This window comes from Carya illinoinensis, chromosome 6, assembly GCF_018687715.1.
Source record: "Carya illinoinensis cultivar Pawnee chromosome 6, C.illinoinensisPawnee_v1, whole genome shotgun sequence".
NCBI lineage: Eukaryota > Viridiplantae > Streptophyta > Magnoliopsida > Fagales > Juglandaceae > Carya > Carya illinoinensis.
In genome coordinates this window covers 22820427-22892515 of record NC_056757.1, presented here as the reverse complement: position 1 = coordinate 22892515, position 72089 = coordinate 22820427, and the positions used below count along the sequence as shown (strand labels likewise).

The 72089-nt window shown below is 36.5% G+C and overlaps 3 protein-coding genes across 6 annotated transcripts; 2 read left to right on the top strand and 1 right to left on the bottom strand.

The window, feature by feature from the left end:
- Nucleotides 1-23935: 23935 nt before the first annotated feature.
- Nucleotides 23936-43144, top strand: LOC122312423. 3 transcript variants are annotated; one of them, XM_043127023.1, is made up of 6 exons: nt 23936-24170; nt 24256-24497; nt 39608-39693; nt 39870-42427; nt 42558-42645; nt 42750-43144. In XM_043127023.1, exons 4-6 carry the CDS (start codon nt 40173-40175, stop codon nt 43137-43139), a joined length of 2733 nt encoding a protein of 910 aa, XP_042982957.1. In that variant the 5' UTR covers nt 23936-24170; nt 24256-24497; nt 39608-39693; nt 39870-40172; the 3' UTR covers nt 43140-43144. The 3 variants fall into 3 exon arrangements, with proteins under 3 accessions (XP_042982957.1, XP_042982955.1, XP_042982958.1); XM_043127021.1 differs by having other exon boundaries at nt 23936-24497; XM_043127024.1 differs by lacking the exons at nt 23936-24170; nt 24256-24497 and adding an exon at nt 30373-31487.
- On the bottom strand, nt 35401-36631 carry LOC122312679 (luminal-binding protein 2-like). The gene is made up of 2 exons (XM_043127341.1): nt 36421-36631; nt 35401-35483 (listed from the first exon to the last, which is right to left on the bottom strand). The coding sequence occupies exons 1-2, from the start codon at nt 36629-36631 to the stop codon at nt 35401-35403; spliced, it is 294 nt and encodes a 97-aa protein (XP_042983275.1).
- LOC122312424 lies at nt 37496-51651 on the top strand. 2 transcript variants are annotated; one of them, XM_043127025.1, is made up of 11 exons: nt 37496-37928; nt 38429-38588; nt 44277-44576; nt 44686-44954; nt 45045-45254; nt 45363-45455; nt 46129-46224; nt 46354-46972; nt 47154-47266; nt 50558-50609; nt 51269-51651. In XM_043127025.1, exons 2-8 carry the CDS (start codon nt 38546-38548, stop codon nt 46537-46539), a joined length of 1197 nt encoding a protein of 398 aa, XP_042982959.1. In that variant the 5' UTR covers nt 37496-37928; nt 38429-38545; the 3' UTR covers nt 46540-46972; nt 47154-47266; nt 50558-50609; nt 51269-51651. The 2 variants fall into 2 exon arrangements, with proteins under 2 accessions (XP_042982959.1, XP_042982960.1); XM_043127026.1 differs by lacking the exons at nt 37496-37928; nt 38429-38588 and adding an exon at nt 43247-43604.
- Nucleotides 51652-72089: the final 20438 nt, after the last annotated feature.

The following is a 72089-nucleotide window of genomic DNA, read 5'->3' as shown; positions in this document are numbered from 1 at the left end:
TTGGCCCAAAAACAAACCTTTCCAAATATCACGCCAAAAGTCACATTTGGCCCATATCCATCTCAAACTATTATCCAATTAATCCGTATGCACCATAACCTCCCCTAGGGGTCATCCGCACACCCTGGCTCAGTGCCACACTGCAGGTTACAACCACGCATGTGACACCTAACGAGCGATGCCCAGTTCCGCGCCCCACGCGTTCGTAGCCAAGCATCCTCTAGCCCTTGCCAGCGAAGGACCACGGAGTCGGTGCGTAGAGCAATGCCTGGTTCCGCGCCCGGCGCGTTCGTAGCCAAGCATCCCCTAGCCCCCGCTCCCGTCGTCGCGCAGCGACAACTCAGGGGTCGTCACTCAATTTATTCCGCAGCCGAGTGACCAGAGGAGCTCCACCAAGATAATACCCCATCCCGACTTGGGGTCGTGATACACACGCACCCGTAATCCACTTACACCAATAAAACAGGCTTTTCTCAATTAAATAAAAACGCACGTGCATGCACCATGTAAATGCCATATCAATGCACAAAAATAATCAATCAACATAAATCAATAAAACAAGCAACTCCGTCCTCCATCCATCCGACCCCCGAACTCCTCAGACTCAGTCCGGAATCAGCCAACCAACAGATAAATAATTATTGAATGAGAAAAATATATTTAAATCTGAAAGTAGGGTTTGAAAAATACTTACAGCGCTATAACGTATTTTTAGAAAGCTTGCGGCGTTGCAAACGGCGGAAGGGAAGCAACGTAACAGTGAAAATTCACTGTGGCCGTGGGTTGTAAAATACCCACTTTTGAACGGGGACAAACCAGGGCTTGGGATTGATAGGAAATGGTCTAAGGATGATTATGAAGCTAGTGGAAGTGAAGTTTGGCCGTGGGTAACGGCGGAAACGGTGGAGGGAGGCCGGATTTCCCAAAATGGAAAGCTAGCTCGTGGGAGCTGTTCCGGTGGCTATTAGGGGCCAGAAATGGGTGGGTTAGGACGGCAAGGAACTGGTGATGAAGTGGTGAAGTGGTGGTGGCCGAAGGTGGAGCGATGGCGGCAGATCGGGGCAAAAACCGTGGGGCTTCTTGGGATTTTTCCGGCCAACCGGCTGGCCGGATGGGGCTGAGGTTCGGTGGGATGGTGCGCCGGAGGGAGGGGAAGGTTTTGGTGGGGGTGGTGTGCCGCACGGTGGCCGGCGGTGGTGGGTCTGGGCAGAAGACAACTCCGACGTGGGAGAGGAGAGAGAGAGAGACGAAGGGGACGCAGGAAGAAGAAAAAGAAAAGGAAGAAGAAAAAGAAAAGAAAGAAAAAAGAAAAAGAAAAGAAAGAAGAAAAAGAAAAGAGAAAAAGAGAAAAAGGAAAAAAGGGAAAAAGAGATGTAGGAAGAAATGAGGTCCAATCCTCACTCCAGACAACAAAACAAATCCGCCGAGAACGAGATTAAAAACTGTAAAACAAATAAATAAATGAAACACAACATCCAACAAATAAAAACCAAATTTTAAAACGCAATAAATTAAAATAAATAAACTAATATATTAATTAAAATAAAAACAACCCTTCAGTGAAAATACACGCAAAAGCGGGTCGTCACAAAGGATCTATGAATATTTTTAATTTCTACACATACTCTAATCCTTGGATCCTCATGTGTATGCTGGTTGTATTTAAAATATGTGTCATCAATTAATATAATTAATGATAATAAAAACTTAAATTCAAAGTAGCATGAATATAGTCCTATAGACTAATAATATAACTTGTAGAGTTCGGAAACTGGAAGCATGCTACTTCAAATATAGATATACAAACACGACGACTAGAAACTATTATTTTCTAGTCAAGGTACAAAGGAAGATGTGAACAAAAAAAAAAAAAAAACTGGACAGACCTACAATAATCTACCAATACTTGTCGAAAATAACTTCTGTATTAATCTACATATATATATTTTTGCTACCTGCACGTAGTTATTTAATAATAATATTCTAAAATATGTGTTAGACCTATTAAGTACTTGTATTAATCCAAGGACAATATTTATGTACTTGTATTAAGTACTTCTAAATTATGTGCTAGGACAATATTTATATATATATAAATGCCTCTATAACAAAATTTGCAAGAATAGCTGGCTATGATCTATCTCGGTTGTTTCCAACTTCGTATATGCAGAAACTGATCAGGAATATATGTTGAATATGAGACAAGAAATGAGAAAAAAGTACGATTAATTAATTAGACTTCTCTCGTAATTATTAATAGCTTATAGATAGCTACTTGTTCTTGTGTAGCTAGGCTTTTAACCATGCAGTAGGTCAAAAGGCTGAATTACTTTGGGTGCCCTGTTTTTAGTACTCATCGACATTGGTGGGGTGAGTAGCTTTATATAATTGAGCTATATGTAAAAGATCATAATTGGACAGATGGGCAAATTCCCCTAATTCTACTGAATGGGTAGCAGCTTATACTTTTTCAACCTAGTGTTTAAAAATGTGTTTAGCTTTTAAGCCTTTTATCTAGATATTATTTTTGCATTTGGTTCAGATCCTTTTGTTTTTTTTTTTTTTTCTGCTTGTGGAAGTCTTTAGTCTCTTCAAACATCTTCCATTTCCTATTTTGCTTATTATACACTTGATTTTGTTCTCCTTTAATACACTCTTGATTTTGTTCTGATTATCCCTAATTTTCTGCTTTGAATTTATATAATCTTCTTCTAAATTTTTCTTTGTAAATCATTTGGGCATCCTTTCTGAAAATTTAATGCTCTTTCATTTAGTCTTCTGATATTCATATGTTTGCTGTGACTGCTGGCACTAGATAAATTAATTGAATCTTGACTAAGGATTCATGCATGGAAAACCCATTTATAACGATTTTTTCTATGCACATGGACCAACTTACTATATATTCAGATTAATATTCAACTTTCCCTTTCTTAGTAATATGTTTCAACAATACTACTTGCCATGTTGGATTTTTCTGAAATGGAGTTTACTGTGATCAGAATCCAACAGTCACAAAAAAGAATCACCCCGTTGGCTGATTCCAAATAATTTGTAGGAGAAATCTTTAGATCAAGAGAATGCAGTACAAGTATATTGTTCTATGGTTTAATTCAAGTGTGATGATTAAATAATTTATGTTCATTTTCATATTAGAAATAAGATAAATTATTCCCAGCTGTCTTCATTATATATATGGTTTAATTCAAGTGAAAACTTGAATAGGTTTTCTTTCGATTATAATTAATGTTGATATTAAATGTGGAAAAATGATACTTGTAATCTTGAGTAGCTCAATTAGGTGCTCAAGTTTTTCTTTTCTGAATTGTAGAAATTGAGGTATTGGTATTGTTGGAAATGACCATCTCAGAAATCATAAAACAATATCTGGAAGATGAAGATGTTTTAGTGACTATGGTGTTTGCCAACTATGTGTAATTTCTTAATATCAAAGTCTATTTTTGTCGAAATAGAAAGATCAAAACTCCTAGTGTTATATGGAGAATTTCCTAGCACTAGAGAAATTTCTTGCTACATTGTTAAAAAAAGAAAACTCCCCTGATAAATTGAGAACCCCACCCACCTTACCCAACCCCAACCCAGTCAAAAGAAAAATGAAGAGTTCTCGAAGCCCTCTTATACTGACCAGTGTTTAGACATGGCCGTTGACCAACAAATACTTCAAACCTAGGAGTATAGTCTTCTGCTTGCTTTTCTTTGCTTTTAATCATTCTCTTGTCCAAGTCAAAAGCATCAAATAGTTGCAACATATCAAACATAATTGATGATGCAACTTAGACCAAGTCAAAGCAATTTTTTAGAAAGGATTGTTCAATGTCCACTTGATGCAAAAGGAGACAAGCCAAACTTGCACTAGCAACCACCAATCAGTAAAGAACACACGAAGCATCCAACCTTTTAAATCCCATGTTATCTCAGGGATGCTATGAGCTGAATAATGGTTCTTGATCCGAAGATCCAATTAAATAACTCAGTATGACTATCTATCTAATTTGGAACTGAACGTTTTTGAGACCCATGATTATCTTGTGATACATATGTGATGATTGAAATCAATTAGGTAGCAGAATATACTACATTCTATGTTACATTTCTTTTTATAAAACTATGCATGGGGAAATTTATTGCTACATCGTTAAAAAATCTGATTAGAAAATTCTTCACATAGTTGGTATAGAAAACATGTATGAGAAAAATAACAACATTGTTGAATACTTTGATTTATTGCATTTTGCATTCTATCTGGTTGTGCATGCTAGCTAGCTTGTGTTTGATGACATCTCTAAAAACTCATGACTTATTTTTTGTTCTTGTTTCTCACAGGATTGAACCAAGATATCAAGAAATAGAGCAAAAACATTTCATAAGCTGTCAAAGATTGATGGAACAACTAGCTGAACCCATATAGAAAAACTTTTACTTGTAAATTTTTGTTACATTGTGATATGTTGGATGGTTTTATGTAAAACTTAAAACAATGGCAGTGCAGTGGTTAAGCTTTAAATATGTACTTTGAGGTTATATGAATTATATTTCAAGAAAAAATGAATTTCTCTATATATAGTATTTTTTAACTTATTAACTTGCTTTGTTTATTAACAAGCAAGTATTCAGGGAAAAACATCGTATGAATGTACAAAATAAATAGGGACTACTTCCAAACATTTCCGGTGATAGTATTTCGCTGGAATAAGTTTAACAACAACATAGCTTAATTATTTCCGGCTACAATAATTTTTCCGGCTACTTTACCCGCCGGATATAATTTTTTCCGGCCATAATATATAGCCGGATAATAAAATTGTCAAGCAACCAATCCAGTAATATTTTCGGCTAAAATAGATAGCTGCAAATACTTTTTTCCGGCTAAAATTATATAGCCGGAAATAAAAATGGCCAATCAACCTAACGGCAACTATTTGCGGCTTATAAATGTAGCTGCAAATACGAATTTACAGCTAAAAATATATAGCCGGAAAATATTTTGGCAACAAAAAACTAGCCAATAACTATTTGCGGCTTAAAAAATTTAGACGCTAATAAATGTTTCTGGCTAAAAAATATAGCCGGAAAGTATTTTTGGCTATTTATGATGGATATTGGCAAAAGTTATTGCGACATCATTTTATTTATTTGTGGCTATTATTATTGTCGGAAAAAAGTTGTATTTCTGGCTATTATAAAAGTAGCCGGAAAATGTTTTACTTGGCTCTTTAATAGCGGCTATTCCGTGGCGACTAGAAATAGCCAGTAATAACTACTATCGGCTAAACCATATGTTTTTTCCGGCTACTTGACCCGCCGGAAATGGAGCAATTTCTTGTAGTAGTACCACGTTAAATACGTCAATTTGTGAATTTAATTTTATGATAGTTTTTGTGATTAAAATGTTTCTCAAACTTATGATATAGCTAAATACAAGATCTTTGATTAAATATACATTCATGCAAGCCTTGATACCCATAAAATTATATTAAATTTCCATAGTCTTCTTTGATGATAAATGACATTTGTAATCATAGAATATTTAACTCTTGCACACTTAAAAAAAAAGAAAAGAAAAAACAAAACAAAACAAAAAAACTCGACTTTTATGATTCCCAAAAAAAAGTGGATAGATATGTTACCAACATGAAAACAAATTTTTTTTTAATGGTAAACTCGACTTTTTTTCAAAAAAGTGCATAAAATTTACACATTTTAAAACTGTATATAGCATTAGTTTTCTTTAATTCCCAACCACGTATAAAATACCTCCAAATGTATGGACAAAATTCGTGAAGTACTCTGGGTAAGCCCATTGCTAATGAAAGCTCAGCGGTTCTAGGAAAAGGGGCCAATTGTTTTAGCAGTTTTATGCAAAGAACCACAAGCTTGTGAAAGAGCGAGGGAAACCCAATTATGATTTAATAGATTTAAAAGTGAGATTTTAGAAGTCCATGAAGTCACATGCATCCATGCCTTTTATCTCCTACCTCCATTTTGCTTTAGATCACCTCATCCCTCATTTATGTTCCATTCCCTCTTTTTCTCTTGACACCTTGTCTTCCCTTGTACATTCTCTATCCACTTTCCCTCTATCTTCTTTTGTCATATAGTGATAACCATTTGATGGTCTGGGCCTTGAGAACTATTTTGGGTCTAGTGTATTTTAACCCCTCACACTCATAGTTTTTTGCATGCTTATTTTGTAAGCCTTTATCTTCATCATTTTTTGCCTTAGTGTGGTTCCACTTCCAATGATATACTGAGTTTCTTTTTGAGTAATTTTGAGTACGAACTCGTTAATTTTTATAGCTTTCCATACCATATCCACGATTTCCTTTATAATTGTAAAAGAGCATTAATGCTACGTACAGTCTCCATCTGAGGACTACAATGTAGGCTTAGATAATTTTATCTTTAAAATTTTTTAAAATTACGAAAAATCCATCCGAAAATGATTTTTTTTTCTCATTTAATAAATGGCCTACATATGCAGTCTCCACTTTGGAATTGCAAATAGAATTTCTCATTGTAAAATAATGTTCCATTCACTTCAGGTAATGAAGTAGAACTGGTTGGATGAGGCTGATGATTTTTCATTAAAATCTCATTGTTTTGTTCAGGGACTAGCAGACAATATATTAGTTCATAATATTTTTGAATTTTTGCATTCGATATTGTTGTTGCAGAAGCACATTCGATACATAAATATATTATATGTTTTATTTTAAATATATCATCTTTAGTGGCCTTTTCTGTACACAATTTCAATTGAGAACTTAGTTTTTAAAAGAATAGAGTTTTATTCATTGATAATCTTACAACTTAATGTGCATCCAATCATAACAAGCATTGGGGAGGATCATAATCTTATGGTACACATATATCTCCCTTAAACTATTCTATAGAATTAATGGATCCTTAATTGTGAGGTACTCAATTTTCAATTTTTCATACATATGGTGGAGAAAGAAGATTTTTGTTTAGAGCGATCGTGAATGGATGCCTAATTTCTTTTCATAATAGTATTTCCAAGATTCATTGCATCATGATATATCTCAACATCTAGTATTCAAGATTCAGAGCCCCTTCGGACCGGTCCGGCTGTTCCCAATGGATTACCAGCTTCCAATAATAATTTGCCAAATGAGCGATTCCACACAATTCACGTTAGAGTCATCACAGTCGAATGCCCCAGTCGAAATCCTCCTTGCAAAGTAGATCTCTTCTTCAGATGCCTTAACCCAGTCGAATCCATCACGCCCACCATCTCCATCGACAATAATCTCCATCCCCCGAATGAGAAAGCTTCTTTACAAGGTAAGCATTAGATAGATGATAGATACTGTCCTTCTTGATACATACCATCGTATTCTTTTCTCGATTTGAAACTCCAATCTCTCTATCTCTTAACCTTCCCTCTACCTCCTGACCTGCAATCAGCTTCTTTCCCCAAAATGCTACACCTTTACTTCTCCTTCCCTCTCAAAATTTGGATCCAAACGATCACAGATCAAAATCGGTGTTTGCTTTTGTAGCCCTTTATCTAGGTTGAGTGATTTGATTTGAATATGATCATAACTATGTAAAAGTTTGTGTTCGGTTTCATTAGATATTTGGGAAATTTTGATGGATAACAATAATTGGAGGCCCACCCCAAATCAAGGCTCCGTAGGAGGAGCAGCAGGTAGCAGGAGAACCCACCATGGACACTGGCAATTTTGTTCTTCGTCTTACCAAATTAAATAAAGAAAAAAAAAACTGGCAAAGGTTGGGAATCAGGTGTCATTAACGAGGATATAAATCATCATGTAGAACGAAGAATGCTATATTCAGTGTAATTTCTTTTCCTCATTGGAGATGAGAGGGGGAGCAAGTGGCTGCAAGTTTGCTAAGAAGATGAGGGTTTGCGACGGGCTCTAAAAGGTGCTGCAAGTTATCTCATATAATGCAGTCACATTTGTGTTACAATAGACCACTTACGTGCTACTAACTTATTGGTGGGCTGTTTTTAGGTAGAGTACAGACCGACCGGTTATAAGATTATCTCTTCAAGATTAGTAATTGTTGCAAAAAATGTCAAGAGCAACAAATTCTGATTTTGTAAGATTTGACATTATCTATAGCAAATATGTTAAAAATCAAATAAGTAGGTATTATGAAATTTAAAAAGAATATACAAATTCATAAACTAATTGCATTGATACTAAATATTTTAGTTCAAAGAGTATGCATAGAACATTTGTTATAATATGATTCACAATAGGTATCAAAATTTATAAATACATGATGACATAATGATTAAGAAGTGATGTTATAAAATTGTAAAGAGGCTCACATTGATTAGAGAAAATCTCACAAATAGCTTTCAAAGCCAAAAATCAAAAGAACACGACAATTGGCTATAGTCTCTTGCTGGTAATATTTTGTTAAATTAAAGAGAAGTAACATGAGAATTGAATGAACACAATATATGAAACTAGTTGTTCTTAAGAAACTCAATATTATTTCTCTCCATTTTTTTGTTGTGTGTCTACAATAAATGCTCCTCAAGACTCCCTTTTATGGGTATGGAAGGATACATGATATTAAATATATATATATATGTATGTATATTAATTCAATAAATGTCAATATATGAATTAAGGGGATACATAAACAATAGACATAGGAATACATGAATAGATAAGAAGTGTATTAATTATCATCCATCAAATACATAGAATGTATTTTACTACATTTATATATTTGCAACAATCTTCTTAACTTTTTACATATTTAAGATGTTTTCATTATAAAATTCGAAATAATAATAAATACTAAGTTGTTATTGAAAAGTACATTGCTCCAAATCTCTCCATCCGTTTGGTTTCTGTTAGAGAGTACTGTATCCTTACCTAAAAGTGCTTTACTCTAATCTTTTCGTCTGCTTTTATATTTTGGATTAAAAAATAATCTCAATTCATCTTATATTATTATTATAATTTTTTTAAAATTTTTAGATAAAAAATAATAAACTATCCAATTTTTCTTTAGTGTCTCTGTATCAATTATTATATACATTTGGCTAACTGAGAAAGTACCAAATTATTATATCAGTTATAATTTAATTATTACGGATGATTATATCAATTATTATGCCTTACCTACCAAAAAAGAAATTTTTGAAAATGTTTTTCATCCATTGAACAACACGGCGTCTACGTGAACTTCTTGGTGCCGAAAATTCATTGGTTTCTTTGGAACCAAAACTTAGATAGAATAAGTAATATTCATATTGGGCACTTAAAATAGACTAAAGGAGGGTGTTGCGATTGATCTGGAAAGTACAGACGTGGAGATTGATTAGAGAAAAGGCAAGTTATGCTTGATTGGGAAAGTGTTGATCGAATTATTGCAAAACTGGTTCTGGAATTTAATCTACGATGTCCAAGGTTCGGAGATTGAGCAGATCAACAAAGTTCCAAGAGGTAGGAAAAAATGTCTTCATATTAACATTTGCAAACCATGCAGATAAGAAAATGGTTAAGGAGGGAAGATGATATGAACCCGTGGAATTACACTCCCTTGAATCTACAATCAATTGAAAAACTCACCGAAAAAAGTCAAAAATCAAGTCAATAGATAGAAGAATCTAGACCTGTTGAGACACTCATTTCAAGAACCTAAATTATATTAAAATCTAAACCCGTTGAAAAACCTGTCTCAAGAATCCAGATTACAAAGGAAGAACACCACAAAAGTTGTGATTTGCCATTGATAAGTTCAAACGTTTAATATAGAACAAGAGGAGATAAACTCAACTCACAATGAATAAAATTCATCAATTTTCATAAACTTCCATATGTCTGTTAAAATGAGGCAATATAGTATTTAAACTAAAACCTCACAAAACCCTAGCTAAAATAAAGCCTCATATTCCAAAAATGCCTCTAAGTGAATAGCATCGCAGCTACAGTACTGCACTACAGTAACCCTCTTGAAATCCTAATTCAACAAAATAATAACTTTTCCAATATGCCCTTAAGTCATTTTCAAAATAAACCTAATTATTCTAAACTAATAAAATAAGTCTTTTAAATGAATTAAACAAGTTGAAAGCCTTAAAGTGTCCAAAGCCTTTGAGTCATACTATTGTCCTCTTCCATAGCTTATATCAAATTAATCAAAACTGGATCTTTATCCTTCAAGCCCATTTTGAATGTTGGGTTCTTACTAGACCCGTCCTAGGTGGATTACACAAATCCATGCATTGCTTCATTTCTCTTCTTAGCTTTTGATCTTGTGATTGCCTCATCTGAAACTTACAAAGGATCTCTAAGGCTCAGTCCACCTTGGGGCCCATCATCCCCCCTCTCCTCAAAAGGATTCGAACTCGAATCTCCACGTGCATCAAAGGGAAAAAGATCAATAACATTGAAAATAGCCGATACATTATACTTACCCAGAAGATCCACTAGATATAAAGTATCATTAATTTTCTCAAGAATTTGAAAATGTCTATCCAAGCTACTCCTGTCATGAACAAGTAAAAGCATCAAAGTTAAAGGAGTAAGTGGATTAAATCCATAGACAGCTTTGAAAGAAGAATATGAAATAGTAGTATGCATGGTCCTATTATATGCAAACACTATAAATAGCAAACAATCCTCCCAAGTTTTTAAATTCTTACGAATAATAGTGCATAAAAGCTAGGTTAAAGTCCTATTAACTACTTCATTCTATCTGTCGGTCTGTGGGTGACAAGTAGTGGAAAATAAAATCTTGGTATCCAATTTCCCCCACAATACCTTCCAAAAGTAGCCAAGGAATTTAACATCCCTATCAGAAACAATACTCCTAATTAAGCACACCATAGAGTCGCACAATCTTCTTGAAAAACAAGTCATATGTGACGCCCCTAAATTTCCACGCCCGAACACGGGAAAATCGAGACGTCCGGATGGTGACAACCCGGGTCACCATCCTATCGACGGGTGCCAAGTGTGTACAAAGGCAACATATGTGCACAAAGAAACAGGCAGCGGATAACGAAAGTCATAACTAAGTATCAGAATTGTTTCTTAATGTAATACAAGCTGTTTAAAACATGCATAAATAAAATATTACAAAAACACAAATACAGTTTTAAACCAAATATAAAGCATAGCATCAGCAACCCGGCGGAGCCGCATCCTCGGGCTCAGCCTCCTCCTCTTCATCTTCAAACTCTGCACCAAAAGCTACGGAACCAAAAATGGTACCGCAGGTAAGTAAAACTCAAACACTACCAGATAAAGACACATAGAACTCAAACAATATGCATGAAACATGCCCAATGCACAAAGCCCATAAAACATAATTTCCACACACGCCAAAAACCCATTTGGCCCAAAAACACATCATTTCCGAAAAACACGCCAAAAGACACATTTGGCCTTTATCTGACTCAAACCAGAATCCATTTTATCCGCATGCACCATGACCTCCCCTAGGGGTCATCCGCACACCCTGGCTCCAGTGCCACACCGCAGAGTACCACTACGCATGTGACACCTGACGAGCGATGCCCAGTTCCACACCCCGCGTGTTCGTAGCCAAGCATCCTCTAGCCCTCACCAGCGAAGTGCCACGGAGTCGGTGCGTAGAGCGATGCCCGGTTCCGCGCCCAGCGCGTTCGTAGCCAAGCAACCCCTAGCCCCTCTCCCGTCGTCTAGCGACAACCCAGGGAACATCACTCAGTTTATTCCGCTCCCGAGTGACCAGAGGAGCTCCACCGGGATAATACCCCATCCCGGCTTGGGGTCGTGATACACACGCACCCGTAAAACCACTTACGCCAATACACAGGCTTTTCACACTATTTCACAAACACACGTGCATGCACCATGCAATGCCATAACAATGCATAAAAAAATAATCCAACAACATAAATCAAATAAACAGGCAACTCCGTCCTCCATCCATCCGACCCCCGAACTCCTCGGACTCAGTCCGGAATCAACCAACCAGCAGATAAAATTATTGAATGAGCAATATATATTTAAATTTGAAAATAGGGTTTGGAAATCACTTACAGCACTATATGGAAATTTTAGAAAACACGCGGCGTTGCAAACGGCGGAGAAAAAGCAATGTCACAGTGAAAATTCACTGTGGCCGTGGGTTGTGAAAAACCCACTTTTGAACGGGGACAAACTAGGGCTTCGGATTGATAGGGAATGGTCTAGGGATGATTGTGAAGCTATTGGAAGTGGTGGTTGGCCGTGGGTGGCGGCAGAAACGGCGGTGGGAGGCCGGATTTCCCAAAAAGGAAAGCTAGCTCGTAGGAGCTGTTCCGATGGTCGTTGGAAGCCGAAAATAGGTGGGTTAGGACGGCAAGGGACCTGTGATGAAGTGGTGAAGAAATGGTGGCCGGAGGTGGAGCGACGGCGGCGGATCGGAGTAAAACTCGTGCGGGCTTTGAAGGGCTTTTCCGGCCAAACGGCCGGCCGGATGTGGGTGAGTTTTGGTGAGAAGGTGCGCCGGAGGGAGACGAGTCGACCGGTGCTGGCGGTGAGCCGCACGGTGGCCGGACGGCGGCAGATCGGGGGGTTGAGGCTTTCCGACGTGAGAGAGGGAGGAGAGAGAGAGAGAGACGGGTCGAGCGGGAAAGGGAAGAAAAAAAAGAAAAGAAAGAAAAAAGAGAAAAAGAAGGAAAAAGAAAGAAGAAAAAAAGAGAAAAAGGAAAAAGAAAAGGAAAAGAGGTGTAGGGAAAAAAGATGAGGTCTAATCCTCATTCCGGAAAACAAAACTAGACCGCCGAAACGAGATTAAAAACCACAAAACAACTAAAAGAAATAAAACACAACATCAATTAAATTAAAAAAATAATTTTAAAACACAAATAAATTAAAATAATAAACTAATATATTAATTAAAATAAAAACAACCATTTCAGCAAAAATACACTCAAAAGCGGGTCATCGCATCATATATGTTTAGAATCTCTACCCCTTTTTGTCCTAGGCAGCCCCAAAACAAAATCCATAAATATATCTACCCATGGCTCACTAGGAAAAAGTAAGGGTGTATGCAACCCATGTGGCAAAACCTTATATTTGGCCTTTCTACATATAATGCACCTGCTACAGATGTGATTAACGTCTCTTTTTTATCTTAAGACAAAAGAAATGTTCATGCAATATGTCTAAGGTTTTCTTGACACCAAAGTGTCCCATTAATCCCCCACCATGTACCTCACACACCAATAACTCATGCATAGAAGAACTAGCCACACACAATTTGTTTTCTTTAAACAAGTAACCATCATGCTTTTAAAACTTACTAAATGCCGCCTTATCACATGCCATATACACATTAGAAAAGTGAGCGTCATCTAGATACATGACTTTCACATATTCAAACCCAAGCATTTTAGCACTCATAGAAGTAAGAAGTACATACCCCCGGGATAAAGAATTAGCAATAATGTTCTCCTTACCTTGCTTGTAACGGATGACATAGGGAAAGGTCTTAATGTATTCCATCCATCTAGCATGCCTTTTATTCAACTTACCTTGAGATGCTTCAAGTGTGACGCCCCCAAATGCCACGTACGGATAAGGGGAAATCGAGACGTCCAGATAATGACAACACTGGTCACCACCCTATCGCCAAGTGCCAAGTGTGTGTACATGCAACAAGTGTGCAAAAGAAAATACGCAGCGGATAAACAAAGTCATATAACTAAGTACCAGAATTTTTCTTTGTTTAATACAAACCCATTCAAAACATACATAATAAAATATTACAAGCTACAAAGCATAAACTCCAACTCAATACTCCGGAGGAGCTGCCTCCTTGGGCTCCACCTCCTCCTCCTCCTCGATCTCTGCATCAAAAACTATGGTATCAAAATGATGCCGTAGGTAAGTAAGATCCAAACGCCACAAGATAAAAACATATTAAACTCAAACAATATACATGAAAGAATGCAAATGCACATGTCCCACAAAACCCACATTTTTTCCACGCACGCCAAAATCCCATTTTTTTGGTCCGAAAACATAACCTTTAAAACCAGTCCTCGCCATTATCCCAGATAATGGCCCAAATCAATAAACCACCATTTTTCTAGAAAATGAATCACATAGCCTCAAACCAAACCTCGTCATTTTCCCAGAAAATGGCCCGTATCCAAATCCATAAAACCGATCCAAATATTGCATGCACCATGATCTCCCCTAGGGATCATTCGCACACCCTGGCTCCTATGCCACACTGTAGGTAACGACTACGCGTGTGACACCTAAACGAGCGATGCTCAGTACTCGCGCCCAGCGCATCCCTGGACCAGACCATCCTCTAGTCCCCGCCACTCTAAGGACCACGGAGTCGACACGACAGCGTTACCGTATCGTGAGATCAGGTCGTCGCCCAGCGACAACCAAGGGGATGTCACTCAGTATTATCCACTCCCGAGTGACTAGAGGAGCTCCACTGAGATAATACCCCATCCCGGCTTGAGGTCGTGATATACACGTACCCGAAAATGAATTTACACGAATAAAACCGGATTTTCTCAATTTAAAACATGCACGTGAATGCACCATGTAAATGCAATCTCAAGGCACAATTAACCAACCAATCACAAAAACAACCAAACCAAGCAACTCCATCCTCAATCCATCCGACCCCTGAACTCCTCGGACTCAGTTCGGAATCAACCAATCAGTCCAATAAATTAATTGTAAGAGCAAAAATATATTTAAATCTAAAATAGAGTTTGGAAAATACTTACAGCACTATAAGGTATTTTTTGAAGACGTTGCAAACAGCGAAGAAAAAGTAATGTAATAGTGTATTTTACACTGTGGCCGTGGGTTATAAATTATCCACTTTCGAACGGGGGCAAACCAGGACACGAAATTGATAGAAAATGGCCTAGAGGGGTTTATGAAGCTATTGGAAGTAAGAGTTGGCTGTGGGTGGCGGCGCACGGCGGCGGATCGGACACTTGAAGCTAATTTTGGCTTTAGACAGTGAGGGAGTGTGAGGGCTATACACAACTCCGTTGGCCATGAAATTTCTTGGGGAAGGTCATGGTAATGAAAGGAACAAGACGGTGGTGGTGAAACATCATGGGTGGCCGTGTACGGCGGCGTGCGGTGGTGCAACCGAAACTCTAGCTATGGAGACCCATCGGAGAAAAAGAGAGAGTTAGGGGAAAAGAAAGACATGGGGAGGAAGCCCTTGATGTGGTGAATCCATTGGTGGTACTTGGTGGCTGGTTTGGCCGTGTATGGTGGCTCAAAGAGGAGAAAAAAGGCTTGAAGACCCATTTGTTTGGAGGAGAAAAGAGAGAGATTGGGTGGCCGGCGTAGCACACCGGTACAGTAGAGCTCGCCGATGAGAGAGGGACATGCCGGAGGTGGAGGTGGGTAACGGCGGCTGGAGGTGGCGCCGGTTGGGCGGCCTGAAGGAACGGACGGAGGGAGAGGGGGAGAGGTCGTGCGCGCGGGAGGAAGAAGAAGAAAGAAAGAAAAAAAAGAAAAGGAAAAGAGATGAGGTCCAATCCTCACCTCCGGAGTCCAAAAACTAATCCGACAAAAACGATTTTAAAAAAACATAAAACGACTAAAATAAATTAAACATCACATCAATTAAAATATAATAAATAACTAATAAGAAAAACAACATAATTTTAAATCCAAAAATAAACTAAAATAAATTACACAACAATTTAAAATCAAATTGATAATTAATATTAAGAAAGCTCCACAAAATAAATATTATAACTAAATAAATCTAATTAAAATACAATAATTTAAAATAAAAGAACTAATATTTTAATTAAATTAAAATACTCCTTCAGTCAAAATACACGTAAAAATGGGATGTCACATTAAGGATTCATGATCGGTGGTGTGGGTCACAAATTTCCTAGGCCACAGGTAGTGCTGCCAAGTCACTAATGCACGAATAAGGGCATAAAGCTCTTTGTCATAAGTAGGGTACTTCAAGGACGCCCCACTTAGCTTCTCACTGAATAAGGCTATGGGCCGCCTATCCTGCATCAAAATGGCTCCAATCCCTATTCCTGAGGTATCACATTCAATTTCAAAAGTTTTGTTAAAATCAGGTAATGTTAACACAGGTACACAACACAACCTTTCTTTAATAATGGCAAAAGTATTCTCTTGACCAACCCCTCATTGAAACCCAACATTCTTTTTAATTACTTTAGTGAGTGGTGCAACAATGATGCTAAAGTATTTAACAAAATGCTGATAAAAGCTAGCTAAGCCATGAAAACTTCTTATCTCAGTGATGCTCTTTGGCGTTGGTAATTCCTCGATGGCCTTGACTTTCTCTTCATCCACTTCAATACCTTTTGTGCTAACAACATAACCAAGAAAAACAACTTTCTCCATGCAAAAGGTACATTTCTTGAAATTAGCATACAACTTTTCACATCTCAATTCATCAAACACATATCTCAAATGCTCAATATGTCATTTAACTCCTTGATGTACACTAGGATATCATCAAAATACACAACCACAAACTTGCCTATGAACGCACGTAGGACATGGTTCATTATTCTCATGAAAGTACATGACACATTTGCAAGTCCAAATGGCATAACCAACCATTCATAAAGCCTGTACTTAGTCTTAAAAGCAGTTTTCCATTCATCACCCTCTTTCATTCTAATTTGATGGTACCCACTTTTAAGATAAATTTTATTAAAAATACATAAGTCATGCAATTCATCAAGTATATCATCTAATTTAGGAATTGGATGACGATAATTTACTGTAATATTGTTGACTGCCCTGCAATCAACACACATCGTCCATGTCCCATCCTTCTTTGGCACTAGTAGCACTAGCACTACACATGGGCTCATGCTCTCCCTCACATACACCTTACTCATCAAATCCTCAACTTGCCTCTGAAGCTCATTTGTCTTCTCTTGATTACTCCTAGAGGCAGGTCGGTTTGGAATTGCAGCTCCAAGCACAAAATCAATCTGATGCTCAATGCCTCTTATGGGTGGCAACTCATTGGCATCTCCTCTGGGAATACATCTTCAAACTCCTACAACAAAGAAACAACCAAATTAAGAAGAGACTGATTAGTTTCATCAAGATTAAGATAAGACTCTTTATAAACAAGAAAAATCATAGGGCAATCTACTAAGAAAGCCATCTTAACCTCATTCTCTCTTGCATAGAACTCACTTTTGTCTTTCATTTTGACTCTGTAGACTCTCTTTCTTTTTCACTCTTTCTTTTTTACTCATTTTCACTCTCACTCTTTCTTTTTTGCTCAATCTCTTTTTCACTCTTTCTTTTTTGATCACTCTCATTTTTCAATTTCAATTGGTCCTCATAGACCTATCTTGGAGTTAAAGGAGCAAGCTTGATTATTTTGCCCTCCTTTACAAAACTGTACATATTTTTGAATCTATCATGTATCACCCTCCTATCATATTGCCTCAGCCTCCCTAACAAGATATGGTTAGCATGCATAGGCACAACGTCACAAAGTACCTCATCTTAATACTTTCTAATGAAAAAAGTAACTAACACTTGTCTATCCACCATAACCTCCCCACAATCATTCAACCACTACAACTTATATGGTTGAGAGTGTTTCAAGGTAGGTAAATTCAATTTCTCAATTAAATTGTGCTAGCAATATTAGTACAATGCTCCCCATCAATGATCATACTACATACCTTGTTGTTAATGTGACATCTAGTATGAAAAATATTCTCTCTCTGCTGCTTCATATCATCTATTTTAATTTGTGTATTGAGAGCACGCCTGGCAAAAAGAGACTCACCATACTCTTCATACTCATACATATTCTCAATAATAGGCTCACTTCTCCTCCTATCATTCCCCCTTGCAGATTTCTAATCACTGCATTTCGTTGATCCATCATATCCCTTACTTCCCCCAACGTCAAATTTAACCTTTCAAACTTTTGTTGCATGGACTGCAACACAAAGAATGAATTGTCTACCACCCCCTTCGGTGTTGAGTCACTATTATAAGACATCGTAATGTGTTGCACAAAAAGAATGTTAGTGGTAGAAACCTCACAGACTCCCTTATGTGTTTACACTCGAATAATAGCACTCCACTCGTGTTTCACTCTTAATTAGCTTTTCTCGTTAATGATCTCACACTCTCTTACCTTTTACCTCAACAGTTTTCCCACTCAAACTCTTTAAGAACAAATTGAAGTTAATCAAAACAATAAAACCTTGTTTTATTCCAACTAGTAATTAGGTCCAAGAAACAAGAACAAGAGAAAACACGAAAGAAATAAAATGACACGAGAATCAAGAAAATTATACAAAGAAAAGAGTAACTGCAAAACAAGATACCAACTATAGTAATGTATTTAGCCCCTTTGATGATAAGGCTCAAGCAAAAAAAAAAATATCTTTTTTCTTTTTTTTTTTTCGAATTTTCTTTTCTTTTTCTTTCTTTTCTTTTCTTTTATTTTCTTTTCTCACTAATTCAATCACAAACAGTAATATTCAATTGTATACATCAAAGAATTAAATTCAAACACACAGAAATTGACAAAAGTATAAGAAAACAATAGAACGGAACTCCAAGCAATTAACAATTCAAAGATGCAAGAAGCCCTAGAATTTAGAAACTCGAATGAAGCAAACTTCAGTAGCCCAAGATTAAGGAATTTCTGCACTTTTTTTTTAACCCTAGAATAATGAAGCCCTAGAATTAAATTAAAAGATAGAATCATACCTGATTGGAAACCTAGCTCTGAATACCAAATGATATGAACCCGTGGAATTGGAATCCCCTGAACCCACAATCAATTTGAAAACTCATCCAAGAAAGCCAAAACTCAAGTCAATGGATAGAAGAATCTAGACCCGTTGAGAAACTTGTTTCAAGAACCTAGATTATATTAAAATCTAGACCCGTTAAAAAACCTGTCTCAAGAATCCAAATTACAAAGGAGGAACGCCACAAAGGCTGTGATTTACCATTGATAAGTTCAAATGTTCAATATAGAACAAGAGGAGATAAACTCAACTCACAATGAATAAAATTCATCAATTTTCATAAACTTTCATATGTATATTAAAATGAGGCGATCTAGTATTTAAACTAAAACCTCACAAAACCTTAGCTAAAATAAAGTTTATGAAAATTGATGAATAGTGAATAGTGTCACAGCTACAGTACTGCGCTACAATACTCGGCTACAGTAACCCACTTGAACCCTAATTCAACAAAATAATAACTTTTCCAACATGCCCTTAAGTCATTCTCATAATAAACTTAATTATTCTAAACTAATAAAATAAGTCCTTTAAATGAATTAAACAAGTTGAAAGCGTTTGAGTCACGCTATTACCCTCTTCCATAACTTACATCAAATTAATCAAAATTGGATCTTCATCCTTCAAGCCCATCTTGAATGTTGGGCTCTTGGTAGACCTGTCCTAAGTGGATTACACCAATCCATACATTATTTCATTGCTCTTCTTAGCTCTTGATCTTGTAATTGTCCCATCTGTAACTTGCAAATGATTTCTAAGGTTCAATCTACCTTGGGGCCCATCAGAAGACCATGGCTTTGTTTATAAAAATTTCTTTATTATGAAGCCATTTGATGGGTTTACTCAAATACGTTTAATGGAGTTTGATGAGGAGTCAATGTGGATTCAACTTCATAACTTGCCACTAGCAGGAATGAATAGACTGTCTGGTGAGAGAATTGGTAGTTCAATTGGTAGGGTTGAAGAAGTGGATGTTGAAGATGATGATATAGGTTGGGGTAGCTATTTACAAGTTAAAGTTTGTTTGAAGTTGACGAAACCAATTGCTCATGGGAGAACAATTACAATTAAGGGTTTGAAGATATGGGTCCTTATCAAGTAGGAAAAACTACCTCAAGTCTGTTTCACCTCTGGATGTATGTTGCATTGTCCAGTGCCAACTGAAAGATAAAGAGGGTGCAAGTCTAACACAATTTGGTGCCTGGTTACCTGTAGAGAATAATGGGAAGCGGCGCAGTTTCAATTGTGGTGTTATACATGGAAACAAATTACCAAAAGTTTTCAAACTTGCAAAATATCATCGGAAGACCAATGATGTGGGTGGAGGTAGCTCTACTGATAACTTGTTGATGGTTGACCCTGTTGTGGAAACTCATAACAGTTCCAACAGTCGCATTGTTGCATGTGTAACTGATCCCCTTAATAAGGAAGGGGTAAATGAAAGGAATGAAGAGGATGGTGTTGAGGTAACGGAGAAGAATCAAGGAGTTATTGAGGAGTCAATGGAGGAAGTAATGGCCAAACGGGTTTTCAAATTAAAGGGGTGCAGAAGAACTCTAACGTCTCCAAAATGGGTTTGGGCCTTAGGCCTAAATCTCATATTGGGTTGGTGCCTAACATGAATATCAACCCAAATCCATTAGGTGAAGAGGGAACTAAAATATTTCATACCAATGAAGCTAATGAGAATTCCCAATGGGCATGCAATTAGCATAATCAAGTGCAAACAAGATCAACTGGTAGATGGAAGTGTCATGCATGTGAATCAGGTATTATCAATAACTCATCCTTGTACTCATCTCAAACTAGAAAGAAGCGTGTCTTTACTGATGAAGACGTTGTTGGGTGTAATGGTTTGGTTAAAAGGAAGAGCATAATGGAGGAGAATGACCATTTGTCTTCAGTTTCTCATATTCAATCCACAGGATTCTGTGTTGAGACAACTAATTATAACCTATCAGTGGAGGCTGGTGTCCAGCCTCACCATGAACAATGAAACTCCAAAGTTGGAATTCCTGTGGGTTGGGGAACCCAGTGGGAATTCATGTCCTTCATTTCCTTGTCAAGAAGGAAGACCCTGATGTGATGCTATTATTAGAAACAAAATTACCTGCAAAACAAATGGAGACATTAAAATTTAGGTTAGGTTTTGAATGTTGTATGGCATTTTATAGTGGAATTAATCTACACAACCTCCTACTATTCACACAACCTCCACACCACATTTTTTTTATTATTTTTTTCTTTTATCAAATATTTAATATATGAATAATGAATATTTTGGAAGTGGGGGCATTGCTCTATTGTGGAAGAAATGGGTATTCATGAGGGTGAGAGCCCAAGAATTGCAAGTTAGAAATGGGTTTGGAAAGAAATTTGGAAATAAAAAATCTCCAACAAAGTCAAAGCTTTTCGTTGGAGAGCTTGCAGAAATGGCTTACCTACTTTGCAGAATCTAAAGAGAGTACATGTTTTAGATGATGACAAATGTGTGTTTTGTGGTACTGAGGAAAAGGATCTGGTTCATGCCTTATTCTATTGTCCTTGCACAAAACTGGAACAAATATGTCCCAATTATGAATTCTATTGGTCAAGTAGATGCTTTTACTGATCTAGTTCGATGGACTCGGGACAAAGGTGGGATATTAGAACTGGAAAAATTTTTCCTCATTGCTTGGGGTATGTGGTATAGAACAAACAACAAGACGTGACAAGGAAAGGAAATACTGTCTGAGCAAGTAATTGTGCAAGCTCTGTCATTGCAGAAGGAGTTTCAAGATATCAGATATCACACCAAAAAGCTAAGTCAAATACATTATTCTTGGTCTCCTCCTCAATAAGGTGTTCTGAAGCTCAATGTAGATGGAGCCAGATTTGAGGATTAGCATTGTGCAAGGGTAGGTGTGGTTCTGCGAGATGTTGGCAGCTAGTAGGAAGGAATAAGAGGTGAATGACCCAACAGAGATGGAACTTATTGCTATTTTTAGAGGCTTACAGTTATGCATGCATATGGGGATCACAAATTTAGTCTTAGAAAGTGATTCTTACTTGATGGTGAAAGTTCTTCAAACTGGAAAGTTCTTCAAACTGGCTCCAGTTGCACATCTTTGTTGGATAATCTGTAGAAGGATACTGTCAGCCTCATGAAATGCTTTCAGACTTGTAATATTCAATATGTATGAAGGCTTGGCAACATGGTTGCACACAAGTTAGCTAGACATGCTATGCATGTTCCTTATATGGTTGTTTGGTGGGATTTAGTCCCAAATTTCATAGTATTAGTTCTATGGATTGATAGAAATATGTAATGCTTTTGCTAATGAATAAAGTGGATGATTTTTCTAGAAAAAGAAACTTTAGATAGAATTGTTATAGTTATAAGAAATAAAAAAATAAAAAATAAAAGAAATTCATAAATGACATATTATCATATGATACGTGGGATCTACTTTATTATAAAAATAGTTTTACAATTTAATGTAATACATTAAATCACATCAACTTATAAATTTAATTTTATGACATCTTTATATAACTAAAGATACAATTATGCCAGCCTTGATAACTATCAAATTATATTAAATTCCTATGATTTTCTTTGAAGAGATATGATATTTACAGTTTTAAAATATGTAAGTTTTACAAATATTTTTAAGAAAAATGTGGATAAATCTAGAACCCACATAAAAATAATTATATGCTAGTTGTAAACTCTACTTATTTTCAAAGAAATTAAATGCAAGTAACTTACACAGCCTAAAATTTTATCTAAAATTACTCTTCTTTAATTCCCAACCACGTAAAAAACTGCCAAATGTATGGATAAAATTCATGAAGGCTGAGCAAGCACATTGATAATGAAACCTCACTGGTTCGCTAGTAGGACATGGCGCCAATTGTTTCAGTAGTTTTATGGAAAGAACCACAAGCTTGAGAAAGAGAGAGGCAAACCCAACTATGATGTAGGTGATTTTATAAATATAAACAACACTATTTTATAAACCAATAAAATGTTATTACTTTTTAAAATTAATTATTTGAGTTGTTTTTTGCCAAATTTGAGCACAAAAAAATAATAATATTTTATTTCTATTTTTAAAAGATTTAAAATCAGGATCTAATCCTTTACACGTTCAAATACAAAGTTGATGCATTGAAATAAACTCGACAATATTGAATTAGATTTCAAAATTTAAAATCATAAATTTAAGAAAAAACCTCAATTAAAATATAAAAAAAAAAGTGGGGTGCATTGTGTTGTGGATGTGTTCCACACCCGCTAACATCTCCTGCAACCTTGCACCAACAAACTCAAAGAGGGTCTGCTGGGTATTAAACTCCTCTAATGCTTAAGTTAAATGATTGACACAATCCTTAAGTGTTTTTCAAACTTCACTTTCAGTTACCATAGTTGCGAGTTTCCTCTATTATATATAGAGTTGGGGAAGTTAAGCTAAGGCCTGTGCAACCACCCAAAAATGTTGTTTGAACTCCTCTTTATCCTTTTCGTCCCACACAAGGTGCTTATCCAAAGGGAATATATATAAATTCCCTTGTGTCAGTTATATGATCACTTTGCTAGCCAAACTCATCGAACTTCTTTGGCCATTATAGTTCTCTCCCAGTTTGGCCGGATAGGTCCTAATATATGGGTCATCTACATTGGGTCCCTAGGCCTTAGTGGCATGTGGACAAGCCCATTACAAAGAGGAGAGGGTAGCCATTCCTGTTAAGCCCCTTGAGAAGAAGCTTGTAATAGAGAGGGATTGTAACAAAGATGGTTTGTAATAAAATGAAGATGAATGAAACAAAGATGTTGATATGAAAAGGGAATTAAATTGTATTCATAAGTAGCAAATTCATAGGGATTGTTAAAGGCAATACACCTCCCAAAAGGTCTAAGAAATACTAGATTTAAGTATGAGAATTCTATGTTTTTCTCCAACTACCTCATCCTCAGCTAACACTTATAACATAATACAAGGAAATTAAAAGTACTAGTAAAAGACAGACCCAAGTCACAATCATTAAGCGCTACATTTCATATAAGTGAAACAAAGTGTTTTTTTTACAACACCAAACTCCCTACATAACTCCAATACAAAACATAGCGTTATGCCCTCATAAGAAAACGTTGTCATTCCGAGTTTCCCACTAAGTGACTTCACACTTAGCCTTCAGTTTGACTTCTAATTCTAGATAGTTCCCCACTTCACTTCTCTTGCCATCTGCTAGGGTTCCTTGTCGTCATCTTCTTCCCATTGCTAGGGATCCTAACAAATGCCCCCCTTAAAGCTCCTTGCCCACAAGGTGCGAGTAAAGGTGCCTCAACCTCCAAAGACCTTCCCAACTATTATCATCTTCAGAGGTGCCAACTCATTTTACTAAAACTTTTGTGAGTGTTCGGTTTCCTTGGTGCCGGATGCGACACTTAACAATTGCTTTTGGCTTAGGAGGATATCACCATGAGAGTCCACCAGGGGAAGAGTGGAGAGGGTTGGATGTGTGCTCTGACCTTCTTCTTGAGGCAAGACACATGAATGGTAGGATGGATCTATGGGGTGATGGGAAGATCTAGGAGGTAGGCTACACTCCCGATCCTTTGCTTGACTTGGAAGGGACCATAAAAGTGGGGTGAGAGCTTCAAGTTGCATCAAACCTCCAGGATTGCTTGCCTATATGGCTTCAAGCGCAGGTACACCCAATCACCGACACTAGACTCTCTTTCAACACTGTTTTTGTCTGCATATACCTTCATGCGATTCTATAAATCTTGTAAATTATCTTTAAACAATTTCATTGTCTATTCCCTTATTCATAGAAGTTTGTCCACTTCGTCATTTGCAGAGGTACCTAGAACATTGGCTAAGAGGGGGATGGGTGGCACTTGTACACAAATTCAAAGGGAGTTAGCTTTGTAGAAGTGTGATAAGAAATGTTATATCACCATTCGGCTAGGGCTAGCCACTGGACCCACATAATAGGTTTTTCCCCTTCATAACATCTAAGATATCCCTCTTGCTACTTATTCAGAGCTTCAATTTGGCCATCACTTTGAGGGTGATAAGCTAAGTTGTAATTTAGGGTGGATCCCCACAGGGTGAAGAGGGCCTTCCAAAATGAACTCACAAACACAAAATCCCGGTCAGAAACAACGGATTTAGGTAATCCATGCAATTTAAAGACATTTGTCATAAATAACTCAGCCACAGTTGATGCAGTATAACGGTTGGATAGAGGGATAAAATTACCAAACTTGGTGAGGCAATCAACAACTACCAATATGACATCATGACCCTTTGACTTGGGCATACCTTCTATGAAATCCATAGCAGTAGCTGTCCAAGGCTGTTGTGGAATAGGGAGGGGTTGTAACAACCCTGCTAGGTGAGTAGTCTCATATTTCACAGTTTGGCACACTTGGCACTTCTTCACTAATTTTTTGATATCTTTCTTCATGCCTTGCCAAATAAAATTCCTTTTTACTTGTTAGTATGTTTTCAAATAACTCAAGTGGCTTGCTAAGGGGTCATCATGAATATAATGAAAATATCTTGGTTTTAAAAGGTGAATCTGGAACAATAAGGACTCTCCCCCTTTTTAGCACCAATCCTTGTAGTAACTGATAACCCTAGAGTGGATTTAAATTCTTAGATTGGCTATAAATCAGTTTTTTCATATCTGTTGAACCCTCATAGCTGGCCTTTAGTCCCTCAAACCACTCAGGACTAGGGAAAGAGATCATGGCCAACAGCCCCTGCTAGTTTTCTTCCTTTTCAACCCTACTAGACAAGGCATCGGCCACATTCTTCTCCTTCCCTTTTTGAAGGTAATTGTGAAATCATAACCTAGGAGCTTGCAGAGCCACTTTTACTGAGCTCATGTACCCACTCTTTGCTCCAAGAGATATTTTAAGGCCTACTACTCCATCTTGATTACAAAAGACTCGTGGTTGTGTCACAACTTTTTTTCAAATATAAAAATGCCTTGTTAGCCTCTTCCATCCATAAAAAAACCATTCTTTTTCAGTAATTGTGTAAGGGGTCCTCCAATAGACCTATAGTGTTTGAAGTTTGTTAAGTCCATAAATCCCCAAAGTGATTTGACATTGGCTGGAGTTGGCCAATCCAACATGACAGCCACCTTGGAAGGATCAACCTTAACCCCTTCAAAACTAATTATGTGCCCCAAGTACATGATTTCAGAAACCCCAAATCTGCACTTTGATAGTTTAACTTACAACATGTAGTTGTCCAAAACCTCAAAAACTTTTTTAAGCTAACTTAAATGATCTTCCCAATATCTGTTGACTCAAAATATCGTAAAAAACTACTAACACAAATTGTCTCAAAAATGGGTGAATAGCAAGGTTCATCAACCCTTGAAAGGGAAGGGGTGTTGGTATTGAGAATTTATCTTTAACTATTTCTTGGTTAAGAGCCATGTAGTCCACACATAAATGCTAACTCCCATCGGCCTTCCTCACTAATACTAGAGATGACAAGGGGCTAGTGCTAGGTCGTGTAATCTCTGTGGTAATTAATTCTGAAATAGTTTTTTTCTATTTTAGCTATTTGATCATGTGGATAACAATGGGGTCTATTGAAATGGGCTAAGTCCCTTCCTTCAAAATAATTCTATGATCATCGGATCAGGAAGGTGGTAATCCTCGAGGGATTTCAAAAACATGTTTAAAATAATTATAAGGAGGTTCTATATATCAGTAGCTACTACAGTGGAATTGTGAAATGACTCATTCTCCAATAATTTTAACAAAAGTCCCCTCCATTTAGACATAGATGATAGCAGGGCCTTCATGTTGGCCTCAAATGATAAATCCAAAGGGGTGAGGCTCTCATAGGCCCAAGTCCAAATTCCATGGTTAAGTTGGAGAAATCTCATTCAATGGGTCCTAACATTATAAGCCAACTTACACGCAAGACAATATCACAACCACCCAATGACAGTATGTAAAAAGAAGAACAAAATTGAGTACCTTGGAGCTTTGTCTTCACATTGCTATAGAATCCCACACTTTGCACCAATCCCCCATTAGCTATTTTCACTGACAACTTCTTGGTCTCATCCACCCTAAGCTTGGTTTTCGGCACAATAGATGGGTTAATTAAATTGAGTGTGCTACTTGCTCTTCACCAATTCTTCTGAGGAATCTCATAGTGTTTAAATTGGGGGTGCTTGAAATGGCATTCAAAGAAATCCCGAGTTTTTTTTCCACATTCATTGCTAGTATTTGTTCCAATACTTCATGTTTCAACCTTTCCTCTACAACCAGGCCACCATCACCTAGCTCATGTTGGGCTTGCAACCCATAAATTTTTGGGGACTTGCAAACAAGAGAAGAATTCTAGTTTTCATCGCAATGATAGCAAAGCCATTTCCGACGCTTCCAATCCATGGTAATTGATAAAGTCCTTTTGTTAGGGATTCTATATATGGCCCCCTTCTTGCCCAAATCACTTGACTGACTCCCAGATGTAGAAAGATTTCCAGAGGGAGTACTTATCTAAAACAATTTTGAAGGACCTTCTAGTTGAAGCCAAATATTCCTCTTGTATCTTGGCCAGCCCAAATGCAACAACAAGGTTAATAGGATTGAGCATACGAATGGGTAAGCAGATCTCATCCTTTAACCCACTACGGAAACAACTAAGTTGGTGATGGTCTGACAGCCCCCTTAAATGGTTGGATAATGCCTCAAACTGAGCCTTATATGCAGCTATTGAGGTTGTTTGCTTGAGTCATATGAGAGCTTCCATAGGGTCATCATATGTCATAGGGCCAAACCTTTACAACAATGGTCTCACAAAGGTTTCCCAAGATGTAAATTGCCCAGTCTCCATTGCATCTTTATAACAAACCAAGGCTTCGCCCTCAATGTGGTAGGAAGCCATCAATAAACATTGGGCAGGGGGTGTTTGTTCAAAATCAGAGTATTGTGTAGCCTTGAAGACCCACCTTGATGAATTATCCCCTTCAAAATGGGGAAACTCCAAACGAACCCCTCTTGTAAATGTACCCCTATGATGCATTTGTTCCCCATCAAGACCCACTTGGATCTCTCTATTAACATTACTATTTTGGTGTGCCATAAGTGTTCTTATCATTTATGTAAGTTGATCTAACCTTTCATTGACATTTTCCATGCCCTCCTCGTGGGAGTCCACCTGCCACTAAAGAGAGTCTTGTGGCTGCCTGGAGCGTGTACCTTCTACCATCAAGATGGAGGCTCTCAATACCACTTGTTAAGCCCCTTAAGAAGAAGCTGGTAATAGAGAGAGATCGTAACAAAGATGGTTTCCAATAAAGTGAAGATGAATGAAACAAAGATGTCGATTTGAAAATGGAATTAAACTATATTCTTAAGTAGCAAATTCATAGGGATTTTTTTAGGCAATCTGATTGAGCTGAGATATTTCATATTTTAACTATTTAAAACCAATGTATTTTAAATTCCTCGTGACATTATCATTGATTTTAGATGGAAAAATGGTTAATAAGCATAAATACAAGTTGTGATTTTTAATTGATTGATATCATGTTTATGCTTAATTTTATAACTATGATGTAATTGAGCAATATTGCCTCACATATATAACATATTTTTGATATATATATTTTTTATTTTAATTTATGATTGAGTGCTATTTTTATCTACTTATTTTCAGCTTAAATAAAATTTACATAGAATCTAAGACAAGATAATTTTTTTCAGTGGTTGTTTATAGATGCACGTGAACATTAGTGAAAACACACAAATAGAAACATGATTAAAGGAGGAGCCGGTGCATGAGTGAATAAAAAAAAAAGAAAAAAGAAAGGAAGTGAAAGCAAGAAGAGAAGAGGCTAATTTTTAGTCAGCTGAAACGTGGGTTGGTGGAAGAGGAAAAAGGGAATTGAGCTGGCTGTCTCCACCGAATTGTCTCCACCGAATTTTTCATTGAAGAAGTCGTGATTGAAGGCTGCTGTCTCCACCGAATTGTCATTGAAGAAGTCATAATTGAGCTGGCTGTCTCCACCGAATTTGTCATTGAAGAAGTCGTGATTGAAGGCTGTTGTCCCCACCGAATTGGACATCATTGAAAGAAGTCGGTGGATTGGTTCATTAATTAAGGGGATGCAGTCGGAGAGGGATACAACTTCCTGTTTTGTTTTAGTTTTTTCTTATATTCTTTGGCAGTTTTTCATTTGGAGTCGGTGAGAGTTTTTAATTTTTCTTGAGTTTTCATTAATGGCTGGATGAGAAGGTGTGAGTGGATTAGTTTTATTTTGCTGAGTAGGAGACGTGTAGGAACTTGGGAGTGTGAAGTCGGTGCTGCCTTAATTTCTTGCAGGAGTTTTAGTCGGTTTGGAGATTGAGTTTTCAGAGTGATACCAGGGGCAGTTTTTCTTGAGTTTTAGTCAGTGTGGATTAAATATTTCTGGGGGAGTTTCGGTCGGTTGCAATGATTTCTTTTTGCTGGCTAATGCTTTAAGTCGGCTAGAGTTCTCATTAAGTGTGCTACCTTACTTTATTGCAAGAAGGGTTCGGTTGAGAGCTTTTGTTTTTTATTTTTCTGAAACCTCATACGTGGGGAGTAGAGGAGTTGTTCTAGAGTTTTCATTAAAGGTTTGGAGATTTATTTTCAAGAGTGATACGTGAGAAGTTGGTTCTTTTCTATTTTGGATTTCAACTGAATGGTGAAGGGGAGTTTTCGTCCAAACTTTTCATTCTCTATTTTTATTTAACTTCAGTTTAAAATTCATGGAATACTTTTGAGATTTTTGGCTTAGAAGTTTGGGCAATTTGCTGTTTACTTATTTCGTGTTATTTATTTTTCTCACTTCTTTAAGTTTTCATTTAATAGTGATTACAATTATTATGGATTAATTTTGAGAATTTGTGATTTGAATACAAGGATAAATTCTAGAATCTTAGTTTTGGGGCTTTTTAATTTTCAGTTTGTACTTTATCAATTACTTTCTAATCTAGTTTAATCTTAGCTTAGTTTTATTAATTTCTTAGTTCAATTGCATATTACATTGATTAAAGTTTAAATAGAACTTAAATAATTTCAGTTTCATTGTTTAATTTTTAGTTTAATTAAGATTGATCAGTTTAGTTGACTCTTTGATTAATAATTTCAATTTGTTAGTTTTTTACATTTCATTTCGACACTCAAAAATCTAAAAATATGAATCTAGTCCATGACTAGTGCCCTTTTTCATTCTTATTGCACTCTTCCATCCATTGCACATACCATCATTTTTATTTTTCTCTTTGTGAATATTTCCACCATTTTAAACGAGTTTGATTTTTAAGTAACTTTTCCTGAGGAGACGATCTAGGAATTTATTCCTAATCATTACACGACATCCTCCTGCACTTGGGATAGCCTTTGTGCTACTCATTTTTGAGTGACTCACAATCCACCTCCCAAAAGGTCTAGGAAATACCAAATTCAAGTATGACAATTCTATGTTTTTCTCCCACTACCTCATACCTTGACTGATACTCAGAATAGAATACAAGGAAATTAAAAGTAGCAATAAAAGAAAGACCGAAGTCACAGCCATTAAGCACAACATCTCAAATAAGTGAAATGCAATATTTTTTACAACACCAAACTCCCTCCATAACTCCAATACAAAACTTAGTGTTCTGCCCTCATAAGAAAACGGTGTCATTCTAAGTTTCCCACTAAGTGACTTCACACTTAGCCTTCAGTTTGACTTCCAGTTCTAGATAGTTCCCCAGGTCACTTCTCTTCCCATTAGCTAGGGTTCATCGTCTTCATCTTCTTCCCATCGCCAAGGATCCTAACACTTCCATATTGTGTACACCACAATGGTAGCCAGTAGACCACATCCCAAGAGAATGTTGCCATCTTGGTGCTGGGTTGCATGAGATCTGGCTAGATCTAACCACACTAGTACCGAATACTCACTACAAGAAATCGGACCTTTTCCAGCGATTTTATTTTTGTTGAAATTAAAATCGCTGCAGTAGCATAGTAAAAGCAGCGATTTGAGGACGATAAAACAGTAATTTTCTTTTAACACTTTTTGCAGTGATTTTTTACTTATTACAACGAAAATTAACGCTGCAAAAAAAAAGCCTGTTCATTGCTTAAAATTGCAGCACTTTTTAAACTGATTGCAATGATATTTTCCATCCGAGTTAGCAAAGTGATTTTGCAGCGCTATATCGTTCGCTACTACAACTCATTGCCGCGCCAAACACCTTATAATTTCAGTACTTTTATATTTCCCCCCAAGTTTTTTTGCCCTCACATTTCCTCACTCCGCCCGATTTGCAACAGTCCTGAGAAAACTTCAATCTGTTCCCATCAACCTTTGTCGTAGCTCAATCCACCCCAACGAAAACCTAGTTTCCTTGCATTCTCAAGTGGCTTGAGCTCACTTTCCAACAATTTCTCCCATTAAGCAGAAATTCCATTTTCGGCGCTGTATTTGTTCAGAATTTCCAAAGAAGATTTTGATCTCCCAACGATCAAACCCTAGTTTCCTGCACACGTCCTTCCATTTTATTTGGCAATTGGCATCTCCGTTTGGGAAGCTGAATGACTACGTTTCCACCTTCGCTGGAATAGACGATTCCGTGCCTCCATTTCTAGTCCGAAGTGCCTAGTCCTCTATTTTCCAGAATGATCAAACGAGGCCTAAGGTATCTCCTATTTCTTGTGAATCTATGAAACCCCTTTACGAGTTTTTTGCATTACAAACGTTGTCCTTTTTCAGATGTACACTTGTGTTTTTTGCTAAGTGATGGGAAATTGATGTGCATGTGCGTGTGTTTTAGGTATACTGGTTGTGTAGCTGCCTGTTGTGTTTGGAGGAAAGGGTTTGTGCATTAGATAATACATGGCATTAAGCAAATAGAACTTCTGTATTTCTTAGGATAGAAGCAACGATTTTAACAAGAATACCCAGAAAACTTCTGTACTTCTGAACCAGATGCATCTACCACTCAAGTGCATTTCAAGTTTTTATTTTTATTTTTATTTTCTTTTCTTTTAAGTATTTTTTTAACATCCTTAATCATTAAGGAAAAATTACAAAAATATATAACTTTACTAATACTCACCTCCTTAATTATTAAGTAAAATAAAATAAAAAAAATCAATTACAAAAAGAATATATAGTAGATAAGTTTGTATATGAGTAGCAAGAGTATAATTTTCCATTTCTTTAAACGCTGTAGCTCAAGCTTGGTATTAAGTAGTTATCAGACAGAGACTATAAATTTGTTGCTTGTAATACTTTGTTTATTAGAAGTATGAATTCCAATGTATATTCCTACTGGAGCGTACGTGCTAGTGATTGACCATGTACTCCAATTCATAGTGTTTCTGGTTTTCTAGAATTAATCATGCAAATCTCCTCAATGCAGCTCAGATCCTAATCTGATCTTAAATATCGTATATGAAAGTACTAATAAGGATGTTTAGGTATAAAGCTAATTAAGACTGCAAGTAATTTATTATTCCAATACCTTCAAAATTTGGAGGCTTTCTGACAGGCTTCGATCTCAACATACATAGATGATCAGAAAGATATACTGCAGCAGACTGAAATTAAAGACATGAGAAGCTTGCTAATTTGCTAGCTAGCTAGGAAGACAAAAATTAAAGTTATATATACCAATAAATACACACTAGTGATATATTTCATAGTGCCAAACCTTGAACCATAATACAAGCAATTAATGATTTGATAGTTGGAGCTAGGACTAGCTAGCTACAGTACAACATGATGATCTGATGCTATTCCCAGATAAAAATGATTCCCTAACTAGTGAGATAAATTAGAAATGAAAATTAAACCATAGGTGTTTTTTTTTTTTTTGAGAATTTAGATTAACATTATGGGCCTATAGATATGTAGATTCATGTGTAGCATCAAAACATTCTACTAAAAAGTAAGTGACATGAGATGGTGATGATCTTAATGGCCAATTCTGCAAAGTGGGGGTAAGTGGAAAATTTTGTTTTAGATTAGGGGATAAAATGATAATTTTGATAGTTTAGTGATCCTATTGCAAAATGAGTGGCTAACGCTGGAAAAATGCAATTTCTCCCTCAAAATTAAACTCTAGAAAACGAATTTTCATGCTCATCGACAATACAATATTGTAGAACCCTAGCATTCAGTTGTAGCGTCAAGAGAATTTAGGTGCTAAGAAGACATTCAACTGAGTTATGTGTGACTAATTAGCTTCAAGTAATTAATTAAATTACAGCAGCTGCACCACCAAACCACCAAACTCTCATACTTCTTCTATAAACGGTTCAATGGAGCTAGTGCTATTCCTAGGCCATGTTCAGTACATGATGATCAGCTTCTTGTGAGGAGTGGCAGCAGAAGCTAGGCTGTAGATTTTTCAAAAACAATGTACCACCATGATTCCTATTTCAGTCCTATCCAAAATGTGCATGTATGACATAGAAATACAAGGAGTTGATGTAAAACTTTAAGGCAAGTGTAGTAGACCGTGGTGTTCTTGTAGATGCCCATATTGCAGAGTTAAGGTCTGCACTCGAAAAGCCTATTGTTAATCCTTGTCACATTTGATATTAAGTGCATTCCAAATTACATGGGGCAGCTTTGCTATTTCCTTTGTGTTGGGACTCGATGCCGGATAGTTCAGTTGCACTGCATAGATTCATTTCCTGAATCTATCAAGAAGTTTTTGAGTGATGAGAATGTGTGTTTTGTGGTGATGTAAAGTGCAAGTTTCTCAGATATCAGTATTTGCAACGGTTTTCTCTCATGAACAGGTCAAGTATGCCATTCATGATGCTTGTACTTGCTATTTGCTTGCAGACTCTCTCTTAAATTTGCTCTAGGCCATTTTCATCTCCATCATGTACTTAAAGAGATGGCCTTTTTTGGATAAGTTTTTGTGTAAAATTTCTTTTGTGGGCTTTTGTATCTAGAAATGTCTTTTGAGGTTTTGAGTTTGGTGTTTTGATTTTCTCTAGTGTTCTTGTGGAGATCTTTAAGGCTACCTACTAATATTGAACTTTTTTAACTCAAGCAAAGGACTGGAGTGGCCGACATGCATGTAATTTGAGGCAGGTACTAATGTTCAAAATAATTTTAATTTCCAGAAAATTGACCAATGCTAATATATTTATTTATTTATTACATTAATATTATTTTCTTTTGATTATAAATATATATAATCTCCAATTTGCTCCAGTAAGTTTGATTCTCATGGATATCTGGCATGGATCCACCAAAAATCATGCATGAATGATACCCAATCTACACATGACCTTATTAAGACTACATGATAAATCAAAAGAAAATAAAAGAATCTCTCATGAGATGGTCTCCCTGTAGTTAGAATTGCTTGGGGGAGATATATATATATACACACATGATTGTCATGTGAATTTATAATGAAGAATGACTTAGATTGTCCCCTCTCCCATATCTCCCAAAACAATCTTTCCATCAATTAACTCTTCCATGAGCCCCTGTCTTCCAATCAACTACCTAAAGGCAATGGGATTAATTGCTGCTATTTATTGATGCTATGTTCTAGTTGTTCTGCTTTTGTGGTAAACACAACTTAAAAGAGGAATAAATGGGGATTTTACATGATGGTTTTGCTCACATTGAAGAGAGACTGTTTTGAGTAACAAATATATTTATGTGTTATTATTTGCTGTTATTTATTACTAACATGTTCTAGTTGCAATTTGTAAACTGCATTCATTATATTTTCTGGGTCACTTAAATTTGCTAGCCACTCTAGCTGAATCCAAGCTAGAGTGGGGTTCTTATGTTACAAACATCATGGATTTTAAGCCTAACCCACATCTATGCACTCTAAAGACAGCATCGGCTCCTGGTTTTTGTGTTTCAAACTTTTCTTCCTAGAGTAATTCCTGAGTAACACTTATGTATTTAGAGAAGTTTAAACTATTTTCTGACAGTCATTTGTGTGTGGCCATTAATAGTTGTCAACTAACATTTGTTATGTCCACTTTAGCAAAATCCAATATGCTTTTAGGATAATTAAGCATCGGAGATGTAATACGCTACCATGGTACCATGGCTTAAATTGTTGCAGCTAACATGAATGTCATCCCATTTGTGTGAATTGCTCTATCACCCTTACCGTCGCATCAACTATTAAGTAAGAAGGGAAGGTAATAGAGTTCCGAGAGGCACTAATTACTGGCAAAGCCAGTACTATTGATAAACATTTTCTGCATGTCAGAAAGCAAACCTTGGACCTAGAGGAATTCTTCTCTATTTAGAATTTATATTTCCCGAGACTTAATATGCAATCCTTTATAAGACTCCTTTCACCTTCAAATACCTGGTATCATAATAGGAGCATCCAACTTTTAGATTAACAGTTCAAGAAAGCTAAGACGCAACTAGGAAAAAAATTTTCCATGCTGGAAGAAAAATATTACTACGTGCCGGTACCATATGTGAATGGTACCGGTAGTCTGCTGATCCTGGTAAGTGGTGAAAACCTGCGATTTCTTCATTTGGGATAACAGTGTCTCTTGGGATCAATTTCCACATCACTCCACCAACAGTTTCAATTCCAAGGGTCAGTGGAGCCACGTAACAGAAAACGCGATAATAGCATCAAGAATCCCACAAGGCACATTGTCAGTGCTGCCCATATAGTTGTCTACATTATGGTAGCACCATCTCATGGATAAGATTATTGCAAACATATAATATGAAAAGAAAAGTAGTACCTTTAGTTTCTTCACCACCCTCTCCACTCAATATGCTTCCTTGTACAGTAGCACCATAAGCAACTGCCTCATCTGGGTTCACAGCTTTGTTTGGTGAGTTTCTAGATTTTTAGTCCTTAAGAAGCTGTTGAACATTTGGATAGAAAGTGCTTCCATGAACAAGCACAATTTCATCAATTTTTATCTTCTCCAAACCGGCATCTTCCATAGCCTTCTTAAGATGGACTAATGGTCTTTCAGTCCAAATCTTTAATTCAGCTCCTCAAATCTAGCTCGGGTCAATGGTTCAGAGAAGTTAACACCCAATTAAGTGATTCAATCTCGACATGGACTTGGTGTTCGCTGCTAAGAGCTCTCTTGGCGCGCTCACTTTCCCTCCTCAGCTTCCCAAGAGCTCTGTTTTCCTTGCTGATGTCCTTGCCATATATATATATATATCAATTTGATGAAATAGTCCATAATTCTATGATTAAAATCCTCACCTGCAAGGAAATTTTCCTTCCTTAGAGCACTAAATTTTAACTTATAGGGGAGCCTAATACAAACTTCTGTCTCATAAAAAATAGATAGTTGGCATTTGCTTGTATACATAATACTCTTATATCTGCCTTTCTTATGATAAATAAAACATGTTGAACCACTAAACAGTGTTGAAGTACACAATCTGAAACCCTCTAGGGTTTGTTGCAGTCCAAGTAGTCAAATCACCCTAATTAATCTCTAGGAGACTGGAAACTTTCAGACATAATCAAAACTTTATATAGGCATCCAAGAACATATATAATTTACTGCTCCTTTCAATCCATGTTTTCTCTTATAGAAAATTTAACAACCAATAAAACAGGGTATAAGAATATATGGTCTAACCTCCAAGATTAGTGTCTCCATTAGTGGCAAGAACCTCAAAAACCTCTGAATCAATTGTCAAGATACTGACATCAAAACTCCCACCACCAAGGTCAAGCACAAGGATGTTCTTTTCTCCACCCTTCTTGTCTAGACCATAAGCGATGGCAGCAGCAGTTGCTTCGTTGATAATTCTGGCAACATTCAGTCCAGCTAAGACTGCCGCATCCATGGTAGCCTGCCTCTAGGCATTTTTAACATTACGCTGCATGTTGGAACAAATATTAAAATTAGTGTAACTGAAATTAACGACAGGGTTTAAGAAAGTAGAAATTTTCTATATCAATCGAGTAAAAGTATTAGGTACACAGTTTTTTGTTTCTTTACTCACCAGGAACTGTCACAACGGCATCCTTGATTTTCTGCACAAGGAATGCTTCAGCCGTTTCCTTCATCTGAGTCAGAATCATGGCACTGATCTCCTCAGGGCTGAAAACCTTGGTCTCACCATCCTTAATCTTCACTTTAATGTAAGGCTTTCCATCCTTGTTCACAATCTCGTAGGGCACAAGCTTCATGTCTCTCTGAACCTCCTTGCCTTCAAATCTGTGTGTTTATAGAAAAGCCTGTCACTACCATTTCCAAACAAATGGATATATAATCGGAAATCAACAAGTTTTGATTAGGATGAATTACTTCTTTGCATTAAGACTCTTGACGTCGAAAATGGTCCTTTCAACATTGACGACTGCCTGGTTCTTTGCAGCCTCACCGATCAGTCTCTCACTGTCAGTAAAAGCAACCCATGAAGGGGTGATACGGTTTCCTTGGTCATTCGCTATGATTTCAACATGACCATTCTTTCAAACACCAAATATGAGTTTTAATTGTATTTGCATGGCTGGCACTTTGGCTTAAATTTCATTTTTAACTTGACTAAGTTCAATTTATATTTAAAACTCCATCCTTTTTCCCTCTCTTACCTCACGTTTAGCACCTAAAAAGATAGCAGCAAACACACTTCCAAGTTCAAAAATTTTCTGCATCAGATTCTGTCATGCTTTCTTTCTGCTTCATCTATCCTTACATTTTCCCCCTAATATTTGTTTAGTTGGGTGTGTAACTATGTGGTTGAGAGTCTGGAACATGCAATATTCATGCTAGAGTCTGCTTGGAGGATAATTACTTGTTTTTATGCCCTGTTTTGTTCCATGCCGACATTCTTACCAAGTTGTTATTCTGCTATAGTTATACATTTGTAGTATGCTCTATGTGCATCACTTTTCGAATATGTGTAGGCCTCCATTTATGTGTTAAACTGTAAGATGTTAGTATGAATTTAATTACCTTCTACTCAAGCTAATAACTAAGTAAACAACTATGGTTTTCAATAGAAATCCTCTGTTTATCTCTTCCTCTGTTTATGCTATGTGTACCCACAAATCATGCTTATTCCTAATTTTTCATAACACTAGTTCATTGCTTGTGTAGTTGGGATTATAGTTGAAGGAGGGGGGGTTTTGAAACAGGTATGCAACTAACTTAGTTGGCTTGTCAAGCTAGTGCAGAAAGTCTGATCAAGTATTTTGCTTTGAATGTATACTCTTAAGTTCTAGCACCTTAGTTTGCATTTATCTTATCTCTTTACCTCAACCTCAATATGTGACATTAGGAAAACCAAATGGCCTTAAAATCTCAGACCAAAACCAGCTCTAAGTAGCTAGATCTGAGAGGAACATTAATTACAGCTCCTCTCTTTCCTTTCACCTGATTCCTCTTAATTTTTACCTCAAAAGGGGTTCTATTGATCCTTTCAGTCTTGTGGCCAACATTATGGGTCGATGAAATATTTCCATCTTATGTATTTTATATTCTATAGGTTGTCGTGTGTATATGATTATATGGGGTCATGTGTTGGTTATGCAATAGTTAAGCTACATAATTCCCATATGTTCCAATATGTTTCATTTCTATAAAGTTGTCTTCTGCAGTAATTTAGTACTTTTTTTGTTTATTTTTGAAAAACAAGGATTCCATACCAAATAGTGAGTTTGCATTGACTTGGGAACACACCGTATGGTTACTTTGCTTTTACATGACGATCAATTTTCTGAAGGGGGACCTACTATAATTGGGAGGCCATGCCATGCAATGTTGTGCTAATACTACGATGGGTGAAGGTTTTATGGGTGAGTCATAAGGGCTTTGTCGTGGGTGAAGCTACTTTTAAGTAAAGACTTAGTTTTAAAATATCACTTTGGCCAAGATTCGTAGGAAAAAATATGGCTACCGATGTTGTTTCGGCCATACTTTGTATTACTAAGTTTTATATACCCAAGGGGTACACATAATGCTACAATGTACCAATGGTATTGATCGAATATTGATAATGTTTGCTGATATTTGTGGTAATATTCAAGTTAATACATTGCCAGAAAGAATGTAAAGCGTTCGTTTGTATCATGTGTTATTGTTTCATAGTTTGCATCATGTCAATTTCAGTTTGGTCTATTTTCAAGCATAGGTTTATGCATAAATATGCCCTTATTGGTTTAGAGGTTTTGAATGAGTATTTCATTCTCATTCTAACCATTTCAGAAATTTGTTTTGTGATGAGAATTAATGTTTAGTGAAGTTCCATTTAGAGTATATACATGTAAACTTAGGAGTCAAGGTAATTTCAGAAGGTCATAATGCAAATTCTCATGTTGGTTTATAGGTCCAATAGCAACGATTTTAATTCGGGAATATATATCACCATATTGATGTTTTTTTTAAGTTTCAATGATGAGTACATATGAATATAGAGAACAACCCTCCCCCCTCTTACGTATTGTACGCTTTGGTAACCCTTCCTACACCCTCGTCTGATGTCCATGAAAACATATTCATTAAAAATTTTGATGAGATCGAAAGTCCTTAATCGTCATTCCATTAAACAAGCATCCACATCGAGAGACACGTCCTTCCTTCCCACGACCATATCTTACTCCCCAAACATCGTCGTTTATAACTGTGGTTCATATGAGTACTACGCAATTCATTATACTATTTAATTATACCAAATACATGATTCCATAACCTTCAAAATGGTTCCAACTAGTGTGTAGGTGGACCATCTAGTTAGCATCTTTATAGGCACTAGTTTACCCTATACTAACAAATATCACATATGGTACTATGTTTAACATGATAACATATTCTGCAGGACTTCAATACTCTTGGCTTAAACATAATAATCTGTTCAACACTACCTTCATCATTCCACAATGATCTGCATAGATGACAACCCCGGTTAGTATCGTTCTCTCCATTTTCTCTTGAGCTCCACTATCTGTTGCTTCGACTGAGCTAAACCATTTTGGTCACTAGTACACTTTCTCAAATTCTTCACCCCCTCTCCACTCAATAGCTAAATTGATGCATCTTATCCTCATAACTAATATATTGTTTTTTTCCACAAATTTTAGATGGACAAAAGCTGGATGAACTTGACCGATAGATTCCGATCGCCTGCATATGCAGATGGGGTTAACACTTTCCTTACCTTTGCACGAAACCATTCTCAGGGAAGTGATCGCATTCGGTGTCCTTGTCGTTCATGCAGAAATATGATATTCTTACCTATATTTGATGTGGAGACTCACTTGTTCATTAAAGGGATCAATCCAAATTATACCTAGTGGATCTTTCATGGAGAGGAGGAAACAACAAGTTTCAATGATGACGACAACGATGGTGGTGCTGATTATGCTGATGAGTACATTGATGCCATGGACCATATGTTAGATGACGTTTGGGCAGGCACATTCGTTGATGTTCCCCAAGATCATCACAATCCATTGCCAACTAGTGGATCAATACCAGATCCGTCTCCAAGTTCGTCTTTTGATCAGTTACTAGAGGATGCCCGCCGTCCACTTTTTGCTGGTTGTACAAAGTTCTCAAAACTGTCATTTATTGTGAAGTTGTTACACATTAAGACAGTTGGTGGGTGGCCAATAAAGTCCTTTGATATGCTACTTAACCTATTACAGTCCGCATTTCCTGATGCTGAATTACCAAATTCATATGCAGAGTCAAGGTCATTGGTTAGGGGTTTGGGTTTCAACTACCACAAAATTCATGCATGCCCTAATGACTGCATATTATTCTGGAAGGAAAATACTGATCTTGATGAAGGTCCTATTTGTAAGGCTTCAAGGTGGATGCCTAATACACACAGGGCACGTCTTATACCAAGGAAAGTGTTGCGGCATTTTCCTTTGAAGTCAAGATTGCAACGTGTCTTCATGTCTAAAGAGATAGCATGTGATATGAGATGGCATAAAGAGCATCGGCCAACCGATGAGGCTACTATCAGACATCCTGCAGACTCAGAGTCGTGGAAGAGATTTGATGACGAACATAGTTGGTTCGCACATGATGCTCGCAATGTTAGGCTTGGGATCGCAAGTGACGGTTTCAATCCCTTCAATAATATGGCTAAACCATATAGCATTTGGCCAGTAATCTTGGTTCCTTATAACTTGCCGCCATGGTTGTGCATGAAGGACCAATTCTTCATGACATCTCTCATTATTCCTGGGCCAAAATCTCCAGGTAATGACATTGATGTTTACTTACAACCGTTAGTCGATGAACTGCTTGAATTTTGGGAACATGGGATACCTACGTATGATGCCTCCACAAAGGAAACGTTCGTGTTGCATGCTACTTTATTGTGGACAATCAATGACTTTCCAGTGTATGGGAATCTTTCTGGTTGGTCAACAAAGGGAAAATTGGCATGTCCATCTTGTAACGAAGGCACCGATTCCAATTGGTTGACGTATGGACGAAAATTTTGTTATATGGGACACCGTCGTTTTTTGCCACTAGATCACATGTGGAGACTGAGAAAACATTTGTTCAATGGTAAAGAAGATCATCGCCCACCACCAAGGATTTTAGATGGTGCTGATATTGTAACTCAACTACAGATGCTTGGGGAAGTGCAATTTGGTAAATCTCGTCGAAAGAGGAAGCGCACTACTGAAGAGTTGAACTGGACAAAATATAGCATTTTGTTCAAGTTACCGTATTGGGTAACCCTGCGGCTTCACCATAATCTAGATGTCATGCATATTGAAAAGAATATATTCGATAACATATTATGTACTTTGATGAACATCCCTGATAAAACTAAGGATAATATCAATTCTCGACGTGACCTAGAGATCTTGGGCTTCAGAAAAGAATTACATCTGAAGCATGAAGATAAACGTGTTACAATGCCACATGCATTGTACACATTACACGGTGATGAGAAGAGGAAATTTTGTGAATGGTTGGCCGATGTGAAATTTCCAGATGGATTTGCTTCGAACATCTCGCATTGTGTTTCAGTACGTGATTGCAAAATCTCAGGGTTGAAAAGCCATGATTGTCATGTTTTCATGCAAAGACTACTTCCTATTGCCGTGGGGGGGTTCTTACGAATTGATATCGCATTGACTTTAACTGAACTGAGCACGTTGTTTAAGGAGTTGTGTGCCCGAACCTTGGATGTTAACCGACTATCCCAACTCCAAACTGATATCGTCACAATTCTATGCAAATTGGAGATGATATTTCCTCCATCTTTTTTTGATGTCATGGTCCACCTAGCTGTCCACTTACCCCGTGAGGCCATACTTGGGGGTCCAGTACAATACAGGTGGATGTATCCATTTGAGAGGTATCTTGGCAAGTTCAAGAGGTATGTGAAGAATAAAGCCCGCCCAGAAGGCTCAATAGCTGAAGCCTACATTCACATCGAATGCTTGACTTTTTGCTCAATGTATCTCCAAGATATTGAGACAAAGTTTACTCGAACAGACCGCAACATTGATGGTGGAGATCCTGAGAATATAGATGGATTCAAGATTTTCAACCAGAAAGTTCGTCCCATGGGTATAGCTTCTAACTTTCAATTATCAGATAAACTCTTAAAGGAAGCAACCTGGTACGTCCTCAACAACTGCGCTGAGATTGGACCCTACCTAGAGTAAGCATCCATTATCTCAGAATTTCAAACTTTCTTTTACGATTTTATGGGAGCATACCCATTTTTGTTGTATGTCCTTATGAAGTATCTTACGTATATTGTTGCACAATTTTGCATATACAAAATGCAGGGAGCACTATGAAATATGTAAAGTAGATAGCCCAAATTCTATCGATCGAACACATCAAACTTCGTTTCCAACTTGGTTGAAGAAACGAGTAAGTTAGATTGCTGACTCCCATGTTAGATTTACTCGAGCAATCTTTTGCTAAATTGTTCAAGAAACTTTAATGGTAATGACTTTTCCACGATATTGTTGTAGGTTCAGGAGCAGTGTATAACTAACCCACTTGATGTAAACGCTGATTTGTATGCGCTAGGTTGCGGGCCTGAATGGTGGGTTGCATACTATGCTGCGTGCATTATAAATGGCAAAAGGTTCCATACGAAAGAACGTGAATTTCGACGACGGACACAAAATTCAGGGGTGTTTGTAATTGGGGATGAAAGTACTAATAATGTTGACTTCTATGGTGTTATTAATGATATAGTGGAGTTACACTACATGGGAAGACGTCAGGTGTACTTGTTCATGTGTGATTGGTTTGACGTTGGTGATACAAGACGAGGGGTTCGAGTTGATAACCATATGTACAGTATCAATATGGACAGGACTTGGTATAAGGATGAACCATTTGTGTTGGCATGCTAGGCTTCACAGTGTTTCTACATTAGAGATATAAGGGCGAAAGGGAGATGGTTTGTGGTGCAGAAGTACATGAATAGGAATGTATATGACATTCCACTAGTGTCGAGGGTGTTAGGAGAACTTGATGGATCATCAAGTGATGATGATGTCTATCAAGAAAATGAGGCATCATGTGATTATGCACCATTGCCGTGTGATGCATGTCCAATGTCTACTCCATTGAATAGGAATGACGTAGAACCTATGGTCATTGATGCACAAGAAGTGACTGGTCGAGCTGGGCAAAACATGCGTGTAGCAAACTTTATTGACGATGGCATGACTGCATTTGGTTCAGGCTATGCGTCTGATGATGGGGAATATTCAGATGAGGAAGACTTATCCACAGACAACGAGTCTAGGTCATCTTAGACAATCAGCCCATTTGTTGATGCCCTTCCACTCCATCATTTATCTTTAAAAAAACGAGTATGTAGACAATATATATAATCAAGAAATACATGTATGTTCGTTTCAACAAAGTGCTACATTTAGTTTGTATAAACTAAGTTGGATCAAGTATTTTGCAGCATTTCTTAATCATGAATTTTTTAAAAAAGTTATAGATCCTGAATGGCCCCATTATGAATATTACCTGTAATGATAGCTAATTCCAGTTCCAAATTGGTCAGTCTATTTATCCGTATAGACTCACATTGGTTGGAAACATTTGACAAGTTAGGCGGAAAAAGTTTTGTTAAAACTCATCAAATGCTTGTGGACAGAAGTGCAACATATTAGGAGTTACCATTATAAAGTTTTTGACAAAGTATGGTTTTGACGATTAATTAGATTAATATTTCACGTATTCGAGCTAGAATGTTGCATAGCATGCTATTCTTATTGCAATCTAACTTGTGGCAAAACGTATAAAAACCCTTTTGACTCTGGGAATGCATCATTTTTCTATAATGTTAGAATAATAAAGAGATTGCAATAAGAGTGTATTGAAAAAAAAAACTATCAATTATCTGCAATATCTAATCTTGGTTCTAATAATTGGGTATTAGAGTTGTCTTTTTGCATATATGTTTGTGGCATGATTTATTATAATTTCATGATAAATACTTGTAACTCAAATGGTTTGACGTATGAATGCAGGTGACACGATGGGAGAAAGTGCTCGAGGAAGAGGGTATAGACGAGGTATTCGTGCCAGACGTTTTGTACCTTACCATAGTAGAGTGCGTGGACCACGAGGAACTCGCATTGCTTCATACCACAGTCACTCAGAACCAGATCAGTCAGGCTCAGATGACTCAACGCAGCCTCCTAGTCAACCATGGGAGCCTCCATGTTCCAATCCAATGCCCCCACCTGAGCCAATTAGAGAACCCCCACCAGAGACGATTAGAGAACCCTCACCCTTAAGAGAACCCCCACCTAATGGAGACACACAAGGTACAATCATTTTTCTTGTTCTTTTATCAATACATTACTCATTTATGTGGAAATAACAAAAGTTGTTATTTGAAGACTGATAGTAAGTTTTTGTTACGCTGAAATACAGATTTGACTGCCCCCACGATGCCCACAACAAACCAAGAACAGCCCATATGGAGATGTGGGCCAGCTAAGTGTATTGAGTTTGAGAAATTGAGGAAGTATGGCCCCGTGATTTTGAAGATTAATGACGGTGAAACAGCACCGTGTTGTTCGAACGCAGCGATGTTCACGGCACGAGTAACGCAAATCATAAAACAGCATTGCAACATGAGCTATGCGAGATGGACTAATGTGCCGCAGGCACAAAAGGACGAGTTGATCGACCGTGTGAGAGTAAGATATATCGAAATTTAATTTGAGATAATGTTAGTGGGTGTACACAATTATATGGTTTGTGTTAACCTTGGATGTTCATCCATGCAGGGTGACTTCGCGTTAGATTGGGATCGAGAGAATCATAGACTGACCGTTAGGAAGCAGTTGCGTAAGTGGTTCAATGCATTCCACCATGAATTACACAAAAAGTATGAATCGTACGGTAGTCACGAGGAAGCATTGGCTGCTGGCAGTACCATGGTTGACTTGCAAGTCTGGGTTAAGCTGTGTGAGAGGTGGGGAACTGAGGAATTCAAGGTATATATTAGTTAAATTAATAACAATCTGGTAGAATTTAATGAGTCTATCCTAACTGTGTTTATTAAGCAATTTTCAAACGCTGATTTTGGGTGCTACTTAATTCAGAGAATTGCAAGACAAAATCGGGAGAATAGGAAAGCCCTAACCATTAACCACACGGCAGGCCGCAAATCGTTTGTTAGGCTAATGGAGGAGAAGGTATAGTCTTTAAATTGATTTCAGCCTAGTCATGTATATGCATAATACAGGTAGTTCTATAACATTGCGCATAACCCATTTGCTGCATGGCCACTAATTTATATATATGTTTGTAAGGGAGTGGAACATATGAAGAGTCATGTTGAGGCATGTCCATCAAGTTGATAATATTTTAGCATGGTTGTTTCCACGGATATTAAAAATAGTTGGTATCATTAATCCCTCTAAAAACATATTTCAATTGTGTTAATTGAAATAATTAGAAACATGTAAAATAGAGGTTGATGCAACGTAGTGAGCGTACGTGATAATAATTGGTTAAAAGGACAGTTTATATAAATTGAAAAAAGATATCAGACAAGAATGCTGATGCATATTGATGAATAGAGGTGGTATATATATATATATATAAATGGTACACCTTTTATTGACTAGAGGCTTTCTTGCTCTACTCAAAGACGCGATATGAATTACACCGTTATTGTTAAGAAATGTACATGTCAACTCAACTGGATCGCAAGGTATGAAGGTCTTTAGAGGTTTTGGATCACGTGTATGTATGGTTTGACCATGGGGGTTTTTCTATAAAATTGGTCATTCCATTTGAATAAATATGTTAAATATTCAATGTTTCTACTTGAATATTTACCTGTACAATTACACACATTTGTAGCGGGCTACTACTACGAATTTGGTGGAGTTCTATAAGGGGTCTCACTGGTCAAAGAAGAATGGGAAATTTGTCACATCAGCAACTAAAAACACTTATGTAAGTACGATATTTCTTGAAGTTGTTTGTTGCATGCAAGGATGGTTTCCAAAATTATATTTGAGTGTGTCCTATTCACCTTTCATAGCACGATTTAACACCGCTCATCTTAAAATGTATCATGTGCAGAATGAGATGGTCAGCAAGATGGATGGTCTAGAGCCCGATCAACGCAACGATGAAGCAGCATCAATTGTATTTAGAGAGGTGCTTGGGCATAGACCAGGATACGCAAGGGGGTTAGGAGAGATGGTCATCCCGGAGTCAACAAGACAATGGAACACCCAAAAAGAAAGAGTATCTTGCTTTAATTGAAAAACATAAGACAGATGCTGAGAATTATAAGAAAGATGCCGACCATTACAAGACGAAGCTTGATCAAGTGATGTGTGAAATGCAAGCTCTTCGTGAGAGGCAAAATGCTACTGATCAGATGTTGCAAAGCTTTTTTCAGAACTTTCATGGCAACACCAAGTCTCTCCAGTCTCATGGAGAGACTTAGTGAGGGCCAAGAAATCAACTTCAAGGATTTTTTAAGTATTTTGGGGATATTTTTTGTAATGGGAGATGGTGGGTGGCCAAACTATAAATGAAAACTTTTATATATATATATATATATATATAAAGAATGTAAGGTTTTGAAAAATGAGGCATTTGGGCAGTGGGGGGATTACTTGTGATGGTTGTTTTCCAGAAAATGTGGGCTGGAAATGCTTTGAAGCACCATAAACACCCATTAAGAATGCAGGTATTAGTATATCCGTGCAGGAGATTTTACTAGAAAGAAGTTATGTAATTGCAAGATCCCTTCTCATACTTTCATTTAAGTGGACGTTGTGCCTTCTATGTTTCATATTTTTTGTTCTCTATATTAACATTAAATTTTCTGATATACTAACAGGCCTTAAATGGCTATTCATTTAATTCAGGAACAGCCATTTTGATGGAGCAGTTGGACATGCAAACTGGATGCACACATGGATGTTTTGTGGGTGACCATTTTCTTTCACATCCAATTTTCCAGTTCTAATGCTAATTAAAGGTTGGTGATTAAGATTAAGCCACATTTGTAGTTATTTTCAATATGCTAGCAATGATTTGGATGACTTTTAAGAGTTTGAGGAGATGGTTGAGGTTGATAAGGGCAATGGTGTGACAACATTGAATAATGACATTACCTAAAATTTCTCCTGGATTCACCATTGCATGCAAAAGCAACATATTAAACATGCGTGTAGCTAGAGATAGCTCATCACTCCATACCAAATTTTGGATAAATGTTGTTGGAAAATTAGAGGGGAGAGGGAACAGCAGTAGTATGCATCCCTAACATTTAATTAAAGTAATCAATCCTACAAGGAATGTAAACAGTTAAGGATAAATACCATCGAATAGAACAATGATATCAACTGTTCTTCTCTGTTTAAAGGAATAGAACAAGAAATGTTGAGTCACCAAAAAGACCCAAGGGGCTGAGTGCATGGTGAAAAAGATCACCCCTAGGTTATGGCTTAAAGCAAAGCTTCACCATTGGTCTTTAAAACATATAGCATTTGCCCAAGGCATAGTCTTAAAGATATGTATCTCCAACTTCCAGGCTAGAGTATTAAATGAAAAGTACATCTTTTCATCTTGGGGTTATATTAAGTGAATGAATACTATTAAAGGAGCAGAATAATCATATGATGATATAGTTAGAAGGGTATAATTTTTAATGTTTTTGAATATGATACACTATATGCACAATTGGGAGTTAACCAATTGGTTGTTGTTTTTATTGCTAGAATATGCCCTTGCACATACCCGTAGTGTCTAGTTTTTGGATCAAGTTTAGATAGTAAATTGTATTTGAAAAAGATTGCAGTAGATTGTATTTTCTCAAACATTTTCTCCATCATACTTGTGGGTCTAGATGAGACTTTGCTTAGAAATGAGGATTAGAACAAATATGTTGGCATTGGGGGGGTTGCATGTGGGTGATGATTACAGGTTCAAGCATGTTGGAATAGTTTGGTATGGGTACTGGTTTTATGCATTTTGTTGTTAATAATTGTCAATATATACTCTAACTGTAATTACAAGTCCATTCTCATTCTCAGGATGTAATGAGAATATATAACACACAAGTTTTCAAACTTACTTGCAACTCTACAGCGCACACTTTAGCAAAATATTTTAGGTTGCAGCAACTGTTTTTTGGGTTCTTACGTAAACTGACATAAACAGAATTTCCAAGCCATCCTGGGGTTTTTTTTTTTCCCTATTTCAATCCTGTTATAAACGCATAAAGGAAAAAGATCAACTAGTTTTGAAAAATGGAGAATATAGGATAAGATTTTGTTGGAGAGCATTTATAATTAGATGAAATTCGTGGTTTCGTTTCATTTTTCTATATTAACCCAGCAATCTTATGAGCATTTTAAAGTTTTGTGTTGGGTTCTGCATATATGGTGGTTAAGTTTGTATACAAATATGCAGTATTGGAGCAAATTTTCTTATACACCCATACTGCTGAAATGAATATGTTAGAGCTGTCGGTGGGTGATGATTACAGTCAAGTCAATGCAGAATGTTTGAATGGCTCTGTTTTTATGCAATTTGTTGTTAATAGTTGTCAATATATATTCTAACAGTAATTACAAGTCTCAAGTATTACTCAAATGTATGACTTGAGATTAAGTATTCTTCATCACAAAAATTTACTTGCAACTCTACATTGGCATACGAATATATATATGTTTGTTGCAGCAATTTTTGGGTTGTTACCAAACTGATAATTTCAGACTTGTAAGGCAATGAAATATATATTTTCTGTTATAAACACACAAGAAAAAGACCAAACTAGATTAGAAAAATGGTACGATGTAGTATGCATAAATTGTTGGAGACAATTTCTATTTAGATGAATATTTGTATGTTTCTTTTCATATTATATTAACCCACCAATATGGTGAGTTTTTTCAATATTTCTTGTGTTGGGAAAAATAAATGGTGGGTAACTTGTATACAAATATGCTTGTTATGTTCGGATATTTTCTGGGTTGTGTAAAGTTGAGATGGGAGTGTTAGAGCTGTCTGTGGTAACTTATTTAGAGTATAAAGGTGTGCAGGTTGCATATATGTTTGTATGGGTCTGTTTTTATGCTCTATTTGACCATTAATAGTTGTCAATATATACTCTAAGTGTAATTACAAGTCTATATTAATAACATGTATGACTTGAGATTATTTATCACACTTGAAAAAGTCCAGTAGCAACCCTACAGACACACACTTCTGATAATATTTTAGAGGCACCATATATTAAAGGGTTCAGCCCAAACTGATATACTCAGCATTTATAAGTTGCAAAATGGGTTGTGGTTTTTAGATATTATATGGCTTTCTATACCAATTTTCCTGTTATAAACGCTGCTAGGAAAAAGACCAACCAATTTTGAAAAATGCTGCTATTTAGTATGCAATAATTATTGGAGACAATTTCTAATTAGACGAATCTCTACAAGATTCTGGTTCATATTAGAGCCAACCCACGTACATGGTGAGTTTTTCCTACCTTGAGTGTTGGGAAAAATAAATGGTGGGTAAAAAGATACTGATATGCTGCCTTGGAGGATAATTTTTCTGGGTTGTGTACTGATCAAATGCATATGTTAGAGCTGTCTATGGGTTTCCAACAGGTGTGCATGTTGGAAAATGTTTGTAAGGCATCTGTTTTTATGTCCATGTTGTTAATAGTTGTCAATATATGTAATTACAAGTCCATATTAGCAAGCTGTATGACTTGAGATTATTTATGTGATTTTTCTGCCATATTTACTTGAAACTCTACAGACACACTTCTAAACATGTTTTTAGAGGCAGCTGTCATTTTGGGTTTTTAGCAAATTGATATAACAGAATTTAAAACTGAATGGCCCCTTCATGGTTTTTTTTTCCAAGACAACAATATGGCTTTAAATGTAGATTTTCTGTTATAAACACACAGAAAAAGACCAACCAGGTTTCTGCATGTCGACTTTCGTATGCATATTTTGATGGAGACAATTTTTCTTTAATTAGATGAAGGCCTACATGTTTGTTTTCATATTATATTAGCCCTAATTTCAGCAGGTGATTTTTTCTACCTCTTGTGTTGGGTAAAAATATATGGTGGGTAACTTGTAACCTCAATATGTGAAGTGGAGCATCAAATTCTGGGTCATGTACTGCTGAAATGAATATATTAGAGCTGCCATACAGCCATGTTAGAACTTTTAGTTATACATTCTACTGGATGCTCTTAAAAGTAAATCAATTGCAATAGTGGTTGATCATTTGCATAATTATGCAGGTAGACTAAAGCTGGCAATACAAGTTATGATATGTGGCCATACATTGATAAGGTATTATCCTATCTCATAGACCTGATATTTGGATAGAAATGTTAAGAGTCTGGAACTTTATGCTCATCGATGTTTGAGGCAATTTGCAGTAGATTAGAACCATAGCACAAGGAACATTTCTAAAGTACATGCGTAAGGTATAATATAAGCTTTGATGTATTTACTTGGGTGTTTTGGGTTCAGCAGCGATGTAATAAACTGATAAATCTAGAAATGACTTCTGAAGATCATCAACAATATATGACTTTATATTAAATATGTATAGCTATACAAGTTGTATGTAAGTACTGCATGTAATTACTTGTAGGATAATTAGTTTCAGATGCATATATATATATATATTGTTTGTATAAACTGAGTAACACATTCTAGAGCGATTGTGTGTGTTTCTTTCAAACATCTTTACAGTGTAATTATTTACAAGCAGAAATATAAAAGTGCTAGTTTCGTGCTTAAGGGTGTTTTGCGTAAATGACTTAAAATCCATTTCTAGATTTTAGATTTAGACCTTATGTTTGCCATTCAATGCAATTGGTGATAATGAATGAAGAGTAAAGTTACAGGCCTAATTGAGTATTATTTTCTTGTTCAGCTTCTTCAATGTTTCCTATATTAAATTAATCGGTTTACGTTTTGAAAATCTATATGGTCATTGACAGAATGGATCAGAGAGATTGAAAATTTAAAAGCGCTGGAAATGAATCCCCCCCCAATTGCTGCATACGTGTTGAACCTGTTCTACCCAATGCCAAAGTGGACATCCAAGAACAGGTGACATGAACTAATTCTAACTATAGAAGAGCAGGACAGTTGAACAATTGTTGATGAATGTGGAGATTTTCAATTAATGTTTAGGAGCAAGAAATGAGATCTATATACTTAGTAGTTTGTAAGTATGGCAGGTTTTGCAAGTAGAAATTGGTCCACTCCAATGTATATAGCCCATGACTGCACATTAATGTGAATTTCCCACTAGTGTTTATATTCATGAATGTGTTTGATTTATTATATTCCTCAAGATCAGTTTTTTTCATATAATGAAAGTAGTGAAAGAATTTTTCTCTATATTTTGTATATTTCTAAATTGGGTGTTGTCAAAACTATAAGTATTATATAGCAATGAAATAGAACTGGATATAGGTTTATGTGTGAATGGTTCATGTAGGAAATTTTAAATTTGTGGTGATGCCAATGAAGTTATGTAATGAATTGTTGTTAATTAATAACAATTAAATTACATAAATTAAGTGAAGTTCAAGGTATTAAGAAAAAGTTAATTGATTAAGGGGGCTAGGTAATATCATGATTAAATATGTGAATATTACTAAATTTCCATCATTATATTTCATACTAAGTTTGAAAAATATGGTTATATATATAACAAATATATCAGGCGAGCGAGATAACGAGAAAAAGAAAAAAATGAAATATAATTCATAGCAGCGCTTTTCAGAATAATTGCAGCAATTTTAAATGCTACCATTATCCTTTAACAACGATTTTAACTCACATCAGGTCAAGTAAATCACCAATTACCATGCATGTCTAATATTTTCCTAGCATTTTTATTACGCTGCATTAGATTATTTGCAACAATTTCCAAAGAAATCGCTGCAATTGCTTACAACTAATGCAGCGCTTTTACGCTAGTTTCAGCACTTTTATTGTGCTAAAAATACTTATTTCCAACAATTTTTAAATAAATCGCTGGAATTGAGCGATTTAATAACAGCGATCTTAACCTAATTCCAGCAATTTTAAGTGTAAATACAGCGATTTTTAATGCTGCCATTAAACATTAACAGCGATTTCTCAGACATGTTGCATTCTCAACTTGCAATAGTTTTTGATATTTGCAGCAATTTTTGGTGTATTATCAGCAGATAAATAACGCTGCTATCAACTATTTTACCAACAATTTTTACTTAAAGCGCTGCTATTTTTTATTGTAATTTCAGTGATTTTTAATGCTGGAATTACTTCTTTGCAACGATTTTTCAGACAATATAGCGAATTATCAACAGTTTTTTTATCTGATTGCAACGGTTTTAGATGTATTTTCAGCCTCTAAAATACGCTGAAAATAGATATTTGCAGCAATGTCGATTATATTCGCCGTAATTCTGTAGAGTAATTGCAGCGATTTATTGAGTATTTACAAGGATTTAATATGCTGTAATATAGGTTTCTCAGCAATGTCTTTATGGGCTTGGTAGTAGTTGCAGCGATTTTGGGAGGATTAGCAAGGAAAAAAAAGCGCTGCGAAAATGGTTATCAACAGCGATATATTTTGTTTCGCTGCTTTAGGAAAAAAAGACGCAATAATAGCGGCGATTCTGCAAGGAATTTAAAAGCGCTGGAAAGGAGTATATGCAGCAATTTATATGCGTATTTGCAGCAATTTTAAGCACTGGAAATGACCTAATTTCTTGTAGTGACTGCCACATCGACATTAGAGATTTGATTTAGTGGCAACTGCCACTCTTAGTAAGGGCCGATTTGATTATGTTTTTGAGATTTCTCATATGCCAGAGATGGTGGCAGACCACCCTACCCTGGGTTGTCACTGGATTTGGCCAAATCAAGCCTTTCTTTTGCCGGATTAAATGAATAGCCATTGCTTTTATCAACAATAACCATTCCAACACTAGAAATGTTTTTGGCTTCCACCTGCCACCCTAGATATGGTTGGAATAATGAAGACATTGAGATAGTTTAGTTCATTGCGGGATTACCACAACATTGAAGTGTTGGAATTTTCAACCCTAATAAAAAACAAAACTTAATAAATTAATCTGGTATGGCTAATACTTCAAAGTTAACTTATATCGTAATTATTTGTGATGCGTATATTATTTTGCATTCTCTAAAAGATTACCCACGTCGCTATCCCCTTCACTATAGTCTACGGGCTCCTTTGAACACTTAAAAATATTTAACAATTATGTAAATAGTAATAAAATGAACTAAGTTAAAATAATTTTTAAAATTTTGTGGAATAAGAGAGAAGAAGTTGAATAAAAATATTATAAAATTAAAAAATTATTTGAATATAATTTTTATTTTGAAGCTTCAAAAAGTTGAATTGATTTTTGTATTTTGTTTTGAAGTTTATAAAAATTATAATGATTAGATTAAAAAGCTAAGATTTGAAATTGAAAAAATATTTTGTGTTTGAGTGATATTTAATTAGACAAAAAAAAATTGTGAGAAATTTTGAAAATGAAAAATAATAAACACACGTTACTTTTCACAAGATTTTACGCAACTATATTTTAAAAAAGAGTATTTTTATAAAAAGAGATATCTTATAAAAAAAATAAAAACTTCTTTCTAGAAAAACTACTCTCATTTTAAAATATATGTTATGAAATCTGTTGATCAGAATTTGTCATATTTGTATTATTTTCAAAACATGCACACCCTACATTCAATTCGTGACACCGCCGCCCTATCGGACTGAGTGAATTTTGGGAATAGGAATAAAAGGTAGCTTTGTAAAATGCAGGCACAGTAGGTGGAGCTGTGCTAAGATGGAATGCATCCAGTACTTAATCAACTAGTGAAGATGAAGACAGCTTCCCATCATGTATTCGCAAGCATATGGGTTGAATTTAAACGCACAGGAATTGGAATAGCGGTATATTGGGGTGAGGGAGAAGAGTCTAGGGGTGCTCGGGAGGGAGAAGAGTCAGGGGTGAGGGAGAAGAACTGTCTTCAACTAGTGAAGATGGAACGGATCCAGTTAATCAACTAGTGAAGACAGTACGTAGTTGTTTTCATCCGTTGAATGACATGGCCTACGTGAGCTTGTTGACGCCGAAAACGTGTTGCTTTCTTTGTGACCAAAATTTATGAATTGATATTATTTTATATGATAAGTTAGATCTATTTTATAATAAAAATAGTTTATAATCTAACATGCCACGTTAAAATACGTCAATTTGTTAATTTAATTTTATGAGATTTTTTGTAATTAAAATGTTTCTCAAACTTATAATATATCTAAATACAGGATCTTTGATTAAATATACATTCATGCAAGCCTTGATATTCGTGGCAAATACTTACCTTGTGACATGAAACCTGTGGAAAATTAAACCATATAATTTCTCCCATGTATAAGAATCCCAAGGGATATATTCATGGAAAAAAGGATGTTTTTTGTGGGAAAAAGCTTGTATCCACAAATTTCCTCCATGGGGTCTCGTGGAATATTAGTCGCCATAAAAAGTATTATATCCTACGAAAACTATAATTCGCGGGAAATACATGCTTATTTACATGGTACATTTTGTGGCAAGAGCCTTGCACCACTCACGGCAAAAGCCAATTTAATTTCTTTATGGCTTGTGGTAATAGGACACTTCCCATGGGAGAATTTGCTAGGTATTAGTATTACCCACTAAATGTATTTGTGGGAAATCCGTTGTGGAGTACATCTTTACGACATGTCGTATGGTTGGGAATAGGAGCAATTATCACGAGAGTATTCGTGGGTATTAAGTGTTACCCACTAGAACATTTGGTGCAAAAAACATTTTCTTGCAAAAAGAAAAAAAAAAAATATTTGTTGCGAGTTGTATTCGCAGCAAATGCTAAAAGAATTCAAGAAAAAAATAATTGTAAAAGCAAAAACAATATGAGAATGAGTTAAAAATGATCATAAAAAATTGTCTAATATAAGCTTGATAAGAAACGAGTTCAAAAAATAAAGGAGTCTCAAGTTCAAGTTATCTACATCAAGCACATCAAGGAATCAAGCATGAGAAAGAAAGAAACAAACTCACATTAAAACTCATAGAGTAATATTGTACATCTCTTGAAAAATTTGAAATTAGGATTAAGGCTGAAAATTAATATTTTATCATAAAGTATGAAAATACATTTTCTACATAAACATGAATATTTTGAAAATTTGAAAGATGGTTGATTGTCATCTTTCACATATGCATGACATGATTAAAAGTTTGAATTTTGAAAATATTAAAAATGATTGGTCGTCGTCTTTTACATGTAGATGCTTTGTTTGAATATTTTCAAAAGTGATTAATACTCTTTTTGACTTATGCAAAAAGTAGATAATTTTGTTTGAAAAATTTAAAAAGTAAATAGTATTCCTTTTGTCATATGCGAAAAGTAAAAAGATTAGATTTGAAATTTTTGAAAAGTGAATGATGTTGTTTTTGACAAATGAAAAAGAAAAAAAAAAACTTTTATTTGAATTTTTGGAAAAATGAATGATGTTGTCTTTGACAAATGAGAAAGAAAAAACTTTTATTTGAATTTTTTGAAAAAGTAAATGATGTTCTCTTTAACATGGAAAATCTTTTTAAATTTGAATATAAAATCTTATATCCCCATAAATAGATTATTTGAAAGCTTCAAATTTATAACACTAAGAGCATACGCATATCATTGCAAGTTTTGCAACATTCATTCAAAACTTTCAATCTCTCTTTTCTAAATATTGAGCCTTAATCCTTATTCATTTTGAGAGATATATAGTTTACGTTATATTGTTCTTATTTCACTCATTGAGAAATGTTCTCTGATAACCTTCTCACTATCAGCTCTTGTATTAGTAAAAGTGTGTGTATAACCCTTGTGCATGTAGAAAGTATTGTACATAGGGTGACTGCAAGTGTAGAGGGTATTCTACACGGATCCGTTGTAGCGGTGTTATTCAAAAGTGTAATAGGTTTCTATCTCCACCTAAAAGAGGTTGAGTAGTGAATTTGGAGATTTTCAAGAGGTAGCTTAAGGTGAGGATATAGGCAGTGGAACTAAATCTCGTTAACATACTAAATTTGCTTCTCTCTTACTCTTACTCTTTATATTTATTTTTGTTTATATTTTATATTATATATTTGATTTATAATTGTTAACTTTTAAATATAACTCAATTCACTCACCCTTTTGTGTTAGTCATCTGTACAACAATTGGTATCAGAGCAAGGGCTCTGTTTTAAGATTAACTATATTTTGAGTTAAGATCTTATGACTAATATTGCAGTTTCATTTGGTGAATGTCAATCTAGCAATCAGCCTCCACTCTTTTGTGGAGACAATTACTCATTCTGGAAAGTTAGAATGAGAATATTCATTCAAACTCAAGGTCAAGAAATTTGAAAATGCATTATAAATGGACCTTATATTTCAATACAAGTGGTTGATGGAGTAAATGTCAAAAAGGAAGAAAAAGAGTTTAATCGTGAAGACGATAGACTTTATACATTGAATTTAGCTGCTATGAATTTATTATATAATTCTCTCAATGGAAATGAGTTAATTAAATAATAACTTGCGCTATGGCAAAGGAAATTTGGGATAACTTGAAAGTTACTTCTGAAGGAACTTCACAAGTCAATGAATCAAAAATTTATATTCTTACTCATGAATATGAAATGTTTAAGATGAATGATGATAAATCTATTTATAGCATGTACACTCGTTTTACTAACATCATAAACAGCTTAACAGCTCTCGGCAAGTTTATTCTTAGGTGGAGATAGTAAGAAAAATTCTCAACTCTCTATCAAAATGTTGTGAATCAAAAGTGACATTGATTCTTGAAACTAGATACTTCAAGAAGTTCGAAGTAAATGAACTCATTAGATCACTTACCATCCATGAGTACACATTGAAAAGAGGAGAAGAAGAATGAAAGCCAAAGAAGAACTTAGCACTTAAAGTTGTTCCTTATGGAAGTGAGAGTGAAGAAGATGAGGAAAGTGACGACAAAGATGAAGAAGTTACGACAACAACAAGAAGAATTAAGAGGTTCTTAAAGAAAAATAAATCTCATCCAAATAAATCTTTTAAAAAGTTTTTCAAGAAAGATCTAGGTAAAAATAATTCTTTAATTTGTTATAAATGCAATAAGTCTGGACATATTAAGCCAGATTGTCCTCTGTTAAAGAAAGATCAAAACAAGGGTAAGAAAGCAATGAAAGCTACATGGGATAATGATTCAAGTAGTTTAGATAGTGAAGCAAGCAATGAAGAATCAACAAATCTTTGTCTTATGGCTAAAGATGATCTTGAGGTAATAAATCTTGATAATATTGATGATCTTTCATATGAAGAATTGCAAAATGCTTTAGAAGAGGTATATGAGGAATTTAAAAAATTAGGTATCAAGTATATTACTTTAAAAAAGAAAAAATCTTCTTTAACAAACGAAATTGATGTTTTAAGAAAAGAAAATATCATTTTAAAAAATAAAAATCTTGAGTTGAAGAAGAAAATAAATGATTTAGAAAATATTGCTGAAAATTTTACGAATGGAAAAAGAAATTTTGAAAAACTTTTTGATAGTCAAAGATGTGTTTTTGATAGTCATAAAAGCTTCTTTGATAATCCTTCTACATCAAAATTCAGTATTCAAAATTCTTTTCATAAAAATAATTTTGTCAAACAAAGATACTATACAATCATTGAAGTTCTTCATATATGCCACATGCTATTTATAATTTTTGTAATAGAAATTGCATAATTATAATGCTTGTCCTATTAGAAGAATGCATACAGTGACTATTAGGGCCATATGGGTATCTAAAAATCTTGTTTCTTCTAATACTAATAAATGAAGGACCCAAAGAACTTAGGTATCAAGAAAAATCATTTTAATTGTTTTTATAGGTATGTATGAAGTCCTCCACAAGCAAAAATAAATGGTTTTTAGATAGTGGATGTTCAAGACACATGACGGGAGATAAGACTAAGTTCTTTGATCTTTTATCTAAAGAAGAAGGACATGTGACATTTGGAGACAATTCGAAATGGAAGATCATGGGAATAGGTAAAATTGGTAATGAATCTTCTCTCACAATTGAACATGTTCCACTTGTTGAAGATCTAAAACATTATTTTTTGAGCATAAGTCATTTATATGATAAACGATTTACAGTCACTTTCAAAATGGATAAGTGCATTATTTTAAATAATCATGATTATAATATTTGTTTAATTGCTTTTAAAAGCAACAATGTTTATACAATCGAATTTGAAGAAATTGTCTCACAAGATGATATTTGTTTTTCAGCTCAAAATGAAACTAGTTGGTTATGACATAGAAGACTACATCATGCTAACATGAAACTTATTTCCAAACTTTCAAAAAATGATGTTGTGAGAGGTTTACAAATGGTAAATTTTCTTAAAGACAATTTGTGATGCATGCCAATTTGGTAAATAAACAAAACCTTCTTTTAAAACCAAGAACATATTTTCACTACTAAACCACTGCAACTGATACACATAGATCTTTTTGAACCAAATAAGTATCTTTCTGGACCAAATAGTGTGACGCCCCCAAATCCTCTTTGCTCAGACACGGGGAAATTGAGACATCCGGATGATGACATCACGGGTCACCACCCTATCGACGAGTGCCAAGTGTGTGTATAAGCAACAAATGTGCACGAGAAGCACGCAGCGGATAGCAAAGTCATAAACTGAGTACCGAAATTTTTCTTGTTTAAATACAAAGCTGTTCAAAACATAAATAATAAAATATTACAAACAACAAATATTGTTCAAAACCAAGAACATGGCATAAACTCCAACATCAGAACTCCGGCAAAGCCGCATCCTCGGGCTTAGCCTCCTCCTCCTCCTCGAACTATACATCAAAATCTACGGAACGAAAAATAGTGTCGCAAGTAAGTAAAATCCAAACACCACTAGATAAAAACATATAAAACTCAAACAACATGTATGAAAGAAAAGCCAATGCAAATGCCCCGTAAAGCCATATTTTTTCCACGCACGCCAAAAACTCATTTGGCCCAAAAACATTACCATTAAAACCATTCCTCGCCATTATCCCAGATAATGGCCCAAATCAACATAACACCATTTTCCCAGAAAATGGATCACAAAGCCTCAACACATCCTTGCCATTTTCCCAGAAAATGGCCCGTATCTGAAAACTATAAAACCAAATCAATTATGCATGCACCATGATCTCCCCTAGGGATCATCCGCACACCTTGTCTCTGTGCCACACCGCAGGTAAAGACTACGCGTGTGACACCTAAACGAGCAATGCCCAGACTCGCGCCCAGCGCGTCCCTCGCCAGGCCAAACTCTAGTCCCCGCCACTCTAGGGACCACGGAATCGACACGACAGCGTTACCGTATCGTGCAATCCGGTTATCGCCCTGCGACAACGAAAGGGATGTCACTAAGTATTATCCACTCCCGAGTAACCAGAGGAGCTCCATCGAGATAATAACCCATCCCGGCTTGGGCTCGTGAGACACACGCACCCGAAATCTATTTACGCCAACAAAATACAATTTTCTCAATTAAAATCAAATGCGCATAAATGCAATATAAATGCAACCTCAAGGCATAAAACAACCAACCAATCCAAATCAACACATCAAGCAACTCCGTCCTCAATCCATCAGACCTCTGAACTCCTCGGACTCAGTCCGGAATCAAGCAACCAACAGCAAATATTTTATTGTGTGAGCAAAATATATTTAAATCTAAAAGTAGGGTTTGGAAAATACTTACAGCGCTATTTGGTATTTTTCGAAAGCTCGCGGCGTTGCAAACGGTGGAGGAAAAGTAACGTAATAGTGTAATTTTACACTGTGGCCGTGGGTAATAAATTACCCACTTTCGAACGGGGACAAACCAAGGAATGAAATTGATAGGGAATGGTCTTGAGATCTTTATGAAGCTAAAGGAAGCAAGTTTTGGCCGTGGGTAGTGGTGGAAATGGCGGTGGAAGCAGAAAAAGCTCAAATCGGAGTTGAACTTGTGGGAGCTGCACCGGCAACGGATCAAGGCTGGAAATGGGTGGTTTAGGTCAGCAAGAGGTAGGGGATGAAGCTGTGAAGAGATGGTGGCCGGAGGTGGTGCGACGGTGCCGAAATCGGTGAAAAACTGTGTGGCTTGGAGGAGCTCGTGGTGGCTAACGGTGGCTCGGATGGAGGTGAAACTTGGTGGGGATGTTCACCAGTGGAAGGGGAAGAAAACTGGATGGGTGGTGTAGGCCATGCCACCGGAGAGCAGCGGTTTTGAGTTGTGAAACCAACCGGCGACAGGGGAGAAAAACAGGGCTGGTGTCGTGACTTCTAGGGGCTCGTGGTGGCTAACGGCTAGTCTGATGGCTCTGAAAATTGGTGGGGATGATCTCTGGTGGGAGGGGAAGAGAATGGTAGGGGTGGTGTACTACACGGAGGCCAGATGGCGGAGAACCGGGCAGTCAAAGGTGCAGCGACAGTAAGGAGAAAGAGAAGCTGTTCGGCGTACGCAGGAGAGAAAGAAGAAGAAAGAAGAAGAAAAGAAAGAAAAAGAAGGAAAAGGAAAAAGAAAAAGAAAAAAGAGAAAAGAAAAAGAAAAAATGAGGGAAAAGAAATGAGGTCCAGTCCTCACTCCGGAAACGAAAACAGATCTATCGAAAACGATTTTAAAAATCGTAAAACGACTAAATAAATTAAACACAACATCAAATAAATTAAAAACCAATTAAAATACATTAATTTAAAATAAATAAACCAATATATTAATTAAATTAAAAACAACCCTTCAGTGAAAATACACGCAAAAGCGAGTCATCACAAATAGAATTGCAAGTTTAGGAGGAAAATATTATACATTTATTATTGTTAATGATTTCTCTAGATATACTTGGAGCATCTTTCTTGCTCATAAAGATGAGGCACATAATGTCTTTACCAAGTTATGCAAGAGAATTCAACATGAAAGGGTTATACTATTTCAAGTATCCGAAGTGATAGGAGAAAAGAGCTTGTTAATAAAAATATTGAAACTTTTTGTGATGAAAATGGTTTTTTGCATAATCTCTCTACTCCTCGAACTCCTCAACAAAATAGGATAGTAAAGAGAAAAAATAGATCTCTTGAAGAAATGGCAAGAACAACTTGCCTAGTTATTTTTGGGCCGATAAGTACTGTATGTTATGTTATAAATAGAGTTATGCTAAGGTCTAAACTAGATAAAAACCCCCAATGAGCTTTGTAATGAGAAAAACTCCAACATTGGTTACTTTCATGTATTTGAATGCAAATGTTTTATTTTGAATGACAATAATAATTTAGGCAAGTTTCATGCAAAATCTGATGAAAGTATTTTTTTCGGATATTCTTCTAATAGTAAATCTTATAGAGTATTCAACAAAAAGACTTTGACTGTACAAGAATCTATGCATGTAGTATTTGATGAATCTAATTCTCTACTCTCCAAGAAATCCGTTGATGAAGAAACAGGACATATAAATAATACGGAAAGTCTCAATCTCAACAAAGAGAACACAATAGAGGAAGTCTAACATGGAGATATCATAAAAGATCATCAAAATTTAATACAAGATGCAGCCAAATAGTAAAAATTTGTGAAAGATCATCCACTGGAATAAATTCTGAGAGAACTTTCACGAGATGTAAGTACTCGATCATCTCTTAGAAATATTTGCAATCTTATTGCTTTTCTATCTCAGATTGAACCCAAAAATATTAATAAAGCATTTCTTGATAAATCTTGGATTCTAGCTATGCAAGAAGAGCTGAATCAATTTGAAAGAAATGATTTTTGGACACTTGTTCCTAAATCCAAAAATCATTCTATTATTGAAACAAAATGGGTTTTTAGAAACAAGAAAGATGAATATAGAGTCATTACTAGAAATAAGGCTCGACTTGTAACCCAAGGTTTCAATCAAGAAGAAGGAATCGATTATGATGAGACATATGCACCAGTCACAAGATTAGAAACTATTTGAATGCTACTTGCATATGTTTTTTAAAAAGATTCCAAATTTTTTTAAATGGATGTTAAAAGTACTTTCTTAAATGGTTTTATAAATGAAGATGTATATGTTAAGCAACCTCCAAGTTTTGAAAATCATATTTCTCCAAATCATGTTTTCAAACTCACAAAAGCATTATATGGATTCAAACAATCTCCTAGAGTTTGGTACGAGAGATTCAGTATTTTCTTGATTGAAAAAAGTTTTTCAAAAGGAAAAATCGTCACAACTCTTTTCATTAAACACGAAAATGATGATATTCTTTTGATTCAGATTTATGTTGATGAGATGATATTCAGTGCTACTAATGATAATATGTGTCAATTTTTTGCTAAGGCTATGCAGGAAGAATTTGAAATGAGCATGATGGGTGAACTTACATTCTTTCTCGGATTGCAAATCAAATAAGCAAAATGTGGAACATTCAACAATCAGTCAAAATATATTAAGGAGGTAAACCAGTTGACTCAAAGGTATATCGAGATATTATATTTGACAGCTAGTAGAGCAGATATTATGTTCAGTGTGTGCTTATGTACACGCTTTCAATCATCTCCAAAAGAATCTAATTTGATTGCAGGTAAGCGCATTCTTAGATATCTTAGTGGTACAATTGACCTAGGGTTATGGTATCCTAAGCACACATCTTTCGATCTAATTAGCTACACAGATACAGATTATGCTGTTTGCAAAATTGATCGAAAAAGCACTAGTGGAACATGTCATTTCTTAGGTCATGCATTAGTTTCATGGTTTGGTAAAAAGTAAAATTTTTTGCATTATCTACTGCTGAGGCAGAATATGTTATTGCGGGTAATTGTTGTACTCAAGTTTTTTATATGAAGAACCAACTTGAAGATTTTAAACTCATGTATAATCATATTCCAATCAAATGTGATAATACAAGTGCTATAAATCTTTCAAAGAACCCAATACAACATTCTAGAACTAAGCATATTGAAATTAGATATCATTTTCTTCAAGATCATGTGTATAAGGGTTATATAGTACTAGAGTTTACAAATACACACGATCAGTTAGCAGACATTTTTACAAAACCTTTGCCAGAAGATAGACTATATATGATTAGAAAAGAAATAGGTATGATGCATGCTATGAATATCTCTTAAAAGATAAACAAGAATCAATAAAAATAGAGAGAGAATTTTTATAAATACTTTTACATAAACTTGAGATTCTTACCCTCATGTTTGAGATGCTTATTCTCTTCATACAATATCATGTCATCCTTATCCATGGGAATTAGCAAGCGAAATGAAGAATCTAATAGGGATTTCAACTGCTTATTTTTTTGTTGAATAATTCCTTCCCTTGTGTGAGACTATTGAACAATTCGCTGAAGTATAACAATTTATCTTTTAAGCTTTTCAACCTTATGGTTTCTGGCTTGTAGCTGCTAGGAAAAAGCAATTATAGAGGAGGAGTAGCAAGTCTCAAGACTCACCAAGTCGTAGATAGTATCAGAGTCTGACTTATTAGCCAAATTGTTATTTTCTTGCTGCAACATGACACCAATGACAGTTACAGAAAAGACAGGAGATTGAGGTGAAGAATACCTCATAGATGGATCTAGAGGAATGTTAGAAAAATGAGCCATTGAGAAAAGAATTAAAAGTTTAAAGCAAGAATGTTGAAAAAATGTAGATGAGTTTAGAGATGAGAATAAGATTTGATATAAATTGGATCAACTTTAAGACTGATTTTATAGATATAACATAAAGAATAGGACAAAAAATGATCTTTTCAAATCTTATTTAGTCAAAAAATACAAGATATGTTGGACAAATATTGTCAAAAGTCTTCTTGCTAAGCTAGTGAGATTAAATAGAAACACAGAGCCTTCAAATTTCTGTTATATTTCATTTGTTAATAACATCAGGCGATTGCTTAAATCTTCAGCCACACTAAATTTATAGAGTTAGGCTTCAAGGTTTTGTGGCACTTGTCGGGTCACGGGTAGCTCCAATTTCTCGATTATCTACTGTTTTTATTAATACACTATTTTCTTCAATCCATTTATTTGCTGCTGATCCTTTTTATTGATACCAAAAGTTTTAGACTAAGACATTAACATTATTTAAATTGCTAAATTTGTTATATCTGCTTGGAATTATATTTATACTTTTGCTTGAAATACTAATGCACATTCTCAAGGGAGCTTAAGTATTAATACAGGTTTCAGATTCTACCAAGTATTTGTCATCATCAAAAAGGGGGAGATTGTTGAACCAAGATTTCAAGGTTCATGTAATTATATATCTACACATAAATTTTAATGATAATAAACAAATTCAAAGAATAAAGGAATCTCAAATTCAAGTTGTCCACATAATGGAGTCAAGCACATCAAGAAACAAGCATGAGTAAGAAGGGAATAAGCTCACATTAAAACTCATAGAGTAATGTTGAACATCTCTTGAAAATTTTGAAATTAGCATTAAGACTGAAAATTAATATTTTATCATAAAACATTAAAATAAATTTTTCACATGTGCATGAATATTTTGAAAATTAAATTTGAAAATTTGAAAGCTGATTGATTGTCATCTTTCATATGTACATGATATGATTAAAAGTTTAAATTTTGAAAATATTAAATATGATTGGTTGTCATCTTTCACATGTACATGTTTTGTTTGAATATTTTAAAAATTGATTGATGCTCTTTTTCACTTATGCAAAAGGTAGATGGTTTTGTTTGAAAAATTTGAAAAGTAAATAGTACTCCTTTTGTCATATGAGAAAAGTAAAAATATTAGATTTGAAATTTTTGAAAAGTGAATGATGTTGTTTTAAACAAATGAAAAGGAAGAAACTTTTATTTGAATTTTTTGAAAAGTGAATGATGTTGTCTTTGATAATAAAAAAAGAAGAAACTTTTAATTGAATTTTTTAAAAAAGTGAATGATGTTTACTTTGACACGTGAATCTTTTTAAATTTGAATATGAAGTCTCATATGCCTATAAATAGATCATTTGAGAGTTTCAAATTTATAACACTAAGAGCATAAGCATATCATTGCAAGTTTTGCAACATTCATTCAAAACTTTCAATCTCTTTCTTCTAAGTATTGAGCCTTAATTCTTATTCATTTTGAGAGAGATATAGTTTACGCTATATTGTTCTTATTTCACCCATTGAAGATTGTTATCTGATAACCTACCCACTATCAACTCTTTTATCAGTAAAAGGGTGTGTGCGTGTAAAAAGTGTTCTACACAGGGAATAGTTGAATCGCCACGTGTAAGGTGATTGCAAGTGTAAAGGGTGTTCTACACAAATCCTTTGTAGCGGTGTTGTTCAAAGGTGTAATAGGTTTCTATCTCCATCTAAAGGAGATTGAATAGTGAATTTGGGGATTCTCAAGGGGTAGCTTGAGGCGAGGACGTAGGCAGTGGGACCGAACCGTGTTAACATACTGTGACGCCCCCAAATCCCACGAACGGACACGGGAAAATCGAGACGTCTGGATGATGATATCACGAGTCACCACCCTATTGCCAAGTGCCAAGTGTGTGTACACGCAACAAATGTGCAAAAGAAAACACGCAGCGGATAAACAAGTCATATAACTAAGTACCAGAATTTTTTCTTAGTTTAACACAAATCTGTTCAAAACATACATAATAAAATATTACAAATTACAAATATCATTTCAAAACCAACTACAAAGCATAAACTCCCAAATCAATACTCCGACAGAGCCGCATCCACGGCCTCAACCTCCTCCTCCTCCTCGATCTCTGCATCAAAATCTACGGTACCAAAAATGGTGCCGCGGGTAAGTAAGATCCAAACGCCACTAGATAAAAGTATATTAAAACTCAAACAATATGCATAAAAGAATGCAAATGCACATAACCCGTAAACCACATTTTTTCCACGCACGCCAAAAATCTCATTTGGCCCCAAAAACATATTATTTCCCAACTCATGCCAAAAGTCTCATTTGCCCAAATCCAACTCATATCAATAACCAATTAACCCGAATGCACCATGACCTCCTCTAGAGGTCATCCGCACATCCTGGCTCCTGTGCCACACAAAATACCAGGTAACGACCACGCGTGTGACACCTAAATGAGCGATGCCCAGTTCCGCGCCCCGCGCATTCGTAGCCAAGCATCCTCTAGCCCTCGCCAGCAAAGGGCCATGGAGTCAGTACGAGAGCGTTACCATCCCGCCCGCTCCCGTTATCGCCCAGCGACAACTCAAGGGACGTCACTCAGTATATTACGCTCCCGAGTGCCAAAGGAGATGCATCGAGATAATACCTCATCCTGGATTGGGGTCATGATACACACGCATCCAAAAATCCATTTACGCCAATAAAACAGGATTTTCTCAATTTAAATAAAATACACATGTATGCTCCATGTAATGCACGCCTCAAGGCACAAATAACCAACCAATCAACTCCGTCCTCAATCCATCCGACCCCCGAACTCCTCGGACTCAGTCTGGAATCAACCAACCAGCAGTCAAAAAATTATTGTAAGAGCAAAATATATTTAAATCTAAAAGTAGAGTTTGGAAAATACTTACAGCGCTATACGGTATTTTTCGAAAGCTTACGACGTTGCAAACGGCAGACGAAAAGCAAAGTAACAGTGTATTTTACACTGTGGCCGTGGGTAATAAATTACCCACTTTTGAACGGGGACAAACCAAGACACAAAATTCATAAGGAATGGTCTAGGGATGTTTATGAAGCTAATGGAAGTGAGTTTTGGTCGTGGGTGGTGGTGGAAACAGCGATGGAAGTGCAAAAAGGGACTGAACAGAGTTGAGCTCGTGGGAGCTGCTCCAGCAACGGATCGGGGCCAGAATTGGGTGGGTTAGGTCGGCAAGAGGTAGGGAAAGAAGTTGTGAAGAGGTGATGGCCGGAGGTGGAGCGAGGGCGCCGGAATCGGCAAAAAGCCCTGCAGCTTAGATGTGTTCTAGGTGGCGATCGGCGGCTCGGATGGTGGTGATTTTTGGTGGGGTGGTGCGCCGGCCGGAGGGGAGTCGGATGGTGGTGGCTGTGTCGGCCACGTCAACTGGCGGTAGCAGGTCTGGGTGGGTCAACGGACGGCGACGGGGAGAGGGAAGAGAGAGCCTTGCGTGCACGGGGAGAAGGAGGAAGAAGAAAGAAAGAAAAAGGAAAAAAGGGAAAGAAAAAGAAAAGAAAAAAAGAAAAAGGGAAAAAGAAAAGATGAGGGGAAAAAAATGAGGTCTAGTCCTCACTTCTGGAATCCAAAAACTGATCACCGAAAACGATTTTAAAAACATAAAACAACTAAAATAAATTAAACACTACATCAAATAAAATAAAATCAATTTAACATACAATAATTTAAAATAAAAGAACTAATATATTAATTAAATTAAAAACCCCTTCAGCAAAAATACACGTAAAAAGGGGTCATCACATCCTCCCCCCTTAAAAACAAATTTCATCCTCGAAATTTGCAAGATCAACCTCCAACTTGAAACAAGCCACATGATTCCACTGAGACCACGATTAAGAAACGTAGCGTCATTCACTGAAACAAGTAGGGGTATTGCTCCCTCATGTCAGCTACTCGCTCCCAAGAGAAATCTTGAGCTAATGGATCTCCCCATGCCACCTTTACCAGAGGTATTGTCTTGGATCTCAACTGTTGCTCTTTCCAGTCCATGATCCGTGAAGGAACGACCTCATAAGTAAGGTCCGGTTGCAACTGAATACTCTCTGGGTCGACAACGCGCGGCTCTTGTTGTCCAAAACTCTTCTTCAAGGATGATACATGGAAGACATCGTGAATATCCCCATAATATTCTGGCAAAGCAACTTTATAAGCGACGAACCCTACCTTCTCCAAAATCTGAAAAGGGCCGACATACCTCGGATCTAGTTTCCTTCTTTTACCAAAACGCTTAACTCCTTTCATGGGAGAGACTTTGAAATAAACCCAATCACCTTCTTCAAAAGATAACTCTCTCCTCCTAGTATCAGCGTAGCTTTTCTGACGACTCTGAGCTGCCGCCATTTTATCCCTGATGATCCGAACTTGGCTTTGCATCTCTTGAATTATTTCGGTCCCAATTATTTTATTCTCCCCGACTTCATCCCAACACAAGGGCGATCTGCACTTTCTCCCATAAAGAGCTTCATAACGAGCCATCTAGATAGTTGCATTGAAAGCTGTTATTATACGCAAATTCTATGAGCGGCAAGTGGTTTTCCCAACTCCCTTGAAATTCCATAACACATGCTCGCAACATATCTTCAAGGGTCTGAATGGTGCGCTCTGATTGGCCGTCCGTTTGAGGGTGATATGCTGTACTTAAGTTCAACTTAGTACCCAATGCGGCTTGCAAACTTTTCCAAAACTGAGATGTGAACCTTGGGTCTCGATCCGACACAATACTCTTCGGTATACCGTACAACCGCACTATCTCTTTCACATACAAGTGAGTCAACTTACCCAAGGAATCAGTGTTATTAACAGGCAAGAAATGAGCGCTCTTCATTAACCGGTCAACAATCACCCAAATCGAGTTCTTCCCACTAGGAGTCCTCGGTAAGCCCGCTACAAAATCCATTGTGATGTCGTCCCACTTCCACTCAAGAATAGGGAGAGGTTGGAGCATACCGGCGGGTCTTTGATGCTCGGCCTTGACTTGATGGCATGTGTGGCATCTTTCGATATACCAGGTAATATCCTTCTTCATTCTATCCCACCAATAATTTTTCTTCAAGTCCCGGTACATCTTCGTACTGCCAGGATGAACTGAATAAGGGGCCGCTTGAGCTTCTGCCATGATCCACTCCTTGAATTCTAAATCTCGGAACCAAAGAATTCCATCTTTATCCATACTATAGTGCAACGGCCCTTGAGATTTTCTGACTCTTTTTCTGATATCCAACAGCTTCGGGTCCTTCCTTTGAAGAGTCTTCAATTCCTCAAAATCAGCTACTCGAATATCCAGAATTGAAGATAATATTTCCTCTTGCTGTGAACTTTCAATAAGTAGTCTTCTCATCCCGCAAAGTAAAGAATCCAATTCTGACAATTCGGCTTCATCTTCCAAGTGTGATTTTCGACTCAAAGCATCCGCAACTATATTTGCCTTCCCCGGATGATACTTGATCTTGCACTGGTAGTCACTGATTAACTCTAGCCATCGTCTCTACCTCATGTTCAGATTCTTCTGGGAAAACAAGTGCTTTAAGCTCTTGTGATCAGTGTATACTTCGCAAGCTTCCCCATACAAAAAGTGCCGCCAGATCTTAAGAGTAAATACAATCGTAGCCAATTCAAAATCGTGCGTCGAATAATTCTTCTCATGTTCCTTTAGCTGACGGGATACATAAGCAACAACCCGTCCCTCTTGTATAAGGAAACAACCCAATCCAAATTTACACGTATCGTTGAAAACTACGAATGGCTTATGCGGTTCTAGAAGTGCCAACATTCGTGCAGTTGTCAACCTGTTCTTCAATTCTTAGAAGCTTCTCTCACACTTATCTGACCAAATAAATTCTGCATTCTTTTTAGTCAAAGCTGTGAGAGGTCTGGATAGGCGAGAAAATCCCTCCACAAATCTTCGGTAATATCCGGCAAGTCCCAAGAAACTCTAGATCTCACGCACGGTAGTCGGACGCTGCCATGACAAAATGGCTTCCACCTTACTAGGATCAACAGCCACCCCATCTCGGGAAATCACATGCCCAAGAAATCTGACTTCCTCCAACCAGAATTCACATTTGCTGAGCTTGGCATACAACTGGTGTTCTCTCAATTTCCCAAGAGCTAGACGAAGATGACAAACATGCTCTTCAAAATCTCGGGAATAAATTAAAATATCATCAATGAACACTACCACAAAGGAATCCAAATAAGTTCTAAATACCCGATTCATTAAATCCATGAAAGCAGCAGGGGCATTGGCTAACCAAACGGCATCACCTTAAATTCATAATGCCCATATCTCGACCTGAAAGCAGTTTTGGGTGCATCCTTGTCCCTTATCCTCAATTGGTAGTATCCTGACCTCAAATCAATCTTCAAGAACACAACTGCTCCTTGAAGCTGATCAAAAAAATCATCGATCCGCGGGAGAGGATACTTATTCTTGATGGTCACCTTATTTAATTCCCGATAATCAATGCACATTCAGAGGGTTCCATCTTTCTTTTTAACAAACAACACTAGCGCACCCCACGGCAAAGTACTTGGTTGAATGAATCCCTTATCTACCAACTCTTGCAACTGAACCTTCAACTCTTTCAATTCCGCTGCTGCCATACGGTAAGGAACTTTATGTACAGGGGCCGCTCCAGGTTCCAAGTCAATAACAAACTCCATTTCACGAACAGGGGGTAGCCCAAACAAGTCGTCCGGAAATTCTTCCACAACGGGGATATCTACCAATGATTTCTTCTCAGATGGCGTAGACACCATCTAGACTAAGAAGGCATCCGCTTCACATGCAATCTCTCTTCTCGCTTGAATTGCCGATATAACTACCGGCTTTTCTTTTAACTTACTCCCCGCAAATTCCAAATAATCACCATCTGGAAGCTGAAAGCTAATTACCCGACTTCTGCAATTAATACTCGCAGAATATCGGTATAGCCAATCCATCCCAATGATGATATCAAAACCCAGTAGCTTAAACACAACCAAATCAGCATCCAAAAACCTTCCATCAAAATTCAAAGGGCAACCCAAAGCAACTTTGGAACACCACACCACTTCACCATTTGGTAGAGCCACTACCAATGACTTTGGCAAAGGTTCCGTAACCAAGTTACACATCCGAGCGAAAGTGGAAGATACAAACGACTGAGAAGCACCCGAATCAAACAAAGTGCAGGCATAAAATTCATATAAACGAACTCTCCCTGAACCAAACACATTAACCCATGAAATCCGAAAACAAAGAAGAAACCAAAGCACACCAAAACACCAAATCCAACATTAAATTAAATTAGATCCATACCTGTAATTACTTCAGCATCATGGGTCACTGGTGCCTCATCATCAACATCTTCGGGTGTAACAGCATAAACCCGGGCTTGCACGGTTTGCCTTTGATTTGTTCTTCTACCACGTCTACCTCCACGGCTTCCTTGAACTCTAACGGGGCACTCACGAGCGAAATGTCCCACTTGGCCACATTGGTAACAATGGGTTCCACCACTTAGCCGACACTCACCCTCATGAGCTCTATTACAAATTCTGCAAACTGGCACTCGTCCACCCATACGTACACCCGAGGCCGCTTGTGGTCAGGTCCCGGTCCGCTGAACAAATTTCTGAGGCGAACCCGAACTACTTCCTTCACCAGAAAAACTCCGCCTCTTATGTCCTGGAGGGGAGCCCATATTCAGATTATTCTCTCGCTCTGCAAGAGTGGCCAAGTCCACTAAATCCTGAAAAGTGGAAATCCGATGGCAAACCACCATTCGGCTTATATCAGGATGTAGACCCTCCTGGAAACGCTCGGCTTGCATTTCCTCTGTGGCGATGAGGTGGGACCAAATCGCCCAAGTTCTATAAATCTTCGGGCGTACTGTTCCACAGTCATACTCCCTTGGACCAAGCTTAAGAACTCTCTTGGTTTTTGCCGCCTCGCCGAAGTGGGAAAGAACCGATCATTAAACTCTTTCTTAAAGCGCTGCCAGGTCACAGAGGCAAAA

Excerpts from the sequence above, each read along its gene's own strand:
- LOC122312424 (XM_043127025.1), top strand. The coding sequence starts at position 38,546 with ATGCAATGTTGTGCTAATACTACGATGGGTGAAGGTTTTATGG. Across the intron at positions 45,456-46,128 it reads TTAGGCTAATGGAGGAGAAG|CGGGCTACTACTACGAATTT; the intron begins GTATAGTCTTTA and ends ACACATTTGTAG. Across the intron at positions 46,225-46,353 it reads CAGCAACTAAAAACACTTAT|AATGAGATGGTCAGCAAGAT; the intron begins GTAAGTACGATA and ends TATCATGTGCAG.
- LOC122312679 (XM_043127341.1), bottom strand. The coding sequence starts at position 36,631 with ATGGATGCGGCAGTCTTAGCTGGACTGAATGTTGCCAGAATTATCAAC. Across the intron at positions 35,484-36,420 it reads TGGAGACACTAATCTTGGAG|ACAACTATATGGGCAGCACT; the intron begins GTTAGACCATAT and ends ACCATAATGTAG.
- LOC122312423 (XM_043127023.1), top strand. The coding sequence starts at position 40,173 with ATGGACCATATGTTAGATGACGTTTGGGCAGGCACATTCGTTGATGTT. Across the intron at positions 42,428-42,557 it reads GAGATTGGACCCTACCTAGA|GGAGCACTATGAAATATGTA; the intron begins GTAAGCATCCAT and ends TACAAAATGCAG. Across the intron at positions 42,646-42,749 it reads CAACTTGGTTGAAGAAACGA|GTTCAGGAGCAGTGTATAAC; the intron begins GTAAGTTAGATT and ends ATATTGTTGTAG.